This window comes from Sorex fumeus, unplaced genomic scaffold (genome assembly GCF_029834395.1).
Source record: "Sorex fumeus unplaced genomic scaffold, SorFum_2.1 ptg000072l, whole genome shotgun sequence".
Classification (NCBI taxonomy): domain Eukaryota; kingdom Metazoa; phylum Chordata; class Mammalia; order Eulipotyphla; family Soricidae; genus Sorex; species Sorex fumeus.
Window position 1 is genome coordinate 7,852,102 of NW_026606129.1, and position 69,634 is coordinate 7,921,735.

Below are 69,634 nucleotides of genomic sequence, written 5' to 3' on the forward strand. Positions count from 1 at the left end.
CTGGGAGGCCGGCCGCCGGCCTGGGCTGGGCGGGACGGACTGAGGACGCCCCTCCAGGAGAGAAGGGCAGGGCTGGGCAGCACCCGGGGGTCCGGCAGGGCTGTCAGTGCACCCCTTCCTGCCGCCTCGGCTCAGCAGGGCCGGCTCCCCTGTGAGCAAACGAGACAAGCAGAGGTGGGTGGTGGGGAGGGGGCGCAAAAGAGTCGGGGAGACGCGGCCCCGCGCCGCCCTCCTCTGCCACGGTGTGTGTTGGGGAGACAGTTCTACTCGTGTTTATCCGGTTCATTTCATTTGATTGGGGGTCCACGCCCAGCGGTGCTCGGGGCTCACTCCCGGTGGGCTTGGAGGGCAACACGGGGCGCTGGGGGTCAAGCCTTGGGCAGCTCCACACAAGGCCAGCGCCCTGCCCCGTCCGTGGCTCTGCCCCCGTCCCAACGTGCTTTTATTGACAAGCACTGACATGACTCGCCCTCATGGCCATTTGCTCTCGCAGCATCTCCATGAATTTAGAACAGTGAGAGCTTTTGAACATTCACAATCTTAGAGGACTGATCAGTAGCTGTTTCCCCATGACCAAACACTCCCTACGGATGACCCGGCTTGCATGCTCTTCCTCCAGTGCTCAGCAGCCACCGGCCAGCCCCGTTCTCCCCTCCCCAGCCCTGTGCAGGTGGGGACGAGGCTGCGGGGGTCTCCCATCTGAGCCCCTGTGTCTGCCCCCCACCCAGGTCTGCGAGCTGTGCAAGGGGGCGGCGCCCGCCGACAGCCCCGTGGTGTACGCAGACCGGGCAGGCTACGGCAAGCAGTGGCACCCAGCCTGCTTCGTGTGCGTGCAGTGCTCCGAGCCGCTGGTGGACCTCATCTACTTCTGGAAGGACGGAGCGCCCTGGTGCGGCCGGCACTACTGCCAGAGCCTTCGGCCGCGCTGCTCGGGCTGCGACGAGGTAAGGGGGGAGGGGCGGGGGCAAGGGGGAGGCGACTTGGGGAAACCGAGGCTCGGGCCTCTCCCGGGCCTCACGCACCTCTTCTGCCCCCAGATCATCTTCTCCGAGGATTTCCAGCGCGTGGAGGACCTGGCCTGGCACCGGGAGCACTTCCTGTGCGAGGCGTGCGAGCAGCCGCTGGGTGGCCGGGCCTACATCGTCTCCCACGGCCGGCTCCTGTGTCCCACCTGCAGCAAGTCCCCGCGCTCCTGAGGGACCTGCGCGGCCCTGCTGGCGGCCCCCCGGGGGCAGGGACCGCGGGACAAGAGCCCACGGCCAGCAACTGGGCTGCGGGACTCAAGGCCGAATTTATGCACCCCTTGAGGAGGGTGAATTCCTGGCCAGGCTCAAGTGCCCCCGGGTGGCCCTGCCGTCCCCCGGGCCTGGGTGGTGCCCCCACCCCCACCGGCCTGGACCCCCACCCCGGCCTCCTGGGTGAGATCAGAATGTCCATACGAAGCATTTGTGCCCATGAAGCAGCAATAAAGGCGCCGGGAGTCCCAGCCCCTGGTCCCTGGTCTCCTGTCCCTGTCCCTCACCCTGACGGTTCCCAACAGGGAGAGTCCCTCCTCCCATCCCAGGAGACAGGGCTCTGGAATGTTCTGGGGAGCTTTCTGAAAGTGGGGGAGGGGGGAAGGCCCAATGAGCAGGGACTGGCGGGTGGAGCCCAGGGCCTGGCTGGAACTGGCCGGAGTCCCCTCCCCACCGGGTGCCCCACTCAGCTGTCACGGCTCATCAGACTCCTGGGAGGGCCAGCCTCGGGGCCACAAGCACACCCCCGGGTCCAGCTCCCCTTAAACATGGCAGAAAACTGCGGGTCACACTCCCTGACCCCCAAAACTGAAGCCTTTTCTGGGGACCCCACCCAGCTGCGCCCAAACCCGCCGGGAGACAGCTGACCCTCTAGTGACACATGGGAGCAGCTAAGGGGACCCTCCAGCCTCCACCCACAGGTGCCTCCGTGGCCTGGTGACTTGGAAGCAGATGGGAAGAAATGGGAAGTTTGGGTGGGGAAAAAAATGGTGTTTTTTTTTTTTTTTTTGCCCTCAAGAGGTCCCAGGGTTCCCCCAGTGATTCTAAGCCACTGCCCTGGTCTTGGTCACCGCATGCCCCTGAGTCCTACCTTGCCCTACCAGGGCTGGAGGGCCACAAGGCACCGGGACAGAAGCTGGGGCAGGTAGCCCATCGATATGCACCCTAACCACTGCACCATCTCTCTGGCCCACTAATGGGACCAAGTGAACATTCCACAAGTTCGAACCGAAGAGCCGCCAGCTGGCTCCGAGCTGTCCCCAGAGCTGCCTCCTCCTGGCTTCTGGCAAGACGGGTCTCTCTGCTCCTGGGGGTACCAGGATGGAGCAGACCTGAGTCTTGCCGCCCCCCAACACCCTCCATGGCTACCCTGGCCTCGAACCCCAAGTCCACCCCCAGACCTCGGCGACCCCACCCAAGCACAGCTCACTGGACCCTCTGGCCTTGGGCTCTTCCTGGCGTCCACTCCCGTGTCTCGGGGTCCTTTGGGGATGCCCCACGCTATCCCCACACCCCACCCCCGCCCGGCGCTGCCAGATCTTCGACACCCAGGGCTCCTTCCCTTCCCAGGACTTCTCTGACACAGCCCCAAGAAGCACCCACGGCCATTTATACCCGCATCTGCTCACCCACTCACTCATGTCCCCCATTCTGAGCCTGGGAACGGACCATGGGAGCAGGGGCTGAGTGAGGGGGCACAACCACTACTGAAGGTTCTGGGAAGGGGGGGACTTTCCCAAAGCCGAAAAGGGGATGTGGTACAGAGAGGGATGCTGGGAGAGGAGGGGCATAAAAGGAGAGGAGAAGAGTGAATGGTTTCTGGTGGACAAAGCAGAAAAGAGTAGCAGCGAAGATGGGACCAGGAAGCACATGCAAAAGCCCGCGGCAGAGTGAGGAAGTTTGTGCAAAGGCCCTGTGGCGGGCAGCCACCAAGTCTGGACACCTTGGCTGGGATCTGGGGCAACAGCTCTGCCTTGGCTTTAGTCACAGTCACTAGGCCAGCCAACTGGGCACTGAGACACGTACAGCATCTGCCTTATGGACTTTATCAGGAGCAGAGGAGGGAGCTGGGGTTTGGTGGTGACTCGCAGGGACCCCTGCTGTTTAGGGGCTCGGTTCAACAGGCAGCGTGGCCCAGTGACCAGGGTCTGGTCTCCACCCTCTGCTTCCCGACATTCTATCAACTCACTTCCCCAGCATCCTCTGCAGCTGGGGAAGGGCCTGAGGGTCATTTGCATAGCTTCAGGGGGTGGTGGGGGCTTCAACAGGGGAAGGAGGGGAGCAAAGGACTCTGCTTCTGTTCCCTTTGACTAGAAGTTCAAACCAACGGTCACAGTCATCAGACGGAACAAAGCGTTTCTTCTCGACACATCTGGGCGGCCAGGGGGGTTGCTGGGGAAACACACCACCCAGAACCTCAGGGCATCACCCCTCCAAATGAGGACTTTCTCCTGTTGATGCAAATCCACTGTGGGACTCGGGACTTCCCCAGGCAGGTGGCTCCGGGGCAGCGCACTAGCCTAGCACGTGAGGGTCAGGGTTCAGGCCTCAGTTCTCCATGGTTCCCCTGGGCAGTGACTATCACATGAGCACCAAGCTGGGAGTGACTCCCAAGTACAGCTGGGTCTGCCCCTCCCCCACAACAAACAAACAAAACACACAACCTCAGGAATGACTCCGCATCTGCTCCTCAGTTGAAAATCGAGTTCTACCGACTGACACAGTAACACCCCTCCTGACAAAAGAGACCTTGGGTTCCGTCTTCCACTTCGCTATTTAGTCCAAGTCCCTTGCACTGGAAGGATTTTTCTTTCTCTATGAAATATTTATGGCCTCCAGCCAGAGACACAGTATAGCAAGTAAGGTGCTTGCCTTGCATGCGCCTGATCCAGATTTGATCCCTGGCATCCCGTGTGGTCCCCAAACCCTGAGCACAGAGCCAGGAGTAAGCCCTGAGCACCACAGGGTGTGACCCCCAAACAAAAACCGAACATGTATGGCTCTGCATCTTAGATGAAAGACCAGTACGTCTAGCTCAAAGGCTGGGGGTATGCTCTGCATGGTATGCTCTGCATGCAGAAGCCTGGGTTCGAGCCCTTGCACATCCTGAAGAGACCCCTGAGCACTACCGAAGTGGCCAAAGATCAGTTGCAAAGGGGGTACCCCCCAAATGACTCTGTCACGATTATGATCCCGTGATGAGGGCTTTGGATTTTTCAGAAAGAAAGACCAGGCAAGGATCATTGTTTTCTGTTTCTTTTTTTTTTTTTTTTGCATTTGATCAAATGTTTCCAGATTTTTATTTGTTATGTGAGTGTTGACATTAATTTTGAACACTTGGCTCAGCTAATCTGTGCCAAGTTTTCTTCCATTGTTACTTTTCCCCTTTGTACTTAATGAGGTACTTTTGAGGCTGTTACTACTCTTCCCCTCATCAAAATTCCACCCACTCGCCCAGTGAGGTTTCTTGACTGAATCATTACCGTGAGCGTTGCCAAGTGCTGATTTTGTGATTTAATCAGTCCTTCGGTGTTTATATCTAGCATTCTCCCTATTTTTTTCATTCATTGCTTTATGTCGATGGATTAAGATATGGATTTAGTAAGCCATTAAAGTTAAGATTCTAAGTTATGAACGACTATCTTACCAAAAATATTTATAATCTATAAGTGCTATTATTTGATGCTCAAATTGTCCCAATTTTGGCCAAAGAAAGTTTTTTCTAGCTGACTGCCCCGTCCTTTGTACACTTCTGATTATTCTTCGAGCACAGCTGGACATTCTGGAACAATCCAGAATTCCTGGCTCCTCTGTGCCTTCCCTAACTCCTTGCAGGATCAATCACTTCTTGGTGATGGGGGTTATGGGGGGGTCCTCTGTCCTAGACTGGGACCATTGGGTTGAAGCCCCTGGTACCATCAGGGCACATGGACCAAACAAGGTGACCAAGACTCGTCAAGGATGACAGCATAGAGCCCAACATGCGGGGTCACTCGCCATGTCACCTGGCCATGAACTTGCCCCCGGGCTTGTAGTCACCTGAAGCAATGTCACTCTTCACCCCCGGGGACCCCTTCTATCCCTTCTATGCCAAGACACATCCCCAAACTGTGCGGCAGCTCATCCATGTGGATCTGGGTCACTGTCGCCCTGAGCCACGCAGTGGACACCCACGACGTTTCCATTAGACTCTGGGCAAATCTGCATTTCTGAAGCCGTCACAGCTCCCTGCTCACTCGCATGCTGGTCATGTCTGCAGGGCAGGGACAGAGGGCCTGGGAGGTAACCACTGGGCTCTGGGGTCTAGCTTCCAACAGGAGAGTGATAAGGGGAGAGGGAGTGAGGGGGCTCAGCGGCCGCCCCCTCCCACCTCTGACCCAGAAGGAAGCCGTGTCTGATTCCCTCCCCAACAGTCCCGTGTGCACTCACTCTGACCCAGAGCACGAGCCGCTCAGCCTGACGACCTCTGCTCCTTGGGGGAGGGTGGAAACAGCGTCTGTCCACAGTGCAGTGTGAGTGGAGCTCCTTCTGGAACGACTCGACCGCAGGCTAGACTCTGGACCTCTCCTGGCAAACATAGGCCAGTCCAACTCCAAGCAAGTTGTTGGCTTTTTCGATCATAAAGAATAGATTAGGGGGCTGGAGTGATGATAGCACAGCAGGTAGGGAGTTTGCCTTGCACATGGCCAACCGGGGTTTGATTCCCAGCATCCCATATGGTCCCCTGAGCACCACCAGGAGTAATTCCAGAGTACATGAGCCAGGAGTAACCCCTGTGCATCGCCGGGTGTGACCCAAAAAGCAAAAAAAAATTAAAAAGAATATATTAGGCCACCTCCCAAGCTGCCAACTCACTCACCTGCGCTGCAGACTCACGAACCAAGGCTCCAAGGAGATACAAGCGGGGCAGTTGGAACTCATGGACACACAGGATTCCCCCGACCACGTCCGTCCCGACTGGAAGCTCTGGGGCACCCTCGAGAGGGGGCAGACCGAGTCCTACCCCTGCCGAAGCCCCACAGCCGCACCCACACCCACACCTGCTGCTGCCGCCACACCAATGGCCTCCTGCCTGTCTCCACGGCATCACTGAGCATCTCTGCAGGCCCAGCCGAGTTCTACAGATCCTGAGGTTTCTGGAGTACATGGTCACGTGTAATTCCACAGTACTGATGTGAGGCCAAAATGGAGCCATGACAAGCTCCACTTTAAGACCGAAACTCAGCAGGCCTAAGTCTTGGTTTCCCCCATCAGAAGGCCCCGTCTTTTCAGAAAACAATATCACTCTGGTCAGGTAAACTGCCCCGTGGCAACAGCCTATCGGAGTAGGGGCCATGGGCAGTGGCGCCCAGCCAAGCAGAGAGGGCCGAGGGAGTGGAGTCACGGGACCAGACAGGAACCAAGAACTGGAAACATAATGATGGTCCCTAATGTCACGAACCGAACAGGAACCAGAATTGGAAACATATTGCCAGTTCCTAGGAAAAATGCTGTTCTGTAACCAAACCCTATATAAACTGCTTATAATTCGGAGTCGGGGCCCTTGTCAAGACTCCACTGTGCTGGATGAGACTTGGGCCCTAGCTCGAGCGAGCGATAAAGGGACCTTGCATTTGCATCCTCGTGTCTGGTCCAGTCAATGTGTGAGCAAAACTGCCTTCCCGGGACATAACACAGACAGCCTGGGAAGAGCGCACCAAATTAGATGGGAAAGGAGCATAGAAGACAACTAAACTCAACCATCAAAAACCACAAATCAGAGCGCTCCACTAGCCACGAACATCTCAGAGAATCCTCAAAGACTTGACAATCCCATGGTTGATTTTTAACAATTTTCACAAATTTTCTTTTACTGAAGTATTTTCATTCCTGCGGCCATTTGGTTGTAACAAGCACTAGGAAACAAATTATTGTGCACCTGCTCACCGGGCGGGCTGGGGGGTGGTTGGGAAAATGGGGATAGGGTGGAGGGAAGGTCACTCAAGGGGGTGGGGGTGGTGCTGGGACATCAAAAGCCTGTGACAAATGAATTATGAACAAGTCTTTAATTCGTGGTGTTTAAATAAAAAGAATACGTTGCATTCTAAAATCTGCACTCTAACCAGAAGTTCAAGGAGAAGCACCTTCAGGAAGAGAGGAGAGGAGGAGATGGGAATGAGGGGCAGTGTGAGACTAGCCACCACGATGTGGTCACTCCTAACTAAAGCTCGGGGACCAATCTGGGAACAACCCAAGTGACCGAGAACAGAAGACGTGATAAAAAAAAAAAAACAGGGTACATCTACACAATGGAATACTGTGCCAGCGGAAAGGAAGTCATGAAATCTGCTTATAAATGGATGGACATGGAGAGTATCAGACTGGGGGGAATAAGCTGAAGGAGAGAAAGAGAGACATAGAATGATTATACTCTTCTTCGGGATAGAAAAGAGCATAATATGAGACTAATACCCACGGGCGGTAAAAACAAGGGCCAGGAGGACTGGTTGATAGTTTGAAGCTTGTTGCAAGTGGAAGAGGGGGTGGGGGGTAGGACGGTTAGGATAGAGAAGGGACCAGTGAGACAATGATGGTTGGAAATGACCCCTCTGGACAAGAACTGAGTGCTGAAAGCAGGTGCAGGGATACACATGATAACCTTTCAGCATCTGTATTGCGAACCACAATGCAGCGAGGGGGAAGGGTGAGGGGAGAGAGAGGGAGGGAGAGAGAGAGGGAGGGAGGGAGAGGGAGAAAGAGGCAGGCTGGGATGAAAGGTGGGGGCCAGGTGAGGAGAGAGGTGGAGGGAAACTGGGGACACTGGTGGTGGGTGAAGAACACTTGGTGAAGGGTCGGGTGTTGTGTGTATTCACCATGCGACTAGGGAAACCCTGGCAGCTCTCTCGCCACCTGCATTCGGTGGCCTCGTGCTGCTTCCCCACCAAGGACACCGATGCTGTGGGCAGACAAAGGAGGAATGGAAGGCCAGGCTGGTTGGTGATCAGTTGCCGTTGATTCCATTCTCCCCACCGCCTGTTCCAGTCTCACTAAGCTCCCAATTCTAGTCTCACACTGCCCCTCATTCCCATCTCCTCCTCTCCTCTCTTCCCCTCCCCTCCTCTCCCCTCTCTCCCCCTCCCCTCTCCTCTCTCCTAACACTCTGCATTGGGGGTAGCCACCACACTCCATCAGGTAGCACAATCAATATGTAAAGGCCCTTCTGCTCAAGGGCAAAATGCCACTTAGGGGTGTTTCTCCTCTCCTTAGTCCAATAACTTAATTAGCATCTTAATTCTACTTCTTAATATTAGTTATTTTGTATGGACACAGTAAGAGATACAATAAGCTTATAAGGTGCTCTCCTGGCGACATCTCGCTGTAGATCTCAGACTGCTGTGCTCAGGCCAGATTAATCTTTCCTAACCCGAGCAGGGTCCTAATCCAGTTATTACTTTTTGGATCATGACAGAATTCGTTCATGACCATGCTCTTAACTTATAGTTAAGTATTATGGCACTTTGGCCTGGCCCATTTCGATGCCAGGGTAGCTCACAGCTTGCCCTGGGTCCATCTAGATCCTCCTCGGGACCCTGCTTTGAGCGTACTAGGAAGGAAGTAAGGGCAACTGAGGCTTAAGTCGAGAGAACAGATGTCCAGGAGGTAATATTATCTGGAGTCAATTAACTCCCAAGTTACAAAAGCATAGCATTAATTATGTCTTCCTGTGTCTATACAAAAGGACATTGCTCTGAATTAACTATGCAAAGGACTTAAGGAGAGGAGAAAAGCAATATTTACAAATTAACAGAGTCTGATTAGGGGTTAAAGGTGACTGAACTGTTATATCCCAGGAAGGGAGTTTCGCTCACACATAGACCGGACCGGACGTGAGGATGCAAATGCAAGGTCCCTTTATTGCTAGCTCGAGCTAGGGGTTGAGTCTCATCCAACACAGTGGAGTCTCAACAAGTCTCATCCAACACAGTGGAGTCTTGACAAGGACCCTGACTCCCAATTCTAAGCAGTTTATATAGGGTTTGGTTACATAACAGCATTTTTTTCTAGGAACTGACAGTATGTCTCCAATTCTGGTTCCTGTCCGTCCTGATTTCAGGGACCAGCATTACGTTTCCAGTTCTTGGTTCCTGTTCGGTCCCATGACTCCAGGGACCAACATTATGTTTCCAATTTTTGGTCCCTGTCCGGTCCTCTGACTCCACTCCTCGGCCCTCTCTGCTTGGCTGGGCGCCACTGCACAGGCCCCCTACTCTGCTAGGCTGTTGGCACGAGGCGGTTTATCTGCCCAGGATGCTACTGTTCTCTGAGAAGTCAGGACTTTCAGATGGTGGGAACTGACACTTGGGCTTGCTGAGTTTCGGTCTTACAGGGGGTCTTGTCATGGCTCCACTTCAGCCTCCCAGAACCTGTTGCGGAAGCAGAGCACAAAGAAGAGGTTACAAATAAACACAGAGGAGCGGGAGCACTGTGATGGGAGTAACCCAATAAACCTAAGCTCCCTGTGACAAGGCAGAAAGGACAAAGCAATGTTATCCTACAGTGTGGAAATGCTGAAACCCAATCATGAACAACCTTGCAACTGCAGGGGAGCAGGGAAACATTCCACTCAAAAAAGTAAAAAGTAAAGCTCTGGGGCCCTTCACCTGGCCCTGAGGACCTGGGGGCACTGGAGCTCCCACACGCAGCTCATAGTCCTGCCCCTTTCTGGACCCCCAGGACCCCCACCCAGCACGCTGCCACCCTGGCACTGGGAACCAGTGAACCAAGAGGGTGTCTCTTTGTGGGGCTTCCAGAGAACAACTGATTGGCCCGCTACGTGTCATGTGATCGTGCCCCGACCAATCACGGAGCCCAGAGGGCGGGGCGCTCGGGTGGGCTGGTCCTTGATCACAGGCGCGGGAGCATCCCCAGCAGGTGGGAGACGGTGATGAGCAAGACACACCCAGGTTCCCGGGGAGCAGATGTGCCACTGAGGGGGGCACAAGAGGTGGCACTGGGGGGCAGCAGACTAGCTGGCAGAGGCAGGGCAGAGCCGAGAAGGAGCCACCGGAGAAGGTGGGAGGGCTCAGGTCCTGCGGCCCAGGGAGGAGCTGGTCTGGGGGTCCCTTCGGGGACCGGACCGGACGAGGGGTAGGAACCAGCAGGCACAGAAGCCAAGGCAGAGCGCAGGGCATATCTGGCAGCGGTCACCGCCCCTGGGCGCCTTTGTCCTGCAGTGGCTTTAATCACGGGCCACCCGGACTGCGGCCTCTCCAGGCGGGCACCAACTGCTGTTTTCCTGCAGCCTGAGAGGCTCCGTTTTAATCCGGTGAGAGATGCCGGAGACAGACCGTGTGGGAGACGTGGGGTGCGTGTGAGGGACGCATCCGCGCCCTTGGTTACAGAAAGTTTTAAAATAGCCGGTGGGATGAGCAGCCAGTGATGCCGATGGGCCAGGCGGGCAGCTGGCACCGGCTCTGTTCCTTAATCAAATACATAAATTATGAAATATCGTGACCGAGACTCACAGAGCTTCACCCTACAAGGGAATGGTCTGAGCTCCGTTGGCAGGAGCGCTTGGTTCATCTTCAGCTGATAAGGGGTGCGGGAGCAGGGCAGCTGGGCGGGCATCCCAGACTGATGCCAGAGGCCCGGCCAGTGCCAGAGCTGGACGGGAGACAATGCTCCAGCCCGAGCCCCTGGCCAGTGCTCCCCACGCTGTGTGGTCCCCTCCGCGGGAGGTGCCTGTGACGGCTTGGACGTGAGCAGCAAACACTGAGCATTAGGGATTTGCTCCCCCTTCCAGGCACCCCTCCTCCGACACCTCTCCTCCAGGACGGCCCCCTGATTTCTCAGCAAGAGCTGGAATGGAATTGGCCTGGAGCAGGCTGGCCTGAGGTCCATCCCTGTACGTGGACTCAGTACCCGCCCTGCCCTCCATCACTGTGCGGCCTTGGCCATGAGTCAGGGTTGACTCGCGATTCCGCCCAAGAGCTTACAGTCCACCAGTGGAACGGTCAGGAGTAACCCTGCAGGGTGCATCCGGGCACGCCTGCAGTCCAGCAGCCACCCGCTGCCCTTCCCGCCCAAGAGGCCCCTGGCCACTTGCAAGTGGGCAGCCTCTGGCCTCCTGGCCCCTGCTGGGTCGTAATCCGTGCGGCAGCTCCGAAGGCCTCTGCCTGTCGCTAATTGCTCATTCCCAGCCATGCACAGTGACACGCAGGGCCAGGGGCCTCCACCTTACCGGGGTGCGCTGAGGACTGGGGGTTCTGTGTCCCCCAAGCTGCGGTGTTGGCGGTGGGGGGAGGGCTGGCGTGTTTTTGCGGCTGTGTGTGTGCCTTGGCGCCAGACCCTGGCCACTTACTGGCATGTCCTCGTCTGGGAAAAAGCTTTGTGTGATTTGTGAGTGGCCCAATGCACTCTCCTGGCCCCCAGCAGCCGCCCAGCACCTCGGGAGCACCAGGAAAGGCCAGGGGCCTGGGGCGGGGGGACAGGACAGAAAGCTGCGTGGTTTACACCCCACACATGCCAGACCGACACAGACCCAGACCGACACAAACCCAGGTCTGTGCCCAGCCAGGACCCTCAACCCGAGGAACTGGCCCCACTTTACACACCAGTGACATGTCCCAGTTGTCAGCTGTGTCTCCAGCCCACCCACCAGATGAACCGGAGCCCTGGCTGGTCTGCAGAATGACTTAAAGGACTCAGGGAACCGCTTCATTGGTTTGTTCTCAAGGATATGGACAAGGGCCAGTGGGCCCTACAGCGGGAGGGGCTTGCCTTGCACTTGGCCAGCCTGGGTTAGATCCCCAGCACCCCACACTGTCTTCTAAGCCTGCCAGGAGTGATCCCTGAGTGCAGAGTCAGTAGTAGGCCCTGAGCACTGCTGGGTGTCACCCCAAAACCAGAGAGAGGGAAAGAGAGAGGAAGAGAGAGAGGCAGAGAGAGAGAGGACAGAGGGGGGGCATGGACAAGTGCCCTGAGGAAAAGGCACCAAGGAAGTGTCTTGGGGGTGACTTCAGGAGCTTCTGCCCCCACAGAGCTCTCCACCCCCTCTTCCCCCATGCGCTCTCAAAGCCTGTAACTGGGAGGCGGGGGTGGAGGGGGGCTTGATCCCGAAGGCAAGAAGAAGGTGGGTTCCATTCCCAGGCCCCTCCACGGAGAGGGGGTGCGGTGCTGTAAGTCCCAAGGCTCCCATCATGCTTGGTGTTCCTGGGGACTGGCCTGTCCCCGTGCCCCGGTGCCCGGGCTCTGGCTGGGACCCGACATGAGAGCCACCAGCTCCCTGCTCTGGGCTGCCCCAGCCGGCTCCGAGTGAGACACACAGACACGCTTGGTCTTCACTCAGCCCCGTGAGTCTCCGCTCCCAGGAGACCCAGCGTTTCTGGCAGACTCCTCAGCTGGGTGGTCTGTGCCAGAGGCCCAGCCCACCCCAGTTCCCTGCACCCAGTGCAGGGCACAGCCAAAGATGACGAACGGACGGGCGTGGGCACTACTCCCCGTCCTGGGATCTCTCTGGACCCAACTGTCCTCCCCTCCTTAGCTGGGAGAGTCTGGAGGCCCAGCTGGTCCATGCCAGAGTGTCTCTGTGTGAACTGTGTTTTCTCCTTCCAGTTTCCTGCATTCCGGAAGTTCTGTATGTGTGGCAGAAGCCAGGGGTCAGCTACGGCCAACCAGGCACCCACAAACAGGTACCCACTTCGATGCAACCAGCCCTCGCCTCAACTCACACCAGGCTGCAACTAGACACAGAGCACCAGCCACCTCACTCCCAGAGACCCCCGGACAAGGCCAGCAATCCGGGGGGCCAGTCCAGCTCACCCCAGCTGGCCTGTTCCTTCCCAGGGGACAGCCACCCAGGCTCACACCCTGGCCTCTTGGCTCCATGTGCCCCGTAACCCCAGTTCTTCCCCGTGGGGCCCAGCATGCGGGGGACCCTTCCCTCTCAGAACCTTGAGTGACCGGAGCTCCTACCAGGACAACCGCCTGAAGGTCAGCCTCACCGCACAGCAGCATAACAAAGCTGTTTCCACACAGCTCTGCCCCAAACCCAACCTGGCCCTTGGCCAACACTCAGCGGAGCCTCGGGGCCGGAGCCTGCGGGCACTCTGTGGACACCTACTGGACACCAGCTGGCAGCATGCCTGAGAGCTGGCCTGGCGTATGGCTCACTTGATCCTAGGCCCTGCCCTGGGCTCCGGAATGACACGCTCCACCCCCTGCACCAGGGACTGAGGGAGTCAACGGCACGTCTCAGTGCCTTGGTTTCCCACAGGGAGAAGGACCCCCTGGGCCACTGTGAGTGGGGAGGAGGCTGTCCAGGCAGAGGGGCACAAAGGGCAGCCGGTCGTGGTGATCGCCACACAAGAGTCGCAGACTCCTCTCAGAGAGGTCAGGGTTGCTGCACCCATTTCTTAGGAGGAGGATCCAAACGGAGGAAGAGAATCCCCTGGGCACGTGACTTGACCATTCTACTTCTCCGCGAAGGCTCTTACTATCAGATTGAGTTTTCCAACTTGTGTTCTTTTCCGTGAGAGAGCACTAATTGATTTCTGGCTCGTTGGTGTTTCCAGATAAACTTTAGAATCAGCCTGCCAATGCCTAGGAAAGAATTTGCTCAAATTCTGTTGGGGATTTGGTTGTGGGTCCAGATTTATTTGGGGAACTTGTCAACTCTGTAGTATTAAAGGTAAAGGTAAAGGTAAAGTCCCTCCCATTGATCGTCGATTTGCTCGAGCGGGCCCAGCAACGTCTCCATTGGAGACTTTGTTGTTACTGTGTCTGGCATATCGAATACTCTTGGTAGCTTGCCGGGCTCTCCGAGAGGGGCGGAGGAATCGAACTCGGGTCGGCCATGTTGGCTGCATGCAAGGCAAACGCCCTACCCGCTGTGCTATCGCTCCAGCCCTTGAACAACCAAAATCCATGAACAACATATTTTCTCTCTCCTTTACTTAGTCACCCTTTATTTCTCTTACTGCACACAGATGCCTTCCACGATTAAAGTCTTGGGCGTCCAAGAACAGTAGAGACAGGGCCACGAATACTGCTCCATAGTTGAGAGCCTGCCTCATGAGCTGAGGGAAAAGGCAGCTGGGATAGAGAAGGGATCACGAAGTCAATGAGGGTTGGAGGGATCACTCGGGATGGGAGACGTGTGCTCAAAGTAGATAAAGGACCAAACGTGATAGCCTCTCAGTATCTATATTGCAAACATAATGTCCAAAAGTAGAGAGGGAGTAGGGGGGAAATTGTCTGCCATGGAGGCATGGGGAGGGGTGGGATAGAGGGGGGTATACTGGGGACATTGGTGGTATATAGAGAATGTGTATTGATAGAGGGACAGGTACTGAAACTCAAACATGAAAGCTCTGTAACTGTAGCTCACAGTGATTCAATTAAAAAAAAAGTCTTGGGTATTTTTGGCTAAATGCATTTCTAACATTGGTATTATAACTCACAAACTTTCCCACGTGTTCAGTGTCAACCCACACACACACTTTGCTGATGTTTGTTGCGTCTTCACCAGCAGCTATTTCTACCCGCCCTGTGCATGTGTCCAGTATCCAGCCAGAAATACTGTGGAGGCCACACATAACAGAGGGCATCTGCCTCTGCGCTCACTCCTGCCCAGGCCCCCCCCCCCATGCCCGGTGATCAGTCCCCAGAGCCCAGCACTGGTTCCCCAGCTGGAAAGAGGGCAGGTTTCTATTGAAGCTGCTGACCCTGACCACGTCCCCACTCCTGGGCGTCCCTTCCGAGTGGTGACTCCCAAGCCCCCACGCCCAATGTCCCGCTTCCCGAAGACTCAGACACCATCTCTGCAGTGGTGTCCAAGGGAGCAGCGGCCGGCGGGTCCCCCAGAAGCAGAGCCCCTTGTTGCCCGTTAGGCCTCTGGTCGGACCAGCGGGAACTAAACAAACACGAGGGAGAGAAAGGCCCCATGCTGGCAAGGTCACCGAGAGACGGGAGTCCTCCACACTTTTGCTGGGCAGTGGCAAAAAGGCCTGGCCGTGTTCCCAAAGGGGAAGCGTGAAATCGCCGCCTGACCCAGCCGTCCTGCTGGGCACACACCCAAGAGAATCAAACGCAGGGACAGGGGCAGATATTTGCACAGCAGCCCAGGGTGCATTCCTGGAGGCCCCGAGAACACTGGAGTGGGCAGGAGAGGCAGATGCAGACTGTGGGCACCACGGAGCCTTGTCCGGCCGTCAAAGGAAGGGATCTCCGGCCAGGCTCTCGGCTCAGGCTTACAAAACCAAAGACCACAGACGGGTTGGCCTTGTCCACAGAAACGGAATCTCTGCTGTTCTCCAACAATAAGCCCAGCTGTAGGCAGGCATGGTCCTTCCAACTCTGAGAGGAAGGGGAAGTCCCCCGGCCTGCGCTGGCGGCCACCTCCTTGGGGGTCAGTGATCACAGCCACGTCTCATCAGGACACCTTCAGCGCACACTGAGGTCCACTCAGCTGACCTTGTTTCACCTTCATTCCCTCTGCTGAGCCTGTCAGCCCAGCGTGGGCAGGACGGGGCCGCTGAGTTCAGGGGCAGAAAGGGGTGGGGGCTTGCATGGCCGCAGGAAGGCGTGGGACGTGGGAGTGGGCAGCCCAGGCTGTGGTCAAACGCCGGCTGCCAACACAGGTCTGGCCCAGCAGCGGGAAGGCTTCCTTTGCTTTCGCTCTTTTGCAGGGGCCACTCCTGGCAGAGTTGGCACATTGGGTGGCACCAGGTTCAAACTCAGGGCTGCCACCAGCCGGCCATGCGACCATCATCGGGGTTACCTCCCAGGCCCCGGAAAACGCACACCCTGCACCTGCGGTCAGCCCTGCAGTGGGCGCCCAGCCCTTGCAGTCAGCCCTGCAGGTGGGTACCCTGACCCCACGGTCATCCCTGCAGGTGGGCACCCAGGCCCTGCGGTCAGCCCTAGAGGTGGGTACCCAGCCCCCGGGGTCAGCTCTGGAGGGGCTCCAGGGACCAAGCCAGGGAAGCAAGTGCCTTGAGCCCTTGAGCCTTCCCTTATGTCTCCGGTCCTCGCTCCTGTTTTAAAACACTCTATTCTTGAGAAAACGTGACTATGATAATAGTGGTGTTTAATATGCAAAGTTACACTAATCCCACCACAGTGCTGGGGTCATTCTAGCCCATCTCTTCCTCCCACCCACTCTGGGTCTCCATTCCAGGGCCCATCAGGGCTGTTGTCACTGCACGCTGTTTATCCCTTGCTTTGTCCTACCTGCTATGAGAGGGCACCAGCCTGTCCCCCCACATCCCCCCACCCCCGGCTAATTTCACCCCACGGGACACACTCCACTTCCGAGTTGTCGCAGCAGGAAAGCTTTTCTCTTTCCCCCTGGCTGAACATCTCCATCCACCCGTCTGTCACTGGGCATGTGGCTGTCCCCAGACCCTGGCGCTGTGGGGACATGTATGTGTGGGCAACTCTTCCAGTGAATGTTTCTGTGATCTAAAGTCAGAGGCCAAGAAATGGAATCCTTGAGTCACATGAAAATTTCATTTTTAAATTTCTGAAGAAATCTCCAGTCTTTTCCATAGAAGTTGAACCAAATGCTATTCCCACCCCAGCGGGGAGGACGCACTCGCCCACAGCCCCGTAGGACTGGTCATTTCCCATCTTCTGGAGATGGACCTTTCTCATGGCGAGATATGAGAGCTTGCAGGCTGAGACTTTTTCCCTGAGCACCAGGGATGAGCATCCGTAAGTGAGAACATGCTCCTGGCCATGGGTGGGTCTTTAGGAAAGTGTCTGTCTAGCTTTTCTCCCCATGCTGGAACGGGCTTCTTCGTGTTTTGTGACTGCTGAGTTTGAGAGGGTACTTTAAAAATATCTTGGGTAGATCTTTGCAGGTGTTGTCCTTTGCCAAATGCATGACAGGCAAATACTTGTCCCCACTCAGCGAGCTGGCTTTCAATGTTAGCTCTCATTTTCTTTCATAATACAGAAGCTTGGGGGGGTGGGGGTTATGGTGCCACCAGCAGATTAACCTGTAACTGTGGGGCAAGTGCATCAGCAGCCTGATGGTGCCTTCAGGCTTCCTGATACTCCAAAATTGCTGCTGTGCCTTTGGCCAGACCCAACAACTTGGGGACAAGTTTATCAAGAATTTAAATGGCTAAAAGTGAGCTATGATATGATCATCTAATCTTTGATAAGGGAGCAAGAAATGTGAAGTGGAGCAAGGAAAGCCTCTTTAACGAATTGTACTGGCAAAACTGGACAGCTACATGCAAAAAAAATGGGCTCAGATCTCTGCCTAACACCTTACTTTTGTACAAAAGTAAGATCAAAATGGATTAAAGGCCTCAAAATCAGACCGGAATCCATAAAGGTACATTGAAGACAAAGTTGCCAAAACCCTCCATGACATTGAAGCTAAAGGTATCTTCAAAGATGTCATGCCACTGACCAAGCAAGTGAAAACAGAGATAGAAAAATTGGACTATCTTAAACTAAGAAGCTTCTGCACCTCCAAAGAAACAGTGACCAAAATACAAAGACAGTCTACAGAATGGGAAAGGATATTCTCCCAATACCCATCCGACAAGGGGTTGATATCAAGGATATACAAAGTACTGGTTGAACTCCACAAGAAGAAAACATCCAATCCCATCAAAAAACGGGGCGACGAGATGAACAGAAACTTTCTCAAAGAAGAAATCTGAATGGCAAAAAGGCACATGAGAAAATTCTCTACACCATTAATCACCAGGGAGATGCAAATCAAAACAACAATGAGATATCATCTCACACCACAGAGACTGGCCCACATCCAAAAGAACAAAAGCAACTGGTGTTGGTGTGGATGTGGCGAGAAAGGGACTCCCCTTCACTGCTGGTGGGAATGCTGACTGGTTCAGCCCTTTTGAAAAACAGTACGGACGATTCTCAAAAAATTAGACATTGAGCTCCCTTTTGACCCAGCAATACCACTCTTGGGAATATATCCCAGAGAGACAAAAAAGTACAGTCGAAATGACATCTGCACTTCTATGTTCATTGCTGCACTGTTCACAATAGCCAAAATCTGGAAAAAAAAAAAAACCCAAGTGCCCTAGAACAGATGACTGGTTAAAGAAACTTTGGTACATCTACACAATGGAGTACTATGTAGCTATTAGAAAAGATGAAGTCATGAAATTTACATACAAGTGGTACTACATGGAAAGTATCATGGTAAGTGAAATGAGTCAGAAAGAGAGGGACAGACATAGAAAGATTGCATTCATCTGGGAAACATAAAGTAACAAAATAGGAGACTAACACCCAAGAATAGCCGAGATAAGTACCAGTAGGTTCACTCCATGGTTTGGAGGCCAGCCGCACATGCTAGGGGAAAAGGCAGCTCAGACAGAGAAGGGAGCACCAAATAAAGGGTGTTGGGAGGATCCTCCCAGGATGCTGAAAGTAGACTATCGACTGAACATGATTGTCACTCAATGCCTCTTTTGCAAACCACTGCACCCAAAAGGAGAGTGAGAAAAAAAGGGAATGCCCTGCCACAGAGGCAGGGTGGGATGGGGGTGATGGGGGGTGGGAGGGATACTGGGATCCATGGTGGTGGAAAATGGGCACAGGTGGAGGGATGGGTACTCGATCATTGTATAATTGAAACCCAAGCATAAAAATTTGTAAGTCTACAACTGTACCTCATGGTGTTTCACTAATAAAAAAAAAATTTGTTTTAAGTGAGCTATGTGGGAGCCACGCCCACAAACCACCTCCAGCACAGCTATACAAGCTCATTTATTGGCCTTATTTCAGAGACCCATAGATAAATCTCGAAAGAGATCAAAGGTCACAGTTAATCTCAGACCTTTGCATGGCTGAACAGACTGGGGTAAATTGGAGGGGGGCGGGTTAGCCTGGTGCCCGCCCAAGCAGAGCCCCCGGCAGCCACTTGCTTCCACAATCCAAAATCGCCACAGTTCCCCTGACCTGACTCCACAGTCTCAGGACAGACCTCACCAAGATATAATCTGCTGAAAATTCGGGCATGCGGGTTTTGTGACTGAAATCTCCAGACTTTCTTGGAGTCGGGAATGGGCTTCCTACCCCCACTTCCCAATACTCATGGTTGCACTGGCAGTCACCCCCACGAACCAACTCTGACAACACCATATAAGCTCTACTACCGGCCTTGCTTCAGAGACCCATAAATAAATCTCAAAAGAGATCAAGAGGCACAGTTAATCTCAGACCTGCATGGATCTGAACAGACCGGGGTAGATAGGAGAGGGGTGGGTTGACCTGGGGCCCACCCAAGCAGAGCCCCCAGCAGCCACTTGCTTCCACAATCCAAAATTGCTACCAAAACCCTGCCTGACTCCACCATCTCAGGACGGACCTCACCAAGATATAATCTGCTGAAAATTTGGGTATGCGGGTTTTGTGACTGAACTCTCCAGGATTTCTCGGGGTTGGGAATGGGCGACCTCCCCCCACCTCCCTGTACTTCCGGAAGCCTCTGCAGTCACATCCACGTCCCAAAGTGGCCACCCAATTGAAAAGCTTCTCCAGCCTTACTGTCCCAATAAAAATACCAAATACCCTGAACAAACACCATGACCTCTTAGCACCTGTATTGCAAACCATAATGCACAGAAGGAAAAGGAGAGAGAGAGCAAGAAGGAAAGTGCTTCCCATAGAAGGAGGCTGGGGGGGGGGGGGGGATGGTGGGAGGGAAACAGGGGACATTGGTGGTGGGAAATGGACGCTGGTGGAGGGATGGGTGCTGGACCATTGTATGACTGAAACCCAATTATAAACAGCTTTGTAACGGTCTATCTCACGGAGATTCAATTTTAAAAAAAAATTAAGCAATGCGGAGTTCATGCCCAATTCAATCAGCTTAATCAATGGCTGAATAAATAGCAGTACTCCTACATTAAAAAAAAAAAAAGAAATACAGAAGCTTCTCAGTTTGAGGTGATCCCATTGGTTTGCATTTTTTTATTTTTGTTTTATTCATCAATGGGTCAAAAGATTAAAGACTTCTCTGAGGCCCATATCATGACTGACTGTTGAATCATAAATATCATGCCTCAGTTTATCTCAGGGACTTTTAGATATCTGGTTCTAATAACAAGGTCTGTAATTCATTTCTAACTTCTCTGTCTGATGTGAACCTGGGCTCAGCTCAGTCTGTCGGTTTGTTTTTAACGTGGCGAGTCTCTGCTGATCTCCCGGCCTCCTCTGTCACTCGTGAACTCTCAGGCGCCTGAGGGTTCACGCCACCATCATCTCTGTCACTCTATCACCATCATCTGCACCATCACCATCTCTGTCATCGTCATCACCACAAGACCACCTCCACTGTCATCACCATCACTACCATCGACGAAGAGCAGCACTGACTGGATCTGGGAGAGATGCCGGTGCCTGAGTTATCCCAGGAAGGTCTGGCTGCCTCTGGCCCCAGGTCTCTGGAGCCTTCACAGGATGGGGGTGGCCACGTGCCCGCCCTGCCACAGGCCCAGCGTGCCACCCACACCCGGCTCCTGCCACTGCCAGAGAACCAGCCCAGCTTCAGGACTGATCTCGAGAGGCCAGAAACACCCGTGGCTGGTGGTTCCAGCTCCAAAGCCCCCAAAGCCAACAGCCGCATATGTGGCCGCGCGGCACCCCAAACTCTACAGGCACAGCCCAGGAGGGGCAGGAACACCAGAAGATCATTAAGCTCCGTGGGTGAACACAGCAACAACCACAAGGTCACTCGCACTCAGGAAACCTTAGGGCCAGGACGCGCAACACCATTTCGAGATATATGTTGTGATAAGCAGTGTAAAGTAAACGAACTAGTGCCTGCCAAGGGAGCAGGTGGGATGAGGAGAATCTGGGACACTGGTGGGGGAAGGGCACATTGGCAGTGGGAGGGGTGCTGGAATATCCAATACCTGAAACCACTCCGTAAACCAGTGTTTAAATAAAGTTTCATTAGTGACTTTTTTTAAAAAAGAAAGGAAAGGGAAAAGAAGAGCATTCTCTGAGATGCTGGTACCGTGCAGCTGCATTTCGGGCTTTCTGAGAGTCCCACCAAGACCCGCACATAGAGATGGTCCATCACACAGAACGAGAAGCCAGCTCAGGTGTTTGGAGGACCAACAAGTCAACACAACTAGAAAGTGGCAAAGTCGAGACTCGAAGTCAGGAGGTGGGAGCGGCCGTGAGAGGCATCGGCGCGTGGCCTTGCGTGTGGTCGGCCCAGGGCTGGGTCCCCAGGACCATGGGGGGCCTGGACTCGGCTGGCTTCAGCCCTGGACATCCCGAGCCCGGCCAGCTGGCCCGGGGCACCATGTGGAACAGGAGGGTGAGGTGGGGGCCTCCGCTGCCAGCCATTGTTCCATCGTCCCTCCCCGCCCCACTGACCCAGAACTGCGCCCTGAGCCCCTTCACGCCCTCCGACCCCCGCTGGAGCCTGAGCCCCAGTACCTTGCTCTGGCCTTGGTCCGGCCGGAGCCTCAGGCTAACTGCTGCCCAGAGGAGTCTGGCGCAGACAGACTGGGTACACGTCCAAAATGTGCTGCTCTGCGGAGCTCAGGAGCCCGGACCAGGGGACGGAGGTTTCCGTGCCCAGCGTGGACAGAGGACGAGTGAGGGGCCCAGCTGCGCATGCTAGTTGCTGGGCTCACCAGCCCCAGTACCGGGGCAGCCCCCTGAGGCATCTGGAGTCCAGCCTCCTAACTGTCCCTGTTTCTCCTGGTGACCACCACATGCCACTTCCCCAAGTTCCGGTTGGTTCTGGTTCTAATTTGAATCCTGGACTAGGCTCACCAGGCCAGAGCCTGCACCCGGGTCTCAAGTGTGGGCCTTTGCTGCCCCCTGGTGGGCAGAGCCCAGCACAGCAGGAAGCATCAGCTTCTGGAGGGTGCTGGGTTCTCCTCCTGGCAGGACCTGCTCTTCTGGGTAGGGCAGGGAGTACCCAGGGCACAGAGGGAGGAACTGAGCTGGGAGAAACCTGAGGCCGAGAGTCGGGATTCCAGAGTTCAAACGTCAACGTGCCGAGGATTCTCTTGGGACCCTCATGGCAGAACCGCGGACCTCAGTCACCCAGAGCTGCGGCCTCCAGAAGCGCTCCAGGCTCGCTGCCAGGCGCCACTGTGCAGCCGCCACGGCCCCGAGTCCAGCCCTGCTGCTGGGTCAGAGCCCACGGCCCACGCGGCCCACGCATGCCCACCCTCGGTGCTGGAGGCACTGCAGGGGAGGCAGCGCCCTGCCCGGCCCACACAGGCTGCCACCTCCCATGGCCACAGCACCAGGCTGGAGCCCACGGCTGCCCGCGGTGCCCGCCCAGGCTGAGACAAACAACTGTCTCAGGATGCCCCTTTGTCTGGGCTCCCCTGCATGCCTCACCTGCACCCCCTCCCAGGGACCCCGTTCTCACTCCTCTGGCCCCAGGGACCTGCCTGCAGGCCACACCCTCCCCATGGGACCTACAGTGTCCCCTCCTCAGAGGGGGGCTGACTGCTCAGGGGCATGCAGTGGGCAGGAACAGAAGTGGAAGCTGAGTGGATTCACCCCACAGCCACACTCAATCCCCGCAGAAAGTGTCAGGACAGGAGGGGCTGCCACATGCCAGCCAGGTCGAGCTGCCATTCTAGAAGGATCCCTGGGAGGGCAGGCACACCCCTGCGGGCACACATGCACTCACATATGGGCACACACTCACACACATGCACTCATACACATGCACACACACACATGCATTCACACCCCCGCAGGCACACACTCGAACTCACACACATGCACACACACATACACTCACAGGTGTGCACTCATGTGCACACACTGAGATCTGTACCCACATACATATGCCCACACACATGCACACGCATGGGCACACTCACATACATGTGCGTGCTCACAGACATGCACATACACTTTCTCCATCATCTGGACCACAGGTCTCCCCTGAAAACCAAGGTCAGCCCCAGTTTGTGTCTTCACAGCCCAACCACAGAAGCGCCGGCCGGGGGCAGACCCGTGGGGTCAGGCTGAAGAGAGGTTGGGTCAAGGAAGGCCCCGCCCAATCGGGCGCTATCTGTGACAGAGTGCACAGAACATTCCAGAGCTGACCCGAACTGACCCTGCTGTTTGACAGACAGTGCATCCCCCTTTCCAACCTACCCCCAGGAAACGGGGCTGGGGGTGTCAGACCCAAGTTGGGGTGATTCCTACCTTCCTGGGGACCCTGCACCCAGAGAGCCCAGCTGGCACACGCCCACTGCACCCTCTCTCCTGAGCCATCCGGGCAGCTCAAGAGCAGAGTTAAGCAGGAGAGGGGGCAGCAAGAGGGCCGGAGACCACCAGGGAGGGGAGACCCGCAAGCCTGGATCCAGCCGTACCTGATGCTGTCCCAGAACGAGACTCAATGGACAGCCATTTCCACCAAGCCCCTCCCTCTGCTTTGCTGCCAAGCCTGGGTGCAGTGTCCTCTCCCGCCTGCTGCCTGCTCTGTTCCCAGGCAGCCTGGCAGCCTCCTAGGGGGCTGGGGGCCGGCCAGTGAGCACAGGCAGGGCAGACCACCCCGCAGCCAAGAGCGGAGCCTCAGAAGCCATGTCGGTCAGGCTGTCCTGTCCTCTGGCCCCAGGACCCCGCAGGTCTGGGGCTCCCGAGGAGGCAGCTCGGCAGCTCTGGCGGGAGCCGGGTGTGGAGGAGGTGGGGGGGTCAGGGGAGAGGGGGCCCTTCAGCTGGACTCCTGCAAAGGGGGAGGGCAGGGGGGACTTGATCTTTGGGTCTGGAGACCCTGGCAAGCGACGCTGGACAAGCACGATCTCCGGGCGTCAGGGTCACGAGGGGCACCCCGAGCACGCGGCCCACCAGCCCTGCCCACCCTGCCCCCCAAACGCCCCCAGGGAGGCTGCTCAGAAAACGGGCCCACGCAGCTGCGCCATCTCTCTCCGACCACCAGGGGGCAGCGCAGAGCCGCGTGCGGGTCCATCACCCCGCGCTGGCTGGGACGCGCAGCGGGGGCTGGAGGGCTCGGGGGTCTCAGACCCCCAGCTCACAGGCCTGAACCTCAGTTAAGGGTCACACGGCGGGGGATGGGACCATCTTGGGCATCATCTTAGGCACCAGCACGCCGAGAGCAGAGAACCCGCAGGGCTGGGGGACCCCTGCCCCTAACTGAGGGTCTCAGGCCGGCCGTGGAGCCCCTCAGCCCCCTGGTCTCAGGTCCAGGTGGACGGTGCCCCCCACACACACCGGGGCTCCCTCCATACCCCGTTCCCCGGCTCGGGCGCCCCCGCGGTGGTCATCCGGCCTCCAGCGTGCGGGAAGGCGGCAGCCCCCGGAGCCCACCGGTCACTGAGTCCCGCTCCGGGCGCCCCGGGGTCCCGCCGCCCAGCCCTCGGGGTCCCTCATTCCCGGGAGGGGCGTGCGGGCGGGCGGCAGCAGAGACCCCGCCCCGCCGGCCCTTCCAGCGGTGCAGGACGCAGCCTCTGGACACCAGGGAGCGGGGCTGCAGGGGGGCACCACCCAGAGACCAGCACGGGAGGGAGGGAGGAGAGGGGGGAGCAGGAGGGAGGAGGAAGAGGAGGAGGAAGAGGAGAGGGAGGGGGAGGGGGAGGAGTCTTTCCCCAGGGCCCGGCACAGGGCGACAGGCTGGCGTCCCTGGCTCGCCTGGCCCAGGCTAATGCAATCCCCTTGTCTGCAGGGCCAGTTGGAGTCCCCAGAGGTCAGCCTAGGGGTCACTGAATTTCACAGACTCTGTGGCCCTCTGTGGCTCGCGGCACACGCGGGAGCCTGAGCCCAGCATGGGAGGGACCTCAGGGCTGTGTGGGCCGAGGGGCATGACAGGGCAGGCCGGTGGCTGCAGTGCCCAGAGCTGCCCCTGAGCTGCTAAGGCCGGTGTCAGGGGAAAGGGGGAGGTGAGGGGGTGGGACCCCTGAGAGCCCCTACGAGGGACTGTGAGTGAGACCTCCCACAGTGGCCCCCAGTAGGGCTGCCCCACCCCGTCCCCTCACTAGGAGGACCCTGCGCTAGGGCCCCCAAGGGACTCCTGCAGTGACCCCCCCCCAGGAGGGGCAGAGAGAGGAAGGGCTCAGGTCACAGTGCACCCTCCCCCTTTGCCCCCACACAAGACCTCGGCCAGAGGTCGCCCCTGTGCTCTCTCCTGCAGGACATTCTTCTCTGGCTCACTCAGCCTCTCAAACCTCTCCCTGCCTCCAGACACCTCTAAGGTGCCCCCTCCTCCAGGAGGCCATCCCTGGTTTCCCCTGCATATGGGCCGTTCTTGCTGCACGTTTCTTCGGAAGCACAAGATTGCCCTGAGCCCCAGAGCATGTCTCCAAGGAAAGCAAGGACACCCCCAGAATGACCAGCCAGGGCCGGCGGCAGACCTCGCCTGCAAGCACCTGGGCCGGGGATGTCCATGAGGCCTCCAGAAAGGCAGAAGGCCAAGGGCCACAGCCCACGGCCACCCCCAGCCCCTGTTCAGGGCAGCTGCAGCACTGATCCTCTTTGTCGTTGGTGTTGGGGCCACACTGCTGGTGCTCAGGGCTGACCCCCGGCTCTGCACCCAGCGGTCACTCCTGGCAGGCTTGGGGCCGTACAAGGCGCAGGGGGCAAACCCAGGCTGGCCAGGCGCAAGGCCAGCGGCCTCCCCGCTGGACTATGGTTCCAGCCCGTTATCCTTTTCTTTTTCTTTTTTCTTTTTTTTTTTTTATTGAATCACTGTGGGAAAAGTCACAAAGCTTTCAGGTTTAAGTCTCGGTCATGCAATGATCAAACACTTCTCCCTTCACCAGGACTCTTTTTTCACCACCAAGAACCCCAGTATACCCCCCTCCCACCCCTCCCAATGCCTGTGAGGCAGATGAATTCTACTTAACTCTCTCTCTACTTTGATCACATTCATTATTTCTTTTTTTTTTTTAAGATCAAGATATCTTTATTTTAGAATACAGTTCTGGAGCGATAGCACAGCGGTAGGGCGTTTGCCTTGCACGCAGCCAACATGGCCGACCCGAGTTCGATTCCTCCGCCCCTCTCGGAGAGCTCGGCAAGCTACCGAGAGTATCTCGCCCGCCCGCACGGCAGAGCCTGGCAAGCTCCCCGTGACGTATTCGATATGCCAAACACAGTAACAACAAAGTCTCCAATGGAGACGTCACTGGGCCTGCTCGAGCAAATCGACGATCAACGGGAGGGTCTTTACTTTTCTTTACCTTTTACAGTTGAAAAACTATGTAGCTTATTTCCAAGAGGCTTCATTGTCCTGACTTGATTTATTTTTTAGTTTTATGCAAAATACATTGGTACCCAAATAAATTTCCAGTTTTTTTAAGGGAGAAGTTAAAAGAAGAAAAAAATTGAACATATTTACAATTGTAATTTTATATTCAAGTCCTAAATGAATCCCCCTTTCCTTTTCTTTTCAAATTTTTATTAGTGAAACACCATGAGGTACAGTTGTAGACTTATAAATTTTTGTGCTTGGGTTTCAGTTATACAGTGATCCAGTACCCATCCCTCCACCAGTGCCCATTCTCCACCACCAATGATCCCAGTATCCCTCCCCCCCCATCCCCCCATCCCCCCCTACCTCTGTGGCAGAGCATTCCCTTTTGTTCTCTCTCTCCTTTTGAGTGCTGTGGTTTGCAAAAGAGACATTGAGTGGCAATCTTGTTCGGTCTATAGTCTGCTCTCATCACGCATCTCCCATCCTGAGAGGAAGCTCCCAACACCCTTTATTTGGTGCTCCCTTCTCTATCTGAGCTGCCTTTTCCCCTAGCTGTCCTCAAAGCCATGGAGAAATCCTCTTGGTACTTATCTCAGCTATTCTTGGGTTTTAGTCTCCTATTCTGTTACTTTATGATTACACTCATTATTTCGACAGAAGATGCACCATTGTTGTTTAGAATTTCGCCACCGGTGCCGCCCAAGGCTGTGAAAAAGCTGGGCAGAGCCGTGAGACCAATGATCCCAAGCAATGAGCCCTGCTCAGTCCCCTGGGGGGGCCGCTGGTGGCAGCAGCTGCCCTGGTCAGCCCTACGCTCCCCCCCCCCACCAGTGTCAGCTGTGACCCAGCACTCAGCAGGCCAGTTCCCGGCAGGGGGAAATTGCCACCTATTGTTAGAGGGAGGAGGTCTGAGGGACATGGTCACGGGAGCAGGGAGCCCCCCACCCCCAACCCCGTGAGTCCCCCCCCCAACAACACCACAACACCTTGGCCAGCCCTGCCCTGCCCGGAGCTGCAGGAGTCTGAGCCGCCCCCTGGACGGGGCGCCCCGTGCCCACAGACCCCCACAGAGGGGCAGTGAGGCCCAATGGGCGGCTCCCCGTGTCAGGGGCTAACACTGTTGTGCTGGGTTCCCACCCAGCCCCCGCGTCCTGGGGGCACAGAGAGGCCAGGTGGTCCTGGCCCCCCCCCCCCCGGCACGTGCGTTCCTGGGGAGGCAGCAGCTGGGGGTGTCCAAGCTGGCCCAGGGCTCTTCTGCAGCGGTGTGCCGGGAGCATGGTGCCCCCCACATGCCTAACGGGGGTCTCGCAGGGCCACCTGGGGGGGTCCTGAGTCGCAGTGAGGGCAGCAGCAGGGACCTCCAACCTGCCACACTCACCCCCCAGCGGCACACATCACCTGCAACACCTCAGCTCTGCCCCACAGTGCTCCAGGAGGCCCAGGCAGGGGTGCCCCCCACCCCCCACCCTAGGTCTCCATCTGTGGCTTGCAGGCGCAGACGGGGTGACCAAGACGGACCCCTCCCCTGCCAGCCCGCTGTCCCCTGAGGCCTCTCCCTGAGCAGAGGAAATTGAGTTTCCAGAGACTGTTTTCCCGGCTGAACTGAAGCTCGTCCTCCGTGAACACAAGGTGTTCCGGGCTTGACTTAATATATATAATCGTGTTCAACCGCAGCGGGGTAAATACGATTGGGGGGGATGGGGGGAGAGGGAGAGAAGGAGAGAGAAAGAGGAGAGAGAGGGAGAAAGTGGAAGAGAGAGAGGGAGGGAGGGAGGGAGCCGGTGAGTGCAAATCTCCGACAGGCTGAGGTGCCACATTCTTGCTGGGAGCAGGACACAGGGCCGGCCCAGGAGGGCTCCAGGCCACCATGCCCTGAGCAGCGGTTGGTGGCAGCAAGCTGTGGGAAGGGCAGGGTAGGGGTGAGGAGCCTGGGCCCCAAGCAGGTCTGCAGGTCTGAGTGTGGACCCGGCCTCAAAAGAACCTGGGCTGGGGCTCAGACCCCGCCTCACCTTCACCTCCGGGCCCTGCTCTGCTCTGTCGGAGGAAGCCAGGAAGTGCCCCTCCCCCAGGCTGCCTGCAGAGCCCCAGCGGGAAGGACACCCACTTACTAAGGTCCAGCACAGAGCAGACCCTGCCGGCAGAGCAAGGGGGCAGGTGTGGGAGCGAGATATTGCAGACAGGCTCTCATCACAAGCCCATTTCAGAGATGTGGAAACTGAGGCACAGGGAGGGACATGACCTGCCCAAATTCTCCCCTGGGAAGTGGCCGGGTCGGGACTGGACCGTGGGGTCCCTCCTCCCGCTGTCTTTCTACTTCCTCCCAAGCTGGCGGGGCATCCTGCTTTGTCTTCGCTGTCTTGGCTACTGTGAGTAGCGTCACGTGTTTAACAAGCACGTGGGAGGGATGGGGGGGATCGTGGGTGGAGGATGGTTGGATCGTGAGTGGATGGGCGATGGATGGACAGACGGGTAGATACGTGGATGGATGATGGACGTATGGATTGATGGGTGGATGGGTGGATACACGGACGGATGAGAGGTGGGTGGATAGTGGATGGATGGATTGATGGGTGGATGGACATGTGGATTAATGATGAATGGATGGCGGACAGATGATGGATGATGGATGATGGATGAATGGATATGTGAGTGGACATGTGAATAAATGATGGATAGATGATGGATGGATGGGTGGATGGATGGGTGGATGGATGGATAGATGGATGGTGGATGATGGATGGATGATGGATGGATACACAGATGGATGATGGATGGTCATGACCTATGGGTGGATGGATGATGGGTGATGGACGGGGAGAGATATGGTGGTGGGATAGATGGGTGGAGAGTTGGATTGATGGATGGTGATGGACAGATGGGTGGTATGGATGGACGGATGACCAGATGACCAGATGGGTAGATAGATAAGTAGCTGTATGGGTGGGTGGGTGGATGGATGGTGGATGGATGGGCAGGTAGAAAGTGAATGAATGAATGAATGTGTGGCCTTGGGTGGGTGACTGCGTGGATGGGAAGATGGGGGTTGGCACAGACAGACGAATGCAGGATTTTGCGTGCAGGGTAGCCATGGATGTTATGAGGGAGGGGAGTATTACACTCAATGGAAAAGGTGTCAGTTCCATTCTTCCCTCGAGCAGCTCCAGGGGGTTGGGAAGACACCCCTGAGAGGCTACTTTGCTGAGATGCCACGGGGAGAGGAGGGAAGTTGGCAGAGCCCCCTGCTCTGGGGGTAGTCAGGGAAGGCTGCCTGGAGGCAGTGAGTTGGGGTTGCTTCCAGGGAGAGAAGGAAGACTTAGATGTGAGGAGGGGGCAAGGCCGGCAGACAGTGCGGACGGACGGGGTGCAATGTGGAAGCACGCTCAGGAGGAGGAAAGGACTCTCGCCCTGCCGCAGGTGGACAGATGGGAAGGGCATGCTGGGTGAAGGGCCGAGGGGAAGGCGGCACCAGGAGCATCGCCCCGGGGCGACAGTGGCGAGGCCAGCACATGGCCCTGGCCAAGAAAACAACCCCGGCTCCGGCCCAGAGGAAACTGGGGGGGAGAGAGAGGGGTCGTGCAGGGGCCGGGCCCTCGGGCGGCATGAGTCGGGGACACAGCAGCGCCGCGGGGTCTCCTTTGGGCCGGCCCGGGCCCCAGCTGTTGGCCACCAGCTCCACGACCGACCGGCTGGGGCTTGCCCGTCCTGCGCCTGGCAGCCTGCCCGCTGGCGCTACACGGCTATTTCAGGCGGTGGAAACAAGCGTAGGCCTGGCCAGGGCATCACATTCCACCCTGAGCCCTCGGCCCACCGAGCCGGCGCTGCCCGCCCCTGCCAGCCCACAGACAGCACCTGCGCCCCAAACCACGTCACACAGCAGCAAATGGGAGACCCGAGACTTGTCCCAGCCACACACAGTCACACCCGGAACACTAACACACAGACGCACACACTCACACACATAACATCCGCACGCAGACACACACACAGATACCCTCATACACACAACAAACACACACATACACTCACGCACACTAATCCACACACAGACACACACACAGATATACACACAACATCCACATACAAACACACATGTACACTCACACAGACAACATCCACATACAGATGCACATGCGTATACTCACACACACACAACATCCACACACAGACACCTTTAGAGGACGTGACCCGGGCTCCACGCACCCTCTGCCGGGTGAGACTCCCTCTGGCCCTGCGCCTCTGAGCCCAGTTCTGGGAACTGAATCTCTGTTCAGACCCGGTTGGTGCAACGTTGTCCAACAGGCATCTGCAAGACCAAGATCCCACCCTCCGCGCCCAGCCTCACCTCCTCCAGGCAGCCTTCCCTGATCTCCACACCCAGAGCAGGGTGAGCTGCTCCCAGGGGACTGTCACCCTTGGCCCCCGGGAGTTCGGGGGTCCTCTGCGGGAGCAGCTTCCACGGGAGTGGGGGATTCTGCAGGGCAGGACCGCGTCTCGCCTGCTGCCCGATCCCATCCCCCTGCTCCAAACATTCAGTGGCGTGAGATCAGTCCGCCTGTCGGGCATCTGTCCACCCGCTAGTCCATCCGTCTGCCCATCCTTCTGTCTACCCGCCCGTCTGAACGTCCACCTATCCCTAAGTTCACCCGTCCCCCCGCTCGTCTGCCCACCCGGCCAACCATCCCTCTCTCCCTGTCTGTCCCTCTGTCCACCCACCTGGTCGCCGTCCCTCTGCGCACACACACCCACTCCCCACCGTGCTGTGCATGTGAGCTGCAGAAATAAGTGGATGGGGCCTGCCCGGGCAGAGCCAGGGGTTCGGGACTCCCCAGGCTGGCCCGGCCAGGTGTGCTGCAGGCCACTGCCTCCTGACCGCCTCGGTGCTGCTCACCTTCTCTCCCAGGCCCCGGCCCCTCGCAGATCCTGAGCGGACACTCCCGGCCTCACCCACGTCCTCTCTCCAGCCTGGGCCCATCTAATTAAGCGGCAGTGAGATTAGTCTGTGAGCAAGACGCTCTCTCCATCTCTGAGTACCCTAGAAAGTTCCAGAAGCTCATACACCGCATCTGCTGGCAGAGTAAGCAGAAGCATCCAAGCCGCCAAGAACTCTCTCGGGTCACAGCCGGGAGCACCCACGTGGCCATCCCCAAGGCAGCTCCTGCTGCCCGGCTCCAACATCGCCCACGACGCCGTCTGCGCCCCAGCCTGGTCCCGCTACACTGGGGACCCGGGTCCCCACTGCCTCTCCGCCCAGACGTGTCATCTGGCACCCACATGGCAGAGGGAGACCTCAGCTCCTGCGGCCAGGATTATCACACACTGTGACCTGTGACACCCTTCAATCTTGTAATGCACTCGGCACATTACCCAGGTGACGTGAACTTAAAAAAAGAGAAATTATTGAATACTAGGAGCAGAACCAAATGCCAGGGACCCCCCCCACACACAAACACACACGCACGCGCATGTGAACACACACGCATAAACACACGCACACACATGCACACACATACACACACACATGCACGCACACGTGAACACACACGCATACACACATGCACACACATGCACACACATGCACACACATGCACGCACACACGTGTGTACACACACACGTGCACCTGCAAACACACGCACACATGCACACACATGCACACACACAGGCACACAGGCACGCATGCAGGAAACTGGCAGTGACCCTTGCTGTCATTTCAACGTTGCAAGGTGAGATGCACCATTCAGTGGCCAAGGCATCAAAGGGCCTCATGATAGTTATGGAACCTCGCCAGGGACACAGGCTGGTGGGTGCACATGCCCGGTGCCAGCCGGGGCTCTGCAGGGGGCTCCCATGGACCCTCCCGGGGCCTGGACCCCGGCCAGGCTCTGATGCCAGTAACCCTGTCACGGACCAGAACACACAGACGCACCAAGCAACTCACTCAAGCCCAAGAGTCGACCCGACGGCCGCTCAGCCCCATCCTCCCAGGCATGGGGCCCGCCGCTCCCTAACACGGCCCGAAAGCTCCCCTGTCATCTGAGGTCTCGCTGTCCCATCACCGTGACTTCACGAGATGCAAAGTCCGGAGAGCCACAGAGCAGGAAGCTTCAGCGGCGTGGCTGGGAAGGGCGGAGGCCAGAACCTGGACCACGTCACCACGTCCAGCTCCTTCCCTGTGGGGCCACGGGGCCCAGGCCACTATTTTCAAATGTTCTCTAAGAGAAACTCATGGTTTATGGCCAGTAAGCACTGGGTTTGCAGAGCTATTTTGCAGGCCTTTACACCCGCGGTCACGGAAAAAAGTTTTCCCGTGAAAAGAGGCCACGGGTGGAGACAGTGGCAGAAGGCGAATGGAGCGGCAGTGTCCACCAGGGGGCGCTGTGGATGCGCTGACCGACGAGCTTGGGACGCCCATTCAAAGCCATGGGGATGGTGTCACCCTGGGGAGTCTCCCAGGGAGGGGAACCCCTGGGCACACACAAGATGACTTTAAAACGCGCCTGCACGAATTTACGTATCTTCCCAGGAAGTCTAGTCTTCTGGGCTGGAGCTAGAGCACAGTTGGCAAGACGCTTGCCCGGAGGTGGCCAGCCCAGGTTCCGCCCTCAGCACCCCACAGGGTCCCCTGAGCCTCACCAGGAGTGAGCCCTGAGCACAGGCTGAGAGGGAGCACTGAGCACAGAGCCGGGAGTCAGTCCTGAGCACAGAGCCCGGAGTCAGCTCTGAGCACAGTCAGGAGTGAGCCCTGAGCACAGAGCACAGAGCCGGGTTGTTTCTCCCCCCACACCTGGTACCTCGGAGCTCGAGTCAGGCCAGTGCCAGGGAGGCGCCCAGGCTGCAGGGCACCCCAGCTCCCATCCAGACCCGACAACGGGGCGCTATACGGGAGCTGCCTACCAGAGATCTGAGAGTGACCTCAGGAGGCCACGGTCCCACCAGGACAGGCTCCCGGTCCAGTGCTCCCTCCTCAGCACGTCCAGAGTGCGGCCCTGGTGCAGAGGAAATCACATATGGGTCCTCAGTCAACAGCCACTGCCCTGCCCAGGCCCAAAGGCCCCTTAGCTCGTGACTGACTCTGTGCGGGCTCCTGGTCAGGGTCAGAGCAACTGGTGAAGGGGACGGCGTGGTGCCAGGCTGCCCCCGGCACAGACTTAGACAGCAGGCACGCGGCTGCCCTTCCAGACGCAGGTGGAAGCCCCTTCATGCAAATCAAGCGTGCAGCAGCCCAGGGGTCGGCGTCCTGCAGCAGCTCCCGTGAGTCTTCTCGGGGCAGGGGCATGGGAGCTGTGATCACAGCCTGGGGTGCGGGGCTTCACACACACACATACACACACATGCACACACACGTACACACATGTACACACATGCATACACATGCAAACACATGCACACACATATATGCACACATGTATACACACACACACACACACACACACACACAGCTCAGCCCAAGAGGTGCCTGTGGCCAGCCAATTGTATAACTGATATCCAAGCACAAACATTTGTAAGTCTACATCTGGTGTTTCACTAATAGAAATTTTTTTAAAATATTTTTAAAAATCAATTAATTAATTTAGAAAAGAAAAGAACCCCTCAGAGGGAGCCGGAACAATCCAGGAAAATACAAGGGTTTGGCAGCACTGAGGAGGGAGGGAATGAGGTACCGGGAGTGTTGTAAACGGGAAACGGCCGTCAGGACAGGAGGGCTGGCCGGAGGCCTCTCTGCCCACAGCAGGTGCCAGCAGCCTGGTGCCGGGAAGAAGGGGCAGGGTGCCGGGGCCAGTGCAGGGTGGCAGCCCTGGGCTGGGGAGGGGATGGGCTTCGCCCAGACAAGAGCTCTCAGGCCAGGTTGCGCAGTTCTGCCGAGGACCTGCAGGGGGCGCCGTAGAGCAGGCTGCCCGCCGGGTCCTGCTGGGGTCCAGGCCAAAGCCTGTACTGCTGACCGCACTGGGCTGGGGGGTCCTTATGGCGTCCCCCAGAACCAGGACCCTCTGGCCTTCCTGAAAAAGCCCCGGAATCTACACATAGCCTCTGTGTCAGCTGGTCCCTGATTCCCCCCCAGTCAGTGTGGGGGGTGGGGGGGCGTGCTGTGCTGGCCCCCGCACCCCCAGGGAGGGCCCCAAGAAAGGCATCCCGGGTCTGTGGTCAGCGCCACCACTCGGCAGCTGTGTGACCCCTGGGCTGATGCAGTACCTCTCTGAGCCCCACAGAGCTGGTCACTCACATCCAGCAGTGGCGACCACACAAGGGGGTTTCTGAGGAAGCTTCTCAGGACCCGCCTCAGCGGACAGACTCAGTGCAGCTGGAGGGCTGAGGGGCGGCCACGGGACGGGAAGCCGGCCTGCGGGACCGAAGGGAGGGGGGGCGTGGGGGGTTCCGGACGCCCTGCTCGGGCCGCCCCGCGCATCCCTCCTGTGCGTGCATGGACACGCGGGCCCTCTGCAGCCACTGCCCAGCCCCTCAGAGGAAACCCACCCGGCTCCCCGACGCCCAGACTCAGCACAGACCAGCCCCACACACAGCTCACGCATGCCGGCCTTTGACGGTCATGGCCCCACCCAACCCCGGCTCTTGAGCACCCTCAGCACTGTGCTCTCACCCTCCTCCTCCAGGGAGCCTTCCTTGATGCCAACAGACTGCAGAAGCCCATCACCCTCGAGGTCTTTCAAGGCGTCATCTGTGGAGCCCCTCGGGCCCGTAGCAATGTCATGCGGGAGCAGAGCTGACCCCCGCCGCCCGTGCCCTGGACACTGAGTTTTTGCAGGCAGGACAGGCTGGTCTGTTTCTCCCCATACATGAACAAAACCTGGAGCCTGGATGGAGGTGGTCAGGATGAGTGAATGGACGCCCTGGGGGCGGGGGACCTGCCTTCATGCTCCCTATGACCGGCGGGACGCGGATGGTGCCCGCCCGGGCAGGGCTGGGCCTGTGGCACCCTGAGAACTATCACCAGGTGCAGGACAGAGCTGTGAGGAGGTTGGGGGTCAGGGGCCAGGGGTCAGGGGCAGAGTCAGGGGCAGGGCGGGGCAGGACTGAGTACACAGCAGCCGTCCCGGGGATCTCACAAACAGGCTTCCACATCAGAGTCACAGGAGACCCCTGCCCCCCATCCCCTGCAGCCCAGTGTCCCCAGAGGCCATGCCCACCTGGGAGACACCCCAACACGCTCAGTGCCCCCAGCAGGGCCAGGGCAAGACGGGGTGCAGGACCCCCCCAGAGCCAGGCTGTCCCCGGCCCCGCCCCCAGCTCAGACCATCCAGCCGCGTCTTAATTTTAGCCTGGAGGCCGGCCACGGGCAGGAGAGGCTGAGCTATGCGGGACAGCTGTCCCCGGCGGGTGGGGCGCCGGCCGCAGACACTGATCGCTGTCCCTGCCCGGGTCTGGCCAGCGGCTCGGCCGAGCTGCCCGCGCCCCCCGCCGTCCACCATGATGACCGAGGAGCGCAATGACCTGGAGGCCCGGATCGTCAGGGACGTCCACAGCAAGGAGATCGACCTGGTGAACAGGGACCCCAAGAACATCAACGAGGACATCGTGAAGGTAGGGGGCTGCAGGGGACCCCGGGGGCTGGTGTCTCGGGTCCCCACATGCCCACAGGTCCCGAGCCAGCAGGCGGCACCCAGGAACGCGTCCGCAGAACCGAGTGGCGCTCATGTGGCCGGGGCCAGTAGGAGGAGGTGACAACGGATCCACCTCCTGACGCCTTCCGGCCACCGCCCGGGCCCAAGCGCAGCCAGGCTGAACCCTGTGACCGGGCCCTCCGCTGTCTCCTGTCAAGCCCGGGGGGCCGGGCAGGCGTGTCCAGGTGGCACTGCCCAGCGCTTGGACCCAGGAAGTGCCCCGGGCTTCCACTTAGCTTTCTGGCCCCAGTCTCGCGTCCAGCCCGGCCCTAAGAGTGGACGCTCCCAGGACGGCAGCCCTGGGCTGTGTGTCCAGCCTTGCCCAGCCGCCTGGGCTCTTTCCAGGGCAGGGTTTCTGGGCAGTGCCTCCAGTGGGCAGCAGAACAGGGCTCGGCCTGACCGCCCGGGCCTGCGGAAGGGACCGCAGGGACAGTGTTTCTGCATGCCCACCCCCGGGACCCTTGGGGCTCCAGCAGCCCCATGCCCGCGTCTCTGCTGGGGGCCCAGCTCTGCCCACGCGTGCGTGGGGCGTGTCCCCGACATCCCTGCCCTGAGCCGCTCACCCAGTCGAGTGTTCGGGTTTAATCCAAACAAAACAGAGACTGAGTCCTCCAAGGCACCAACCACCGCGGCTCCGGGTTGAACCCTGCTGGTTCCGGGGGCGGCCGGGGCGGGGTCCAGGTTGAGCCCACCACCAGCACCCTCGGCCCCCGCTGCTGTGACTCCTGCCAGCACCCTCCTGGGTCAGGGGAGCACCGGCTCCTCCCCTCCCCTGGGCCCGCTGCCCCACACGGCACCGAAGACCCAACGCTGCCGCCGCCTCCAGGAAGCCCTCCACAGTTCTACCAGGCAGGCAGGCAGGCAGGCAGCCCCCTCTCTGCTCGGGGTGTCCCCATGGGACTGCACCAACCGCGATTGCGGCGGTGCTCAGTAGGGTGAGTGGAGAGGCCAGGGGGCGCCCTGCCCCACCCAGAGGGGTGGGAGTCTGCGGGAGACCAGGAGGGAGCCACGCAGCAGCCACAGCTGGTCCCCGGGCGGCCACCTAGAGCCATGGGTGTAGCACAGAGATATGGTAGCTGTGTCTCTGAGCCTCAGTTTCCCCTGTGAGAGGCACCACTCTCAATTCCTCCACTGCCCGTGTCGGAGCCGCCGACAGGGCCGTGCTGAGGAGCGAGGCTGCGGCCTCCCGTGGACACGAGCGACTTGGAGGACAGGAGTCCGGCCAGGGCCAGCGTGGACGGCAGTGGGGGGAGGCTCACAGCCCTGAGACGGGTGCACCAGGAGGCGGCTGCTCACGCCCAGCCCGTCCACGCTCCTCAGAGCCCTGTCCTCCCTTGGAGCCTCCGTTCCCCTCAGAGTCCCCGTGCTCCCAAGAGCCCCCGTCCTCCTCAGAGCCCCGCACCCCGCCCAGGGCCTTTGCCTCATGACCTGCTTCTGACAGACCCCCAGCTAGGCCTGCCCTGGAGGACAGCAGGAGGGGAGTGGGGTGCCCGGGTGAGGGGACACGCTGGGGAGTCAGCCCAGACGCTCACCTGCTGTGTTACTCTGAGCATGGGACCGACCCTCTCTGGGCCAGAGCCCCCGCGGGAGATGAGACAGGCTGCAGGGACCACAAAGACGTGCCCCCCGGCCCTCCACGGGTAAGGGATGGGACCAGAGTGTGCGGGGCCGCGGCCGGCCAGGCCTCAGGACCCAGGGCCTTCCCTGGGCGTGGTGACCACCGTGTGCCCTGGGTGGAGCGTCAGCGTGGAAGCGCGTCCCGGCTCCCTGCAGAGATGGGGGGGGGGGCGTGGACGCAGGGGCAGCTGGAGCCCAGGACCCCCAGCCCAGACCCCAGCTCAGACCCCCTGCCCAGACCCACAGCCCTCACGGGAGTGGGGCTCAGCTGGGTCGCTTCTCACACCCAGGGCCCAGCAAGTCCCACCCTCTGGGGTTGGCAGTGGGCACCTCGCAGCCCCCAAAGCCCTTCCTGGCCCCCAAAGCCCCTCGCGGCCCCCAAAGCCCCTCCTTCTGAAAACTGCAGCAGCGCCCTCTGCTGGCCCAGGTGGGCAAACACCCGGGGGCTCGCTGCCCTCCGTCTCAGTCCCCGCTCAGGGCCACACCAGGCATGACAGGGGTCGGGCCGCACCAGAGAAAGGGGCTCTGGGGGACCGTGTTCAGCATGTGTATGCTGGCACCCACTGGCTCACACCGGGATGGGACCTAATTCACACAGACAGCTACAGCGCTGGGCGAAGGGAGGAGAGAGACAGAGACAGAGACAGACACAGAGACAGAGACAGAGGGAGGGAGAGGCAGAGAGGGAGGAGGAGAGGGAGGGAGGGGCACGGTGGCCAAGGCACTGGCCCCAGGCCACGCCCCTTCATCCCCGCCGGGCACAGCCTGGACCGTGCAGCCTGATTGGCTGGGCCTGTGGGCAGAGCCCGGGCTCCGGAGCACTTGGGAGGCCTGAAGCTTACAGGCAGACTAAAAGCCAAGGAGCCAGGTGAGCGCTGAGGGGCGGGAGGGCCAGCGACCCGCCCTGACTCCTGGCCCAGACCGTCCTGGGCGTGGGCACTGCCCTTGACAGATCAGGAGGGGGGTGGTGGGCAGGGCCCGGCCGAGCACAGGGACCCACGCCAAGGGCGACCAGCGCGACCCCCGCCAGGCGAATGCCCCGGCCCTGAGTCAGCGCGGAGGTGTCTGTGGCAGCCGGCTCGCTCCTGTCCCTCCCTGTCCCTCCCTGTTCCCCCCTGTCCCCGGAATGTCCAGGCGTCTGCTGCTGAGGCCCTCGGCTCCCTTGACGTTCCAAAAATAAATTCCCAGAAGGGGACCCAGCAGCACGTCTGTGCCCCCCACGCCCCCCGCTGCCACGGAACCCCTTCTGCTCTGGGACCCCGCCCCACCCCAGACCCCTCCCAGGAAGCAGCGCCCCTGCCCCAGGACTGGGGTGAAGGGACCCGCCAGGACTCTGAGAGGGGAGGGGAGAGGAGGGGAAAGAAGGGGTGGGGGAGGGGAGGGCGGGGGACCAGGAGGGAGAGGAGAGAGAGAAGGGGAGGGGAGGAAAGGGAAGAGGAGGGGAGGGGAGGGTGAGGAGGTCCCAGGGGCTGCTGCGTGCCCGGCAAGTGGCTCCTAAGCCAGCATGTGACTCAGTGCTCCCAAGCTGAGCTGGGCGGGTGCCAGCCTCCCCTAGCGCACCCCCCGTCCCCCCCCCCCAGATCCCCCACGCACTCAGGAAATGAGCCGCTCCCCATGCACGGGTCAGAGGCAAGTGCTGGCAAGGGTTCAGGTGACAGGACCCATGGCTCTGACACACGGGCCCATTAAGGGACATCAGGGCAGGAAGGACAGAGCCTCCAGGGCAGGTCTCTGGGCCAAGCCGAACACGCTCGCCCTAGCAAGCACGCCCTCCCCCCAGCTCGGGGAGGGCCAGGTGTGGCTCGTGTTCCGGAGTGTGAGCAGTGCTCCTGATTCACTGACTGGGACGTCCCAACAATAAACCAAGGTTCCTGTCTCTAAGCTGAGGACTTTCCCTCCAGCAGGGATCGTGCCAGTGGGTGCCCAGAGGAGCAGCCTAGGGAAGTAGGTGCTGGAAGAGCAGAGGTTTGGAAGCAGGAGAGGGCGAATGGGGCTGGCCGCTGGCTGGGACCATGGACAGGTGGGTGGATGGACGGATGACGGGCAGATGCCAGGTGGATGGGTGGGAGGGTGAGCAGGTGGGTGGATGGATGGATGGACAGGTGGATGGGTGGGTGGATGGGTGTGTGGATGGATGGATGGATGGATGGATGGATGGATGGATGGATGGATGGATGGACAGGTGGATGAGTGGGTGGATGGTTGGGTGGATGGATGGATGGATGGATGAATGGACAGGTGGATGAGTGGGTGGATGGTTGGGTGGGTGGATGGATGGATGGATGGATGGATGGATGGATGGATGGACAGGTGGATGAGTGGGTGGATGGTTGGGTGGATGGATGGATGGACAGATGGGTGGATGGACAGATGGGTGAATGGTTGGGTGGATGGTTGGGGATGAATGGGTGGATGGGTGGATGGGTGGGTGGATGGGTGGGTTATGGGCAGCTGACCAGCGAGCTGAATAAACAGATGGTGTGGATTCATATCAGTGATGGATGACTGGGTAGCTGAATAGACAGGGAGAGAGATGGGTTTAAGGGAGGAAAACCACTTCTAGTCCTTGGATGCAGCCGGGGGTGCTCAGCTGCCCCTCAGCACACTCCCTCTCTGCCCCCAGCAGTCCGTCCCTCAGCCACTGGCCGGCCCACGCTACCCCAGCCCAGGCCTCCTCCAGGAGGCCACCTCAGGCCGAGCTCACGCGCCCAGGGGTGCACCCAGCCCCCCGTCCCGTCCTTCCCTGGCAGCTCGCATCCATGTCAGACCCCTTAGCTGCGCCCCAGGGTCCTTCCCGGGGTTGCTCTTACTGCCCTTCTCCCCAGGGCCCCGGGCAGCCCGGGGCTCTGTCCTGCCTCCACCTCCCCCCCGATGCAATGCGGTCCCGGGGCCCCGGGGACCTGACTGGGCCCCTTCCTGCCCTGCAGGTGGACTTTGAGGACGTGATCGCGGAGCCCGTGGGCACCTACAGCTTCGACGGCGTGTGGAAGGTGAGCTACACCACCTTCACCGTGTCCAAGTACTGGTGCTACCGCCTGCTGACCACGCTGCTGGGCGTGCCGCTGGCGCTGCTCTGGGGCTTCCTGTTCGCCTGCATCTCCTTCTGCCACATCTGGGCCGTGGTGCCCTGCATTAAGAGCTACCTGATCGAGATCCAGTGCATCAGCCACATCTACTCGCTCTGCGTGCGCACCTTCTGCAACCCCGTCTTCGCCGCGCTGGGCCAGGCGTGCGGCAGCATCCGGGTGCTGCTGCGGAAGGAGGGGTGACCCCGGGACCGAGCACGCGCCACCCGCGGGGGAGGCGCCGCTCAGAGGCAGCTACGAGAGCCCAGCCCGCGCCCCGCCCACCAGGGTGCCTCAGGGGGCCCCAATAAAGGGCTTCGGCCATGCTGGGGGCCCCGTGTCCTGTGTGTGTCCTCGAGGCTGGCCGAGCTGCCTGGCAGTGACAGGCCCTCGTGGCCACCAAGCCCAGGGCTGAGCCAGCTGGGCATCCCCGGGGGACGTCTGTCCAGGGGCTATCCTTCCATCTATCCGTCCACCCATCCGTCCATTCGTCCATCTATACATACGTGCATCTGTCCGTCTGTCCAGGGCAACCTTGCTGGGGGTGCCGAGGGCAGGGTCCAGTCCAGAATCCTCTGGACACCCCCCTTGGGCCCCCAGACCCCCGTCCTGGCACTGCCCCGCGGCACATGGATGCATGCCCGCTCCCGACCCCCAGCTCTGCGCTCTCCTGGGCAGTGACCCTAAGACTTGGCCCGAGGGGGCGAGGGGTCAGGCATTCTCTGTGCACGAACCTCGATTCAAATCCCGGCACCACATGTGCTCACTCTGGAGCACGGACCCAGATAGCCCCTGAGTCCAGCTGCACGTGACCCAAAGCCACAAAACCAAAGGTCCGGGTCCAGGCTGGGGACGTGGGGGGGGGGATGCACCTGGCCTCCCCTCGGCTCCACAGGGAGTTGGACATCACCTGGGCCCCCGGGACCCCCACCCTACCTGCAGCTCCCGTGACATCACCCAGGCCGGACCAGTGTTCAGTGACCTGCATCCCGGAACCCAGGACAGTGTTCAGGGCCGGGGGTACCCAGTCCTGCACCTCCTGGGAGGCAGAGGCAGAGGCGGGAACGGAGAAGCCCCCGCCCGAGGGGGGACTGAGCACAACACCCCCAGTCCCTGGGAGACACCCTAAGTGGGCCATGGCACTGGCCAGGGAGAGGCACCCCATACTCAGCCCAGCACCTGGACCTCAGCGGCACCTGGAGGGGGCGGGGTGGGGAGAGACAGACACCCGTGTCTCACGATGCCACTGGCACCTCTTTCCTCCCCAGATGGACTCCCTAAGCAGTGCTCAGGGCGGTTCTCAGTGAACCAGACCCGTGGTTCTGTGCTCAGCCTGAGGACTGGCACTGATGCCTGAACTCACTCAGGCCATCCCGGGCCCGGTCAGCAGTGCCCAGGGCATCACGTGGTGCCCAGGTCAGAGGCAACCCTGGGACCCTTTCTCATCAGGAAGCAAATGAGCGACACCTCATTGGTGGCCACACAGCCACGGCTGATCTCAATGGCCCTTTGCGTGAACCCCAAAAGGTGGGGCGCCCTGACAAAGGGGCCTCCCCATGGCCCCCCAGGCTTCCCCCTTTGTCCCGCGCTGTCAGACTAATGAGACCCACGTTTCATACCCAGAGCTCAAGGACTGGCCCCTGGTCCCAGCCCAGAGGCTCCGGAAGTGCTGTGTGTCCCCAGGGCACAGCCGAACCCCACTGGCACCCCAGGCTCTCACACAGCTGGCCTGCAGGGTCCTGCAGTGACCACTTCCCAGGGTAGTGCCACGCCGCACACTTAGACCTGGTGGTCGTGCTGAGACCCCGAGAGTGAGGAGCAGTGAGTGCTGACGCCAACCACTCAGCGGGGCCAGAGCCCAGCGGGGGGACACCGGCCACTCAGCCGGCAGTGAGGGCGAGGGCACTGCAGCCAACCCGCACCGCAGCCCTGCTCCCTGGGACAGGGACGCCCACTCTGTGTGTGTGTGTGTGTGTGTGTGTGGTGTGTGTGTGCAGGTATGTATGTGTTTGTGTGTGTGCTCACCTGTGTGTGCACATGTGTGCATGTGTGTGTGCCTGGTGAGAGCACGCAGAGAGCAGACTGGTGGCTTCAGGACAGTGCTCTGTCCATCTGCCACAGTGCCCCAGGGGGGCCCGCACTCTTCCCAACCCCATCACAGCCTCCCGTGGCATCCCTCGGGGTCACTGCCCTAATGAGTCCCGGAGCGGTGACTTCGGCCTCCAGCATCCAAAAACGCGCCGACGGCTCCCTGCCAGTCTCGGCAGGGTTTTACCCATTTGAAACTCGGGCTCAGACTTTTCATTTGGTTACACTGGCACGTTCCACCCATGAGCACAGAACCTGGGGACTGTCCCCTTGTCCCAGCTGCATAAAGGTGTACCTCGGGGACCAGGGCCCGGGCACCTCGTTTGCCCCTGCTCGGCTTGGGGGTACGTGAACACAGTCGCGGGGGTGCGGCTGTATGTCACGGTGCGTGGATGGCACAGGGCGTCCTCCAGGGCTCACTCCCCCGTCCAGGCCAGCGTGGACACCAAGAGCATGAGTGTTGGGCTCAGTGTCTCCCTGCGGCGTGAGGCGGGGGCCCAGCTTGGCTCTTCCCCGTCTGTCTGAGACCCATTGTACAGTGCTCTCGCCCGTGGGTCTGGACCTGGGCCACCCACCCCCACACTACGCATGGAGCTGGACCCTCTCCCCCACTCTGAGTGTGGCTCGGGCCCTCAGGCACCCAAACCCCCAGCTCCTGGCCCCGCTGGCCCAGATGGCCCGTCCAGTGTCTGAGCGCCCAGCCCACAGAGGTCAGCCCAGAGAGCGCAGGGTCCTGGTGTTTCGGGGGCGGGGGGGGGGAGCAGACGCCAAATGACGGGGAGCTTGTCCCGGCCAGTCCTGCTCTGTGCCGTCACTGCGGCTTCGTGGTTGGGGAACCAGTGGGTTTGGGGGAGGGGACTGTTCTGGGCCCCTGTGCAGAGTCATTCGTGCAAAGAAGCTGACCGTCATCGGTCTGCAGATAGGCGGAGAACGGCTTCTGTTCCCCACATCTCAGGCCAGGCTGTGAGCAGAGGTCTTCACGGTGCTCCTTCAACTTTTTTTTGTTTGTTTTTTACTTGTTGGATCACATCTGGATATGCACAGGGGTTACTCCTGGCTCTGCACTCCGGAATTACTCCTGGCGGTGCTCAGGTGACCATATGCGATGCTGGGAATCGAACCTGGGTCGGCCGCGTGCAAGGCAAATGCCCTCCCCGCTGTGCTATTGCTCCAGCCCCCGCTCATTCAACTTTTTATCCAGTGGTATTTTGTATTTTTCAGAGTAAACGTTATTTTCATGTTTGGGGTCACACCCAATGGTGCTCAGGGCTTACTCCTGGCTCTGTGCTCAGGGATCACTCCTAGTGGTACTCAGGGGACCATCTGGGGTGCCAAGGATCGAACCCCAGAAGGCTGCATGCAAGGTAGGTGCCCCACCGGTCAGGGTTGAAGTCTTACACTTGTTTTACATGTAATCCGTTTATTCTTCCTGAAACTGTTACAAATGGGTTTTCCTGTGTGTGTGTGTGTGTGTGTGTGTGTGAGAGAGAGAGAGAGAGAGAGAGAGAGAGTGTGTGTGTGTGTGTGTGTTGGGGGGGAGGTGTCTTCGGGGCCATCCCTGGCAGTGCTGGGGACTGTTCTTGGCTGTGTGCTCAGAAGTGGCCCCTGGCAGTGCCAGATGGAGCCCAGGCCCTTCAGCTCCTTTTCTGTACCGTTTGTTGCTGGTGTGGGGAACTGCGGCCGAGCTGGGCACTGCTCTGTCCCAAGGACCCCCGAGCGTGTGGGCCTGTGGCGGTGCATGAGTGCGTGGGGATGCCCGAGCTCGCAAGGACACGGGACAAGGCCACGGTGGGGGCTCCGAGCACCGGCTCCTTCCTCCCGCTCCCGGCCCGGGGTTCCTTTTCCCTCCCAGCAGCTTCTAACTGGAAAACATCACGCCCTGGACGGGACGATGGGCTCACGGGGGAGCCCGGCTCACGGCACTGGCCCGACGCGCGTGGACCCATGGGTACCCAGGGAGTCCCCTCCGAAGCAGCTGTGAGCCCGTGTCCCCTTGGGGCCCTGCTGGTGGCCACTCGCCCACAGTGACGGACAGCCCGGTACAGGGTCCCGGAATAAAGGCGTCCAGGGGAGATGGAGAGAGATGGCGGGTCCAGGCAAGGGGAGCTGCCGGACCCCCGAGGCCACCCGCCCTCCGGCTCGGGGAGCCTCCCGGGCGCGGTCAGCTCATGCGGAGGGCGGCTGCGGGGCGCCCGTGCGGCTGGAGCTGTGGCGGCTGAGCACGAAGGTGGACGAGCTGCTCTTCTTGCTGACGCTGGTGTCACCGGGCCGGCTGCCGCCCCGCAGTTGCCGGGCCGAGCAGCACAGGAAGCGCCGCACGAGGTCCTGGAAGAGGTGGCCGGTGAAGAGCAGGTAGATCCAGGGGTTGCAGCAACTGTTGAGGCTGGCCAGGAGCATGGCGATGATGAAGGCCGAGGCTGCGGGGGGAGGGCGGGCAGGTGGGGTGAGGCCGGGCGGGGCAGCGCCTGCTCCCCTCCTCCCACCCCCACAGCACAGACCCTGAAGCCCCTGCTGGCCTGGCGCCACCTGACGCACAGTTGTGCCCGCTGCACCCCCTTCCGCCCTCCGACACACATGCAGGTTCTCCCGGGAGAGTCCAGTCGGGTGTGTGCGGACGCTGGACCCCTGACCCCTCAGCCACGTCCCAGCTCCCAGGCTGCCTGCCGGCCCCGCATGGAGCTCCTGGGGGCCTGGGAAGAAGGGGTGGGGCCCGACAGCCCCACCAGGATCCCTGTCGAAGCCCTGCAGCCCGCGAGTGCCCCTGTGCAAGCGCCCAGGGCAGGGGGCAGACACTGCTGGTGCCCACTGGGGTTCCAGCCCGTCTGCGACAAATCAGTAACTCCCTGCAGAGACAGACAGCGAGGGCCCCGTCCCCGGCCAGGACGCTGCACGGGTTAATGAGGAGCTGGTGCAGCCCCGCAGGGGCCTGACAAGCCGCATGGGGAGGGGGACACCCAGGGGTGCAGAGAAGTCACGGGCAGGGGTGTGGGGTGGGGGGTGTCCGCATGCCCACCGCACCCCACACAGTCAGGGACTCGAGGGGAGGCTGCCCCACGGAGCTGGTGCCGGAGAGACGGTGAGAAGCAGCTTACTGCTTGTCACAAATGTGAGCTTTGCAGAGGACGTGGACCCCCAGCCAGCCCCTAACCCTGATCACTCCAAGCCGCACAGGCCTCGGCCCCCGAGGACGGACCCCACCCCAGAAACCCGCCAGCCTGTCCCGGGGCCTTCCTGGACCAGGCAGGAGCCGCCGGGCTCTGTTCCACAAGAAACTTCCAGCAGGGACTCCAGAAGCCAATCCGGGAAGGGGTCTCGCGGCGGGATGCCGCTTGCAAAGCCAAACACTCAGACACTCCCGGAACCACTGAGTCAGACGGGGCTGACGCTGACCCACTCAGGTACACGTGCCTGGTCGCCCCCAAAGCACAGCCACAGCAGACGGAGCCCCAGACCCTGCCAGGGGGCCACGGGGAGCCAGGCAGGGGCCTGAAGCTCAAAGGAAAGGGGGGAGCGGGTGCTCTCCGCGGAACTGGCCGGGAGTGCTCCCCTGGGGAGAGAAGAGGACTTGGCGACACGGGGCTGGGTCGGGAGCACGAGGCCAGGAGAGACCACGTGGGCGTGGGAAAGAAGGTGGACAGGCGCTGGGCAGCAGCTCGGCCCTGCCACGCACCTCGCCATGCACAGGGTCCTTCCCACACGCCCTGAGCAGGGGCTCAGCAGTCGCTTCTACCCCCGAGCCGGGCAGGGTGGGCGGAGCCCCGCCCCCACCCCCACTGCACAGGAATGACCCTCGCAGGGGAACCGGCCCGGGCCAAGTGGCCGCACACTAAGGGCACACGGGGACTCTGGCCGCCCTGGGAACTGAAGCCCAGCAGGAACAAGGAGCCTCCCATCAGAGGGGCCTTGAGGGGCCTGTGGGAATGAGATCCCCCGCCAGGGAGGTCCCAGAAGAGGAGCCCCGGGGGGGGGGTCCTCTGGCCAAGCTGGCCCAGAACAGCGGAGGACAGGGAAGCTCAGAGATGGAAAGTGACTCCAAAGGACACACAGCAAGTTCCCCAGGAGGGAGAGAGGGAGGGAAGGAGGGAGGGAAGGGAAGGGAAGAAAGGGGGAGGGAGGGAGGGAAGGAAGGGAAGGAGAAAAGGGCGAGGAGGAGGCCAGTCCAGCACCGCTTCCTGCCACCAGAAACCTGCGTGCCCTGGGCCTGTCTGGCAGCAGAGGAAAGTGGGGTCCCAGCTCTGGGGCTGAGGGGCCACGCCTGGCCCATCTCCGCAGTGCTGCCCCATGCCCGGGCTCCCTCTGCCCTCACAGTGCCAGAGGCTCATCAGCCACGCCCCATCCTGGGCCCTGTTCCCCCCAGGGAGGCCGCCTCCTACCTCTCGGGGCTCACAGCAAGTCCCCAGGCGGCAGCCCACCATCGGGTGTGCCAGCCTTCCCCGCCAGGCCACTGGGTACCGTCGCGAACCTTGTCACGGGTCGGGCCTGGTTGCCGCGTGTCAGCGACCGACCTTCACTGAGAGGGGGTCCCTCGGCTCGGGGCATATGAGGTGCGGTGCAGGGAACGTGCACACAAGGGAAGCAGGAGAGCTGTGACCTGGAGGCCCGAGAAGCGGGGGCGAGCTTCATCCCGGGGGTTGGGCGCGGGGAGCTCTGACAAGGCTCCCCACAAGGAACGCCCATGGCTTCTCCAGACCCGGCTCCTGGGCATCCCGCAAAACCCCTTTCCCAAGCCGCGTCTTTAAGGTCCTCCAACGTTGTTCTCAGGGAGGCAGAACCCCTGGGCGCCTGGGGGCCGTTCCCCCCAGCACCTGGTCAGTGGACAGCCTGTGCAGCCCCCACCCCGCCCCCCATTCCCTTCCGAATTTAGGCCGCAGTCTGCAGCTGGGGACTGTTCTTCACGGCCTGTCCCTGGCTGCTGGCAGAAACTGGAAAATAAGAAGAGCTGGAGAATGGGGCTGGCTTGAATCGAAGCATGAAATTAGCAGACAGGGCGTCCTGATAACCGGCCACTGACACCAGCCGCTGGAAAGGCCAGAGACGCTGGGGGCAGGCTGGGGGCAGCGTGACATGACCCAGCGGGCTCGGGGTGACCCCTCGGGAGTTTCAGTTCCTGCTCACGGGCTGCAGCCAGGAGGCCAAGGCTGGGTTCTGGGGCATCGGGCCGAGGGCGGAGCAGAGGGGCCCGGGCGTCTGCAGTGAGCGCAGAGGCTGTGCGACCCTCACTCCCCGCCTGCAAGGACCCGAGTCCCTGCCCAGGGGGTGTCGTGGGCTGCGGGACATGGCGGCTGCACAACAACACCCCCACCTGCAATGCCCGCCAGCACCCCAGGACAGTGAGCCAGGACCAGGGGGGGGTTCACATGCCCCCTGAACAAGGGGGAAGGGACGGGACCAGGAGCCTGGAGGGGCCGCTTCCCAAGCTCGGGGGAAGAGCCCCCCATTCTCTGCCCCCCTCAACTCCATTTTTAAGACACAGAGTGAGCGTTGGGGCAGCGGCTGTGAGAGTCGGGGAGCAGGAGAGGTAGCAGGGGTGAGGGGAAGCGAGGCGCCCCTGAGAAGGAGGGAGAAAGCTGGACAGAGGGGGCAGGGCCGGGCTGAAGAGGAACAGGGCCACTCCGAAAGGTCCTCAGGACAAGGCAGCTCCCAGGGTCCCGCGACTGGGCGAGGCAGCAGGGCGAGAGCCCGGGCACCCCAATGTCTGCTCCCGGCAGGGCGAGAGCTCGGAGTACCCTGATATCTGCTCAAGGAGGACTAGAGCCCAGGGCACCCCGACGTCTGCTCCCGGCCGGGCGAGAGCCTGGGCACCCCCATGTCTTCTCCTGGCAGAATGAGAGCCCGGGCACCTCGATGTCTGACCAAGCAGAACTAGAGCCCAGGGCACCCCGGTGTCTGTTCCCGGCAGGGGGAGAGCCTGGGGCTCCTCATGTCTGCTCCTGGCTCCCTACTTCCTCCAAGCCCTAACCTGGGACTACCATCCCGAGGGAGAGCAGCTGTGCCTGTTGTTTCTCTGGGGCCACGCGTGGCTGTGGGCAGAGCTCACTCCCCGCTCTGCTCTCGGGATCTGGGGACTATATGGGGCCTGAGGAATCACGGTCGGGTTAGCCACCTGCAAGAACCCTGCCGCCCTGTGCCCTGACAGCCCCGCCTGGAGTCCTGGGGCTGTGAGTCAAGCCACCCTCCCAAGAAGCCTGGCAGGAGGGAGGGAGCGGGAGACAGACCCCCAAGTGACCTCTGAGAGCTTTGGGAGAAGCTGTGCTGAGGGTCCAGAGCTCTGCAGGCGGGATCCCTGCTGGGGGGGGGGGGACGCAGGGGTGGCGCTCTGCAAGATCTGCCGTCCCTGACGCTTGTCCTGTCACAGGCCGGCCCTGGCCTGTTCTCCCAGGGACCCTGGAAAGGGGCCGCGCCCCGCCTGCCCTCCCCCGTCCCAAGGTGGGCTCTGCCACTACTCACCGCTCAGGCTCGCTTGGGGCTCCAGGCTTCCTGCCACCTGCCCCGCCCGCTCCCAGAGTGCGAGGGGTCAGCAGGCCCCAGCTCCCCGCTCCTGGGACTCGGGTTCAAAGCAGCAGCAGCTCCTTGGGGGGCTGGAGCCCGGTCGGGGGCGGGGCCAGCGCGGGGGCGGGGCCTCATGCGCCGAGAGCCACTGGGGCGTGGCTTCCCGGGGGCGGGGCCTCCTGGAGCAGGTCCGCAAGGACATCGCCCCCCTCCGTTAGGTGTGGCTTCGTGGGGGCGGGCCCACCGTGGGGAGGGGCTCTCATGAGGGCAAAACCCCATCGGGGCGTGGTCCCATGGGGGCGGGGCTCTTCTGTGGGCTGAGATCCATTGGGTGCGGCCTTGTGGGGGGCTCTTGTAAGGGCAGAGCTCGATTGGGGCGTGGCCTTGTGGGGGCGTGGCTCCGTGGGGGTGGTGCCTCGTGGGGCGGGGCCTTGTGGTTGTCGGGGCGGGGCCTCGGACGGGCCAGGCTCCCGAGCACTGGGCTGGAAGCACAATCTCGTGGATGTGAACCAGGAGCACTATTCCCAGCGTCTGGCCCCCCACCCCGCGCAGACTACGGGGCTCTCCCCGCCTTTCTCCTTCATCCCCGCCCAGGGCACTGCTGCGGCTTTCCCGTGACCACCACTTGACGGAAGCTCCCGGATGGCCTCGAGTCACCTGCCCACTGGGTCTGGGTTTAGGCAGGCTCAAGCGGCCTCCCGCAAGACCCCAAACCCGCTTCTCCCGCCAGACCCCCGTCCCCAGCCCTGCAGGCTCCTCTCCCCGCCCTCCCCGCTCCCTCCCCTCCCAGGGCGCCCCCACCCCGTCCCTTACCTTCCTTGGGCGCATCCGCGTCCCAGACGCTCCACATCTGCACGAAGAAGAAGGGCGTCCAGCAGACGATGAAGGCCAGCACGATGATGAAGGTCATCTTGACCGTGCGGATCTTGGCCTTGGAGATGAGCCTGACGCTGCTGACCCGCGCCAGGGCCGCGCGCCCCCCGCCGTCCTCGGCGCCCTCGGCCGCGGCCGCCGCCGCGGTCTTGAGCCGCAGGTTCTGCCAGATCTTGAAGCTGATGAGGCCGTAGCAGGCGGCCAGCACGATGACCGGCACGATGTAGACGGCCAGCGTGATCCACGTGATGTAGGCCTTGGGGCCCCAGGGCTGGATGAACACGGCCCAGCAGTCGAAGACCCCGTCGGCCACCTCGCGCAGCGAGAAGATGTGCACCTGCGGCGCGCTGGCCACCAGGCAGCCCAGCCACGTGGCCAGCACGGCCAGGCGGTCGGAGCGGCGGCGCAGCGCGCGCAGGGGCTGGCAGATGGCCAGGCAGCGGTCCAGCGACATGAGCAGCAGCAGGTAGGTGGAGGCGAACATGCCCACCACCTGCAGGTACTTGACCAGGCGGCACAGCAGGTCGGGCCCGTAGAAGCGGAAGGTGATGTCCCAGAGCAGCTGCGGCAGCACCTGGAACACGGCCACCACCAGGTCGGCGATGCTCAGGTGCTTCATGAAGAAGAAGAGGCGCGAGTGCTTGCGGCGCGTGGTGCGCAGCGCCAGCAGCACGCACGCGTTGCCGCTCAGCGCCAGCACGAGGATGAGGCCCAGCACGGCCACCTCCACGCGCGCCAGCGCCTCGTTGCGCCGCGGCGGCGCGGCCGTGCGGTTCCCCGCGGGCCCCGGGGGCGCGGCGCTCGCGTTGGCCGCCTCGGCGCTCCAGTTGGCCGCCAGCACGTCGTCCATGGCCCCGGGTCTTGTGGCCGGCTCCTGCAAGCGAGCCGCGTGGCGGCGGGGCGGGGGGAGGGGGCGTGAGGGAGACGCCGCGCCCCGGCACCCCGCGCCCCGGCACTCAGACCCCCTGCGCCCCGGCACCCCGCGCCCCGGCACTCAGACCCCCTGCGCCCCGGCACCCCGCGCCCCGGCACTCAGACCCCCTGCGACCCGGCACCCCGCGTCCCGGCCCCCAGACACCCCGCGCCCGGCACCTCGCGCACCGTCACCCCACACCCCGGCACCCTGCGCCCCGGCACCCCGCGTCCCGGCCCCCAGACACCCCGCGCCCGGCACCCCACACCCCGGCACCCCGCGTCCCGGTACCCTGCGCCCCGGCACCCAGACCCCCCTGCGCCCCAGCACCCCGCGCCCCGTCACCCCGCGCCCCGTCACCCCGCGCCCCGTCACCCCACACCCCGGCACCCTGCGCCCCGGCACCCCGCCCCCCGGCACCCAAACACCCCGCGCCCGGCACCCCACACCCCGACACTCCGCGTCCCGGCACCCCGCGCCCCGGCACCCAGACCCCCCTGCGCCCCAGCACCCCGCGCCCCGTCACCCCACATCCCGGCACCCTGCGCCCCGGCACCCCGCCCCCCGGCACCCAAACACCCCGCGCCCGGCACCCCGCGCCCCAGCACCCCACACCCCGGCACCCCGCGCCCCGGCACCCAGAGCCCCCTGCGCCCCAGCACCCCGCGCCCCGTCACCCCGCGCCCGGGACCCAGACACCCCGCGCCCGGCACCCCGCGCCCCGGTATCCCGCGCCCCGGCACCCAGACCCCCTGCGCCCCGGCACCCCGCGCCCCGGCACCCAACGCCACCACCCCGGGAGCCGCGGGGATGCGCGGGAAGCGCCACCCGGGGACGCCCCACGTCCACACAGGAGCAGGACGGCTCCGCTGGCCGCTTCCCGCTGGGGCGGGGCTCCGAGACCACCGTCTCCGCACACCAGAGCCCCCCGCGCCCCCCGCCAGCCCCCAAGCCCGCACCTCTCCGGGTCCCGCCCCGACAGCACCTGCCCGGGGCCGCTGCGGCCCCCGGCCACCTCCCCCCGCCTCCCAGACGCGCCCCCTCCCCCGCGCAGCCCACCCGAGCCCCCCAGCCCGCCGCCCGCTCCCCGGGGCGCCTCGCCCTGCAGAGCCCCGCAGCCCCCGGCCGCCAGCCGCGCCCCCCGCTCCGCTACCTGCCCCCGCGGGTCCTGCAACTTCGCTGCCCGGCAAGTTGCGCCGCGGCGGCGGCTCCGGGAGCCCCGGCTGGGCGGCCGCGGGCGGCGTCCGAGCGGGTGGGCAGCGCGGCGCGGCGGGCACCGCCTGTCCGCTAGCCCGGCCGGGGACTGGCGAGTCGCAGCAGCGCGCGGGGCGGCGGGGCCGGCGCGCCCACAGCGTCGGTCTGTCCGGAGGCGGCCTCGCCCGCAGCTGCGGCGCCGCGGCCGGCCGCCAGGGGGCGCGGGAGACCCTCGCCCAGCCGCGACCTGCGGCCGGGGATCGTCCCGGGCGCCCGTAAATTAGCCGCCCGCTTTCTTCCTTTCTTGGTTTAGAAGCAACGGGCGCCCGGGCACATGGGCGGCCTGAAGGCAGTGTTTTCCTCTGAGCGGAGGGTGATGAAGCTCCGAAAGCATCTACCCGCACTTCCAAAACACCAGGTTTGCCTCATCACTTCCCCGCCCCCTTCCCCGAGCAGGACCTCCAGGATTTAGCAGCGAATTCCAGCAGACCCTGGCCTGGGGGCCCTCCCCGCCGCTCCCACTGGGAGGAGTAAGGGGGCTCCTCGGGATCAGCCCCGGGGTGGGAGGGGGCCTGGGGGGCTTCATTCACTCATCAGGTGGTTTGGGAGAAGCTCCTAGGCTCTGTCCTAGACTCTCTGTCTCTGCCTGTCTCTCTGATCTCTGTCTCTCTTTTTGTCTCTCTGTCTCCTTCTCTCTCTTACACACACACACACACACACACACGCAGAATCTGGCCACTTCCGAGGGGTCCTGAAGCCCTTTCTGCCTCCTTGCCAGGCTGGAAGAGGAAACTCCTAAATGATGCCAAAGGAAGATGAGATGTACATTGTCCTGCGACGGACGCAGAAGGAGGAAAACGATTCCAAAAGGAGCGAGGCTTTTAAAATGTATTTAATGCGCACTTCCTCCTGACATTTCACTTCTCCCACTTTTAATTATGCGGAAAGAATCCTCCAGTGAGCTCAGGATGGGCTTCCCTGAATCCACAATTAAGCCTGTGCCAGCCAGCACGTCCAGGGACAGCCCAGGTACCACCCGGGTGCCCACCGGGCTCTGAGTGGGAAGATTGGGGTGGGCAGGCTGGGACCCCAGAGTGTGGCCACTCCACTGCTCAAACACAGAGTCCAGGGGAGAGCAGCAGAAGATCTTGCTGGCTTTATTCAAAGGCTGGGGGCCCACAACACCGCAAGACTTACACAAGAACTTCCTGTTCTCTCGGGAACTGTGTGCTGGGGTGAGGCTGGCAGCTGGTCATTGCGGGGTACATCAGGGAGACCCCCACCCGCTGCTAAGTGAGGCTCCTGGGGGTGGGCTGTGCATCCTGGGAGGCTGTAAAGCATCCGGCGACGAGGAGCACGTCAGCATAAGCACCAGAGGGCCAGGTCCTGGCTTCTGGGAACTGCAGTTCCATGAAGTGGACCCGGGACAGGATCCTGGCGTGAAAAACCTCTACTCAGAGACGCTGACCACTATCCCCGGTGGGGAAGGCCAGGGGCACAGACTGGAGAGGGGGTGTATGCCCAGACTGGCATACACATGGTCTGTTTGCCCACCCAGGGCCAGGCCGGGAGCTGCAGCCTTGGGGGTTCCGCTGTCCGGGCCCTGCAGCCTGGGTGAAGCGGGCGGGTTTGGGCAGGAGGCAAGGGGGTCTGAGACTTGGGTCTGTGGGAGGTGGCCTGGGAGAACAGCTGTGCCTGGGACAGCACCAACACCTAACATGGTCGCCCCTGAGGTCGTCCTTGGTCTTGTGCCTTGGGTTCGAGGATCACTCCTGGCATGGCTGGAGACCTGTGGGGTGCTGGGGACTGAAGCTGCGTGTGGGAACCTCACCCGCTGTTCCCTCTCTCAGCCCCACCGAGGTGTCCGTGCTGCAGTTGAGGACCGTGAGGTCCCAGCGCTGGTGAGGGCGGGCTGGCGGCCGTGGGGTTGCCGGGAACCAGCCCTGGGCAGCAAGCGCACTCGAAGACTGAAGACAGGCACACGACGGGGTGCCCAGGGCAAGGAGGGGGCGTGGCCAGCTGGACAAAGGGCCATTGAGGACAGGGCTGGCCTGAACAGGCCGGTGCCCGGGGGCAGCACGGCAAGGACAGGTGGCTTGCCCAGAGTCCCGCAGCCTTCGGGAGAGAAGCCAGACCCCCGCGCCTGTCTTCCTGGGACCAGCTCTGGGCCAGGACAGGCCCCTCTGCAGTGCAAAGGTCCTGGGGCTAAAGCTGGGGGGACGGGGTCGTGGGGGCGTTGAAGACGGATTGAGACAGTGCCTGGGATTACTGGAAAGGTCTGGACACAAGGGGACAAAGCTCTGTGCTGCCATCACCCCGTCCGTGGGGGGCGGGGGGAGGGTTCAGAGCCCAACCCCAGCCCCAGGCAGCCCTTCCACCCAGGTGGCCACCCCTCCCCCCTCTGGTTAGAAGGGGAAGCGTTTCTCTCGGCCAGGACCCAGCCTCCTCCTTTCCGGGGACAGACCAGGTGCCCCTTCCCGCTGCCCACTGGCCCCGCCCAGGTGGGAGTCTGACCCAGAGGTCAGCCGTGCATGGGGGCTGACCCGGGGCAGCCGGACTGGGCTGGGGAGCGGGTTCCAGCAGCCACCCCCATTGCTCCGGTGTCATGGGGCCACCAGGCAGGGGCCCTGACAGGTGCCCACACTCACCCCAGGTGATTCTCTCAGTCTGGGCAGGAGGCACGGAGGCTAGTCCAGGCCCAAGAGGGCTGGGTGGGGCGGGAGCCGAGAGGGGGTGTGGACAGACAGACGTGCGGACAAACGGGGGTGCAGGGAGATGGACAGACGAGGGTGTGGACAGATGGGGGCTGCAGACAGACGGGGGTCAGGGAAGAGCGGACAGACAGGGCCTAGCGGTTGAGGGAGGAGAAGGAGCGGGGAGGAGGGGCATAGGGGTGAGGGATATTCTGAGCAATTTCACACCAGCACCTCTCTCTCTCCCTGTCTCCCTCCTTCTCTCTCTTCCTCTCTCTCTCTCTCCTTCTCTCTTTCTCCCTCTCTCCATCTCTCCCTCTCTCCTTCTCTCTCTCTCCCTCTCTTTCTCCTTCTCTCTGTCTTCCCCCCCCCCCAAGTTTTATTTATTGAATCGCCAAGAGAACAGTCGCAGAGCCTTTCAATTTAAGTCTCGGTCAGTCATACAATGATCAAACACCCTTTCTTTCACCAGTGCACATTTTCCACCACCAAGAACCCCAGTATACCCCCCTCCCAACCACCCTCCCCCGCCTGTGTGGCAGATTTCCACTTTACTCTTCTATGTAGATCACATTCAACGTTACGACAAAAGACCCAACTTTATTATTTGGAATTTCCCCAACATTCAAACCTGCCAAGAAGACATCATGAGATCATTTGTTTTCTGTTGCTGATTATGAAGAGCATATGATGTCGTGTGGTCGCCTTAGCGGCCATGCAATTTTGGATTTCTGATATTTTAGTAATAAGCCTAGAGGGATTACTGCCAAAAGCCCCTGGGTTCCGAGATTGGTTTGTGTGCCTCTGGTCTCCCTCTTCTCTCTCCCTCTCTGTCTCTGTCTCTCTCTCCTCTCTCTCCCTCTCTCCCTCCTTCTTTCTCCCTCTCTCTCCCCACTCTGTCTCTCTCTCTGTCTCTCTCTCTGTCTCTGTCACGCTGGTTCTCCTCCTGCCGCCCTCATGGCCCGGCGAGCACAGCCCTGCTCAACGCCAGAGGGCAGGAGGTGGCGTCGGACCATCTTCAGACTCCCCCAGGCAGGCCCAGCGCAGCCCACCAGGAAGGGTCCCACAGAGGAAATGGGCCCCGAGAGTGGCCTTTCCATGGTCCAAGCCACCTGTGCCAGGTGCAGCTCTGAGGGGGCCGAGCTGGCAGGGCCCTTGCCCAAACAGCCCTGAGCGCCCGATGCCAGCAGCCAAGGGCCACGGGGGCAGGGGCAGGGCAACAGCTGACTTCGGGTGCTTCATCGTCTGCCGAGCCGGAGCTGGGGGAGGCCCCAGGTCCCCACTGCCAGCACGGCCTGGGCCCCCGACAAACCACCATCAGCCCCGTGCCACAGCAAATGGGCCCCACAGTGCCACGGGGGTGACCCAAGAGGATGCTAACCACTGCAGCCCCAAGACGCTCGGACAGCACGGGGAGCACCCCAATGGGTGCAGGCGGTCAGGGGACCCCCCTCCCCGGCATCCCTGAGAAAGGGGTGCTCAGGGCAGGAGACGGGGGTCCCTCAGGGCAACACACGGACACCCAGTGACACCCCCACCGCAGGGACTGAGAGGTGCTGTGTCCCCACAGTGCACTTGTGAGCTGCTGAGATGGAGGGGACCCGGCCCGGGACCCCTCATGCGGGATCCTGAGATGGGGAAGGGCACCTCTGGGGGCTAGAGAGGTGCAGAGACACCCTAGAGGCGGGGAAAGGGGAGGGAGAAGACCAGGGGGTGAGAGGAGGACAGTGGGCCCCGCCTCCGCAGGGAAGCTTCCAGAGCCGGAACTCCAGGGGGCCAGCAGGGAGGGCTGGCGGGGACCCCAGCAGGGACAGGGCAGTGGGTCGGGAGCCGGCCCTGGGGACAGCACAGGGACAGGTCAGCTGCTGGCCAGGGAGGGAAGGGCTGTCCGGGAGGCTTGAGGGGCCAGCAGCAGATGGACAGTGACAGGAACGCTCTCAGGGTGGAAAATCTGATTTTCCAGCTTACAGGCGCCCAAGCTTTCGGTTCCAGAGATCCACCCGCCGCGCTGGGCTGGGCTGGGCTGGGCTGGCAGCCCCTCGCTGTCCTTGCGAAGGGTCTACAGGGCCGTAGGGGTGGCCAGAGGAGGCAGCAGGGTGCCAGGACACCCCATGGACACAGCGAGCATGAGGCAGACAGGAGTGCCGGACCCCGGCCCAATCTGGGGAGCCTCAGCCATGAGCTCACTGCCCCCCCCCCATTGTGCCAGCTCTGTTACCCCTGCCCCAGCCCCCTGAGCCCCCTCCCCACCCACAGACACCCCTCCCTTCATTGAGGTTGGCTTCGGCAGTGAAGCCCACTCTCCCCCCAGAAGCTCCGCTGTCCCGAGTCCAGTCACGCTTAAGGCCCCAGGACCTGGGAGGCGGGGGACAGAGGGCAGCTCACGGGAGGGGGCAGTGCTCGTGTGTGAGGCCCTGCATTTGGTCCTGGCACTGTGCCTTCCCCGGGCACCACAGGCCCTGGCCTGGGTGGCCTCAGAGCAAGGGAGACCAAGGACTGAACAGCAAGCGTGTGGGCGGGGCCATGTGTGTTGGCTGCAGCACCCGGGACCCGACAGGCACGCACACACCTCACTGCCGAGCCGTACACCTCCCCGAGACCCCCAGCACTCACCCCCGGCAGCTGCAGGAGAAGGAGTGAGAGTGACTCATGGTTTTTGTCACGATGAAAGACAACGAGGCACGTGAGTCCTTCACACGGCACCTGGCCTGCAGAACATTCCACAAACAGCGGCAGTCATCGTCATTAGCCTGGAGATAAAAACTCATTTGCAAAATGGAGGCTTTCACTGGAGACGTCCCATTGGAGAGCAAAGAGCCACAGAGAATGAATCAGACACAGCCACGGTTTACATCCGCAGGACGGAGAGCCGGGCTCAGCGTCGGCACCTGTGCGTGAGTCAGTCCCAGACCTCGGGTCTGCTGAGATAAGCTGACTGGCCAGCTGGGCCCGGGGAGTGCAGGGCCTGGGCAGCTAAGCTGTGCTCCACACAGACACACAGACACACACACACCTGCATGTATTGCAGACACACATACGTGCATGACTGCAAACAGATACACACCTACACGAACGTGTAGACATGTACACACCTGCATGTATGTGTGCTCAGGTACATACCTGCTTGCATGTACACATCAGCATGTATCTACAAACCTGCATGCAAGTACACCCATGTATGCACTTGCATGTATGTAGACACCTGCATGTATGCACAAGCCTGCATGCATGTGCACACACGTACACACCAGTGTGTGCACACCTGCATGCATGTGCACATGTACACATCCACATGCATGTACACATATGTACACACCTTCATGTCATCCTTGCATGAAGGCTATTCTAATCTCAAATGTATCATTTTAATTTAGTATATGTGCTGCCAAAGCGAGCCCCATACCTGCATGTGCACACACACACACACACGTACACATATGCCCACACATTTTCAGAAGTGCTGACGTTCCAGTGGAGCGTGGAGGACATGTCCATCATGGGGAGGTGATACGGTCACAGAGCCCTGACTGGCTGAGGCTCTCGCACCCGGAGCGGTCATCAGGAATGATATGAAACGCAGGGTGCGTTTCCGGACACTGCACCGGTAAGAAAAGACGCAAAGTCCAAGCCGACTCAGATGAGGAAAAACTCCACCAGGTGATGGAAGAAACACAGAGCCAGGCCGTCACAGCCGAGGGCCGGCTGTGTCCCGGGCAGTGACCAAGGCTGTTTACCCTGGAGCGGACAGCGCAGAGGACACTCCGGGCAGAGGCCGAGGGGCTGCAGTGCTGCTCTCGGTTCTGGACTCCAGCCCTGGCAGCCCCTCCCCAGCTCTGCCCCTCGTGCTCGTGGGAAAAGGGTTTCCCCAGCACCAGGCAAGCCCAAAGAGTGGTTCCTGCAGGTGCCCGGGGGTGCCGTGAGGGCCTGGCAGAGCCACCGTGCCCTCAGCTGGTACGTGATGAGGCAACGGCCTCCGTGGCATCTGCACCCGCACTGCCCAGCACCAGCTCTCTCCTCTCCCGCCCGATTCTCCCTGCTCCTACTGGCACACGGGGCCACGTGGGCCCACCAAGGCCTTTCCTCCCCCTCGTGTCCTGTCTGCGGGGGTCAACGCGCGTGTGGGGGCCACAGGGCTGGGGGAAGCCTGTACAGGAGCCATTTAACAAAAGGTCGGAGCTCGGGCTCTGTGCACGGGGGCCCCAGGCTCCAGCCCTGACAGCGCATGGCCCAACCCCCTGAGCACTGTGCCAAGAGTAGCTGCCAAGCCAAGCCAGGCATGGCAAAAAGAAATCATTTTACATTGCTCTAGTGGTCTTAAATAAAATATACAAGAACCTTTTGCTTCTGCAGCCCTATTCTTGCGTGTCTGTGACTGGTTAGGGCATAGTTCAAAAGTTGCAAAGTATTTATTATTACGTAGGGAGCATAAAATTAGGAACAGTCTGAAGCTTTGAAAATTGGGAAAGAGTCCTACAAATTGGTGCATGACATTGAAACAATAAGACCCTGATGTGCGGCTGACATGGAAGCATCCTCGGTGGGGAGAGTGACAGCAGGTCTCAGGGGCCCCGCACACAGCTGAGTGTCACTTCCATGGGTGCCGTGTCGCTGAATCGGGCACGGCCGAGCCCTGTGGGGGCAGCACTGGGGCCCCCGTGCGGGCGGGCAGGCGGGCAGGCGGGCGGGTGGGCGTGAGCAGCCTGGCAGGGGGAGCGTCTCCTCTCACTCGGCTTCCAGGAACCCGCGCTGATTCCGAGAACGCTCCCTCTTGCCGGCCCACACCCCCAACCCGTGCTGCTTCCTGCAGGGACCAGCCGTGCTCTCTCTTCCCTCTGGAGCGGCCGGTGGCTCCTGTCTGGACGAAACCCTGGGGCCCTGGGCCTTCTTCTCCGGGACTTCCCTGGCCCATCCCTGGATGCTGGCAGGCACTGTGGCTGGGTCGCACTGACCAGTGGTCTCTGCAAGCTGAGTTTTGTGTTCTTGGGGAACAGGGGGCCACACCTGGCAGTGACCAGGGGTCCTGCCATGGCACTCAGGGATCCTGCGCAGTGCCGGGGATCAAACCAGCATCAGCCACATACAAGGCAAGCACCGTCCCCTGTATGAGCTCTTGGGTCTTTGGTTTAGCTCTGGGCAGCCCTGGCCAATCTCCAGCGGATGCTGAGCAGGTTCTGAGACAGGGCCCAGGGTAGGATCGGAGCTGGACATGTCTGATTCTCCAGGAGGCAGGAATGAGCCCCAGGATCGGTGAGGACGGAGAAGGCGAGGAAAGGGAAGGAGGGAAGAGGGGAGGGACAGCCTTGCAGGGTGGAGCTTACCTTGCACATGGCGGACCCGGATTCAACCCCCCACACCATATGCGGTCCACTGAGCTTTGCCAGGAGTGATCCCTGAGCCCAGAGCACTGCTGGGTGTGGCTCCAACCCCCACTCACTGCCAAAAGAACCACAGTACCACTTTCCAATTGTTGAAGAGGAACAACAGTTCCTTAATGCCTCAGCGCTCTAATTTTTGACTGTCTCCTAAATGTCTCCATTATTTTACCTGTTTGTGTGTTAGTGATTCCGGTAGGATCTAGCCGGGACCACCTGGTTTGGTTTTGTCGTCTCTTTAAGTTGCAGGCTTCCTTCACCCCAACCCTCAGCATCTCCCTTTCTCTCCATCCCTAACTGCAATTCCTTTGTTGAATACATCGAATCCCGTGTATGTGTGTGCATGCATGTTGTGTGCCTATGTGCGCATGTGTGTGTCTGCACGTTTGTATGTGTGCGACCATGTCTCTGTGTATGTGTGTGCACGTGTGTGTGCACACATGTGCTTGTGTGTACACGTGTGCATGTGTGTGTGTGCCGGGGACTGAGCTCTGAGTCTCACACACACCAGGAGCCGCCACCCTCAGTCCTGGACAGCTTCTGGCGATGCCGTGGTGCTGTCTGACATCCCTGCTCTGTTCTGGCCCCGGGAAGGCCACCAGCCCTGCGAGTCACGTCCGGCCTGGGGTCTGCAATCATGAATCCAGCCTGGCTGGATGTGGCCATGACACTGCTTTCCGTGCTGTCCTGGCCGGCGGAGTCCGTGGCCACCTACAGTGCACGAGAACCTGAACTGCGTCCTTTGCAGAGAAGGCATGCTGGCCCTGGACCGGAAGCTGCTGAGCTTTGCTTGGGGACCTCAGTGTTTTACGGCCTCGATGGGGGGCTGTGGCCTCTGCCAGGGAGCCCAGACCTTTACTGGCCTGCATCTTTTCTGCCGGGTGAGCATTTCTGGGCTCTGAGCATTGATCCTTCCTGCGCCCAGTGGCTGCCGAGTGAGCGTCTCTCCTCTGGCTGCTGTAACAACCCCCGCGTTGGGAAATGGGGCCGCGGGAGGGACTGGGCCTCGCGCTCCTTAATTGGTCCCCTGGCCTTCTGGCGGGGAACTCGGCGTCCCTGAGACTGCGTCCAGTGTCCACGCCTCCTCGTTCACTGCGCTGCTGCTGAAGGTCAACTTGGGCTCACGGCCTCCCTGCAGGCCGGCTGCTTCGGCTGCGCGTGGGGCCTCTGCTGGGGGGGGTGGGACCCGCCACCTGAGGCCTTGTGACAGATGATGCTGGGCAGGGCACAAGCCCTCTGGGTTTGTTTTGCTTCTGGATCAAGAGTTCTTGACAGGAGTGTCCCGGGGCTCTAGCTTGGTCCTGAAGGTCCCTGCTGTGCTGGTGGGGACATCCCCCGGGTGTGACATGGTGTGTGGACCCGCTCCTTTCCGGCCCCGTGTCCCTCCTTGCACTGCCCCTGTGGAGGGCAGAGCTGGGTGGCGGGTCCTGATCGAGGTCCTTCTCATGCCACCTCCTCCCTGCTGGCGCCCCCCCCCCCCCCCCGGCCAAGTTCAGCTCTGGGCCCGGGCTCTGCTCTCACCGTTGGGTGATCCTCAGCCCCGCTCCTGAAAGCTGGGTGCCCTCTGCAGGGACATGCCATGTCCTCCTGTCCAGTGCCCTGACCCCAGACCCAGAAGCTTCCTGAGGTGGTCTGGGCACAGGGACGGAACACAGCGTGTGCCAGTGACCAAAGGACCAAAGGTCACAGGGTGTGTCTCGTGAGCCGGCACCCAAGTTGCATCACACTGGACCAGTCCTGGACAGAATGGAGTGTGACCAGAGTGACCACTGCCAAGGTTTCCTTGAGGGCCTACAGGGCGGAGACCACCTGGTCTTTCCCGGGACAACCGCAAATCAACAATGCCCTGAAGACCCGTTTGCAAAGGAAATGACCGTGGTAGTACCTGTCGGACCCAGGAAGTGGGACCCCCAGACAGCAGGAGGACCAGCAGCGGGGCAAAGCCCCACCGGGCAGAGCCATGGTCCCCCCGCAGAAACCGCCGCCGAGGAGTGTGGGGCCCAGGCAGTTCTGATTTTTTCCTGGCAGTGCTCAGGGCTCACTCCTGGCTCAGTGCTCAGGGATCAGAATCACACCTGCTGGGCTCAGAGGCCCATGCAGGGTACCAGAAATTGAACCCAGGTCGGCTGCATGCAAGGCAAATGTGTCATGGCTCCAGCCCCAGGTGGGTGGGCTTACGCATCTCCCGGCAGATGGGGTAGGGAGACCGTGCAGTGCCGCTGAGGGCATTGGGACTCACCGTATTCTGCCCAGACGCCTGGCCCAGGGAGCTGCTGCTTTGGGGTGCAGGGCGGGGAAGGGGAGAGGCTTTGTGGCAGGGGAGAGGCAAGGGGACAGGGCTAGCAGGAGGCTGTCTCTGCAGGGCCCCAGGGACCCCCGAGCTCCCGAGGCCCAGGGCCCCTCCTGTGGGGGTGAGGTGGCCTCGCCTGGCCAGTCACACCGGTGTGAGGACGGGCAGCAGGGCTGGTCTCCGAGGTCAGGACGGGGCACCCGGACACGGCAGGGGTGGTGGGCTCAGGAAGTGATACAGTGACGCGTCTCCTGCGGGGACGGGGTGCCCCCACCTCCCGCCCTGACAGACACAGGGGAGACGCAGAGCCTGCGTCAGGGGCAGCCGTTCCCAGGTGGCCGGGTTCACCTGCGGGCTCCGTGTTGCTGGCTTTGTCCTCCCCCATGCCAGGGACTGACTCATGACAGGATATAATGCAGTGTGACAGGTGCCAGCGCCGGGGACACACAGCAGCTGCACCTGAGGATGCGGGGGCGGGGGCGTATGGGGGGGGCCGTGGGTGTGTGTTGGTGTCTTTGGGCTGGGCGGGGGACTGTGGGTCTGTGGGGTGTCTTTGGGCCAGGTAGGGGGCCTGTGGGCGTCTGTGCCCTGTGAGTATTTGTGGGCCAGGCGGGGCCCTGTGGGTGTGTGTGGGCCGGGCGCGGGTCCCTGGGTGTCTGTAGGTGTCTTTGGGCCAGACAGGGGGGGTCTGTGGGGTGTCTTTGGGCCGGGCAGGGGCCCCATGGGTATCTGTGGGCTGGGTGGGGGTCCCGTGAGTATATGTGGGTCCGGTGGGGGCCCCGTGGTGCGTGTGGGCCTAGTGGAGCCTGTGCTCTCCCCGACCTGGGCCCGGCTGGGACTGGAGCCTGTGCAGGGCCAGCTGACCTTCCCGGCGCCCTGAGCTGGCTGAGCCCCCACCCCCTCCTGTCCTCTCCTGTCCCCTCGTTGGTTCTTTTCCTTTGTCGCAGGTGGGGCTGGGCCTCATCTCACACAGGCAAGGCAAGTGCCGCTCCCCAATGATGGCACAGCCCAGCCTGCACTCCTGGTGATGAGGGTGCTGACCACCGTGCAGCCCGGGCTGGACTCCTGGTGCTGGGGGCGCTGATCCCCGAGGGATGCATGGGTTACTACGGAGAGCCAGGCGGCTACCAGTGCTCTTAGGGGCCAGCCCTTCACTGGCGGGTTCTGGGACCTTCAGGCATCACCGGGATGGGGGGACGTGCCACTGGGGACACCATCCTCCTGAGACAGCAACATCACAGAATCCCAGGGCTCGGCTTGGGAAGGAACCTTCCAGAACTTGCTGACTCACTGCTCGGTACACACAGCTGGTCCACGAGACAAGGAAGCGCCTCCTCACGGGCTGGGCCTTTCGGGGCACCCTATCTATGGACGCTGCCCACCCTCCGTGCCCAACACTCGGGCCCTCACCCCAGAAGCGGGAGCCTGATGCTGAAATTCCAGTTTTCCTGACCGCTGGGAAGAGGCGCTGACCTGGGACCAAGTCCTGGCTCCGCCTTGGGTGCAGGTACTCGGGCCAGTGATTCCACCTTGTTTCAGCTTGGGGCTGCTCCCTGCACAGTGCTCGGGTGCCGGGCTTGGACCCGGAGCTCCTCCTGTGAGCCGGCTCTCCACCAGGACTGTGTCCCATCGGCAGGTGGGGACCATCCCCCCAGGCTACCGGCCTGCATGGTAGTCCAGGCTGCGCTGGGCCCCAGCCCCTCTGCTACATACCAAGTTATTTCACAGAAAAATAAGCCAGTTTCAACCAGGGAAAACCAACCCACCCCGACTCTCAGAATTTCTCTACACCCTCTCGGAAGGCCTTGCCGGGTGGCTGGTAAGGAGGTTTAAAGGGAGTGCAAACTGGCAAAGAAGAACTCTCATGCTGGTGGATGGCATGGAAGCACACACAGAAAACCCTAAAGACTCCCCCCCGAAACCTGCAAAAACAACAAGAGTTCAGCCAAGTGACAGGATGCAAAATCAACACACAAAAATCTGTTGCATTCCTGCAGTCTGAGAATAAGAAAGGAAGACAGTGCCATGTCCGATCTCATCAGAAAGGATGAAATAGGAGAGAATCACGGACAGACGCAGTGACAGATCACACCAGGGCCCAGAGGGATGGGGTGGCGTCCCCACACTCACAGGCAGGAGACAAACACGGGAGCAGCTCACACACAGACTCCATGTGAATGCTACCGGAACCTGATGGAGACAGAACCAACGATTCTAACATTCACACGGAACCACAAATGACACCAAACAGCAAAGAAATCTGTAGAAACACAAAAGAAGAAATGCAGCACCCACAGACTTTGAACTATCAAGCCACAGGGATCCAAATGGCACGGCACAAGAACAGACCCCAACATGGCCACGGGCCTCAGCGCCCCCGAATAAATCCACATGCACACGGGCAGCAAAGGACCAAGAAAACCCCACCTTTTGGAGGAATTGTTTGGGATGGGAGACGTAGATGAAAGTAGATAAAGGACCAAACGTGATGGCATCTCGGTGTCTATATTGCAAACTATATGCCCAAAGTAGAGAGAGAGTATGGGGGAAATTGTCTGCCGTGGAGGCAGGGGCAGGGCTGAAAGGCAGCGAGGATACTGGAGACACTGTTGGTGGTGAACGTGCACCTCTGGAGGGATGGGGGTTTGATCACTGTGTGATCGAAACTCAAGCATGAATGCTTTGTAAGTGCATCTCACGGTGATTCAATAAAAAAATCAAGAGAGAAATAAAAAGAGAAAAAAAAAGCCCCACTCGACAAACAGTGTTTGGAACCCTGACAGCTCCGGAGAGGAGGCAGCGAGAGCAATTCAGCGTCATCAACAGCCACTAACTCCACATGATCAAAGGCTTGAGGATTAGACCAGAAACCAGCAAACAGACGAGCCGAGGCACTCAGCGAGCCTCAAGGGGCTTTACCCAGGAGGCAGAGGAAAACAAAACAAAAAGAGGCAGGGACGGAGCCAGGAAGCTTCCGGACGGCCAAGGAGATCAGCAAGAAGACCACAGGCCCCTCACGGGGTCTCTGCCCAGCAGGTGTCAGAAACAGGGTCTAAGGTCCCACAGATGCGAAGCAGCCCTCCCCCCCGCAGCTCAATAGCACCCCAGGGAGGAGCGGGCAGGAGCGTGAGTGGACAGCTGGGCTTCACGGACGCTCGGGGAAACGGCCCCCACGGCCGCGGGTGGGCGGGCTGGCACGGCACCTCGGGAAAATGGGAACAAGACTCCTCGGAACACAGAACACAGGGGCTGGGTTGCTGGTACCGCGGGCAGGGCGCTTGTTGTGCCCAGTACCCCGCAGGGTCCCCAGGGCCCTGCCAGGAGTGGCACCTGCGTCAGGAGAGTCTCTGTGGCCGTATGTAGCCACAAAACCAAACCAAACTAGCCCGAGCAGCGTGAGACAGCAGTTGCCCGGCAGAGACTCACTGGGAATGTGGCGACAGTGCTCACGGCCCCCAAGACCCAGGCAGAGGGGGGTAGAGGCCGATGTTGGGGCGAGACACCCCAAGGTTAAACATGCTCGAATCTTGCCTTTGGCGGGAGCTGAGGCAACTCCCCCAGGAGGAACGAGGCTGAGGAACCAGGCAGCGGGTGGGCCTGCTCCTCGCGGGCCCTGAATGATCCACGGCGTCAAACAAGCCATGGTCACACTTGGCTCTGGCCACAGGGCTGGGGTGCGGGTGGTGGGACTCTTGGATCCGAGACCGGGGCAGGTGGGAGCCGGCCTGGGTGGCACCTTGGGGAGTTTCCATCTCCAGAGCTCTGGGTGGCCAGCTGGGCCACATGAGCCCGGGACACTTGGGACAGCCGGACGTCGGAGCCGGGGTCAGCCAGTCACTCACCGCTGTGGCCCGGCACATGCCAGGTTTCCAGCCTCGGTTCCTGCCCGACAGCCACACCGTGGGGCCCCAGTGCACTCGGGGTGCAGGATGGGCCATCGCTCTTACCCCGGGCGCCGCTCCCCCGGAAGGCCGATGCCCTGCACAGGGCGGGAGTGCTGGAAGGCAGCTGGCCGGGGCACACAGAGGGGCACCCACCCCCGTAGACAGCACAGCACTCGAGACTCAAGTCCTAAGCACTTCTGAACCTTTGAAACCAAACTCAGGACTCAAGCAAAAAAAAAAAAAAAGGCAAGTCTTTCTCACAAAGCTGGTGCTGTTGTCTCGTTAGCCCTGGTGAAAGCTACCTCTAGTCTGCTGGTGACATTTTCCCGCTGAGAGTCCGGGCTCCTGCAGGCCAGGGGGGAAGCCAGTGGCTCCACCTGCCCACTAGGGGCTGCCAGGGGTGATTAGCACCGCCGGGCATTGTCCATTTGCTATGGTGCTGGTGCCCCAGATGGTTACTCTGCAGCCAGGCCAGTGAGAGGAGCTGAGCCGTGGAACCGGGAGATGATGGTGGAGCCCATCGGAGTTGGGGGGACGGTCCGTCCTAGCCCCCAGAATGCCCAGTGAGAGTCCCAGCAGTGCTGCACCACTGACTGCTAAACGGAACTCGCCTTCTCTGGGGGAGGAGCAATACCCCATTGCTCTGGCAGCTGGCCAGGCTAACTCAGAGCAGCCTGAGGACAGAACGGCACAGCGCCAGCCCTGGGCCCGTTAGTGCTGAGCACAGCACTGCACAAAGGGGGGCTCTGCGGAGGACTGGGGGGTGACAGGCGGGCAGGTGGGTGGTGGGTGGGTGTATGGATGGATGGATGGATGGGTGGATACATGGATGGATGGATGAATGGATGGGTATGTGGATGGAAAGATACATGAATGGATGGGTGGATGGTTGGGTGCATGGATAGATGGGTGTGTGGATGGATGGATGGATGGATGGATGGATAGATGGATGGATAGATAGGTGTGGATGGGTGGATGGATGGGTGTGTGGATGGATGAGTATGTGGATGGATGGGTGGGTAGATGGATGTGTGGATGGATGGCTGGATGGATGGATGGGTGTGGATGGATGGATGGATGGATGGATGGGTGTGTGGATGGATGAGTGTGTGGATGGATGGGTGGGTAGATGGGTGTGTGGATGGATGGATGGATATACGCATGAGTAGAGGGGTATGTGGGTAGATGGAAGGATATATAGATATACAGATATATGCATGACTGGGTGGGTAGATGGATATGTGGGTGGATGAATGAATGGATGGATGGATGGATGAATGGGTGGATGGTGGGTAGGTGGGTGGTGGGTAGACTGATGGATGAATAGAAAAGATGGATGGGTGTGTGGGTGGGTAGATGAATATATGTATATATATACATATATATGGATGTTGGGGGGTGATGGGTAGGTGGGTGGATAGTTGGATGGATGGGTGGGTGGATGGATGGGTGTGTGGGTAGACAAACGGACATATGGATGCGTGGGGGCTGATGGGTAGGTGGGTGGATGTATGTGTGGGTGGATTGTGAAAGTGCATGCATGGGTAGGTGGATATGTGGGTGGATGGAAGCGTGGGTGGTCAGAAGGAAGGACAGATGTGTGGGTGGGTGGGTGGATATGTGGGTGGTCACGCAAACAGATGGAAGGGTACATGGATGCATGGTGGGGGGGTCGGTGGGCAGATGGACGGACGGGGGCGTTGAAGAGAGCTCAGCACATGAATGAAAGAATACGTGGCTTGGTGATACAGTTTAGCTCATCAAATGTGAATTTTCTGTCTCCAGGGTGAAAAACAAATTCCAGAGACTCTGCACAGAGCCTCCACGGGCCTCCACAACACCTCCCAGTTCTGCCCTGTGCCCGCAGGCCTGGGCACCGAGTCAAGTCCCAATAGAAGTCCTGACCAGCCGCACTGCCCACCCGCGTTGCCAGAGGGAAGGAACGCTCCTGGCCTGCTGTCCCGTCCCTCAGCACCGGCCAATCAGGCCAGGAGGCCGCAAAGCTACTTCTGCAAATTGCCTGAAAGAAGGGAGAAAATGCGGATGCCCTCAGCCACCAGACGGGCTTGGCTGGCCGCAGGGGAGAGTGGAGCGGCCACTCTGTGTGGGGGGACATGACAAAGGGTCCATGTCCATGCTCAGCACCCGGGGCCCTCGGCCCTCCCTTTCTCCGAGATCCCTGGTTTGTTGGCTGGCGGGGTGTTTTTGCCCTTTTGTTGTGGACTGGGTTGTTTTTCTTATTGGTTCTCAGGAGCCCTTCTCTGATTCTCCATCAGTGGCACTTCGGGGTACCAGAGGGGGAGAGAGCAGAGATGTGGAAGTGCCTGCAGAGCTTTTGTGAGGAGGGAAGGGAGACACGTGGGCAGGAGGTGATGTCGGGGCAGGGCCCGACACATCAGCCCTCTCCGGGCATGCGCCCACACAGCCGCCCTCTCCCGGGCACCCACTCATTTCTTTTTTTAATTGTTTTTTGCCACGCCTGGTGGTGCATAGGGTCTACTCTCTTCTCTGTGCTCTGGAGTCACTCCTTGCCAGAAAGGTTTAAAGGAAAAAAAAAAAACAGACACTGTAAAGGGGGTTAAAAAAAAGCCAAAAAACACCCCACCACCGTTCTTATCCACGGATGATATGACAGCTACATAGAAAAGTCCATTGAGTTCTCGGATAAATCATTAGAAGAAATAAGATGATGAAGATCACGAGGTCTAACAACAACCAAAGTCAGCAGAGTTCAATGTACAAGCAACAGCCAGGCAGAAAGTGCATTAAAATGTATTAACTGTGCTGGACCTGGGGGCTGGAGCAATAGCACAGCAGGGAGGGCGTTTGCCTTGCACGAGGCTGACCCGGGTTCGATTCCCAGCATCCCATATGGTCCCCCGAGCACTGCCAGGAGTAATTCCTGAATGCATGAGTCAGGAGTAACCCCTGTGCATTGCTGGGTGTGACCCAAAAAGCAAAAATAAATAAATAAATAAATACAGTATTAACTGGGGCCAGAGTGAGGGTGCAGCAGGGGGCGGGGAGTGGCATCTGCCGTGTATGTGGTGACCTGGGTTTGATCCCTGGCACGGACAGGAGTGATTCCTGAGCTCAGAACCAGAACAACCCCCGAGCACTGTCAAGTGTTGTTTAAAAAAAAAAAAAAGCATGAAGCACAGTAACAAACAAGGAAAATGTCTGGGGAAAGATGCCGAGTAAGAAATGCATGGAACCGGCAGTGTTTGCAGCCTGTGTTTGTGGAAGGCGTTTGCAGAACAGCAAGGCGTTAGCAGGAGCAAGCTGTCAGCCCACACCGTCTCTCCTGCACTGTGGACCGACAGAGTCGGGAACACAGACTCGAACACAAAC

General features: G+C 60.5%; 3 protein-coding genes across 3 annotated transcripts in view; 2 read left to right on the plus strand and 1 right to left on the minus strand.

Moving 5' to 3' along the window:
• The window catches only part of LMCD1 (LIM and cysteine rich domains 1), a 24,491-nt gene extending 23,012 nt beyond the window's left edge, over positions 1 to 1,479 (plus strand). Inside the window, exons 5-6 of the mRNA XM_056128989.1 lie at positions 729 to 944; positions 1,038 to 1,479. Of these exons, the coding sequence (XP_055984964.1) occupies positions 729 to 944; positions 1,038 to 1,196 (375 nt within the window). The 3' untranslated portion in view covers positions 1,197 to 1,479. The remainder of the gene's footprint in view (positions 1 to 728; positions 945 to 1,037) is intronic.
• Positions 1,480 to 35,511: 34,032 nt separating this feature from the next.
• Positions 35,512 to 40,810, plus strand: CAV3 (caveolin 3). Its single transcript, XM_056128990.1, has 2 exons — positions 35,512 to 35,725; positions 40,350 to 40,810. Exons 1-2 carry the CDS (start codon positions 35,612 to 35,614, stop codon positions 40,689 to 40,691), a joined length of 456 nt encoding a protein of 151 aa, XP_055984965.1. The 5' UTR covers positions 35,512 to 35,611; the 3' UTR covers positions 40,692 to 40,810.
• Positions 40,811 to 44,741: 3,931 nt separating this feature from the next.
• Positions 44,742 to 50,787, minus strand: OXTR (oxytocin receptor). The gene is made up of 2 exons (XM_056129278.1): positions 49,878 to 50,787; positions 44,742 to 44,992 (listed from the first exon to the last, which is right to left on the minus strand). Exons 1-2 carry the CDS (start codon positions 50,785 to 50,787, stop codon positions 44,742 to 44,744), a joined length of 1,161 nt encoding a protein of 386 aa, XP_055985253.1.
• Positions 50,788 to 69,634: the final 18,847 nt, after the last annotated feature.

Coding starts and splice junctions, on each gene's coding strand:
- CAV3 (XM_056128990.1), top strand. CDS start 35,612: ATGATGACCGAGGAGCGCAATGACCTGGAGGCCCGGATCGTCAGGGAC. Junction 35,726..40,349: donor TCAACGAGGACATCGTGAAG/GTAGGGGGCTGC, acceptor CCTGCCCTGCAG/GTGGACTTTGAGGACGTGAT.
- OXTR (XM_056129278.1), bottom strand. CDS start 50,787: ATGGACGACGTGCTGGCGGCCAACTGGAGCGCCGAGGCGGCCAACGCG. Junction 44,993..49,877: donor CGCGGATGCGCCCAAGGAAG/GTAAGGGACGGG, acceptor CTCCCCCCGCAG/CCTCGGCCTTCATCATCGCC.